General features: G+C 36.9%; 3 protein-coding genes across 3 annotated transcripts; all 3 read left to right on the top strand.

Moving 5' to 3' along the window:
• The first annotated feature begins 23,752 nt into the window (after positions 1-23,752).
• LOC129628198 (olfactory receptor 52A1-like) lies at positions 23,753-24,718 on the top strand. The gene has a single exon (XM_055547626.1). The coding sequence runs from the start codon at positions 23,753-23,755 to the stop codon at positions 24,716-24,718; it is 966 nt and encodes a 321-aa protein (XP_055403601.1).
• Positions 24,719-36,339: 11,621 nt separating this feature from the next.
• Positions 36,340-37,318, top strand: LOC129628197 (olfactory receptor 52A1-like). The gene has a single exon (XM_055547625.1). It carries the CDS (start codon positions 36,380-36,382, stop codon positions 37,316-37,318), a length of 939 nt encoding a protein of 312 aa, XP_055403600.1. The 5' UTR covers positions 36,340-36,379.
• An 11,526-nt stretch (positions 37,319-48,844) lies between these two features.
• Positions 48,845-49,801, top strand: LOC129628196 (olfactory receptor 52A5-like). The gene has a single exon (XM_055547624.1). It carries the CDS (start codon positions 48,845-48,847, stop codon positions 49,799-49,801), a length of 957 nt encoding a protein of 318 aa, XP_055403599.1.
• The last annotated feature ends 11,061 nt before the right edge of the window (positions 49,802-60,862 follow it).

The following is a 60,862-nucleotide window of genomic DNA, read 5'->3' as shown; positions in this document are numbered from 1 at the left end:
TGAAAGTCTATTTTGTGTAGCTCTCCTGTGTGTTCTTGCCACTTCTTAATATCTTCTGATTCTGTTAGGTCCATACCATTTCTGTCCTTTATTGTGCCCATCTTTGCATGAAATGTTCCCTGGGTGTCTCTAAATTTCTTGAAGAGATATCTATCATTCCCATTCTATTTTTTTCCCATCTCTTTGCATTAATCACTGAAGAAGGCTTTCTTATCTCTCCTTGCTATTCTTTGGAACTCTGAATTCAGATGGGTATATCTTTGCTTTTCCTCCTTGCCTTTAGCTTTTCTTCTTTTCGCAGCTACATGTAAGGCCTCCTCAGACAACCATTTTGCCTTTTTGCACTTTTTCCCCCCTTGGGAATGGTCTTGGTTACTGCCTCCTGTACAATGTCACAAGGCTCTGTCCATAGTTCTTCAGGTGCTCTTTCTATCAAATCTAATCCCTTGAATATAATTGTCACTTCCACTGAATAATCATAAGGGCTTTGATTTAGGACATACCTGAATGGTCTAGTGGTTTTCCCACTTTCTTACATTTAAGTCTGGATTTTGCAATAAGGAGTTCATGATCTGAGCCACAGTTCGCTGCCAGTCTTGTTTTTCCTGACTCTATAGAGGTTCTTCATCTTTGGCTGCAAAGTATATAATCAATCTGATTTTGGTATTGACTATCTGGTGATGTCCATGTCAAGTTGTCCCTTGTGTTGTTGGAAGATAGTGTTTTCCATGAACAGTTCATTCTCTTGGTAAAAACTTGTTATCCTTTGCCCTACTTCATTTTGTACTCCAAGGTCAAATTTGCCTGTTATTCCAGGTATCACTTGGCTCCTACTTTTCCATGCCAGTCCTCTATGATGAAAAGGATAGTGCTTTTTTTGGTGTTAGTTCTAGAAGGTCTTGTAGGTCATCATAGAACTGTTCAACTTCAACTTCCTTGGCATTTCTAGTTGGGGCATAGACTTGGATTACTGTGATATTGAATGGAAATGAACAGAGATCATTCTGCCATTTTTGAGATTGTACCCAAGTACTACATTTAGTGGCCACAGGACTGGAAAATGTCAGTTTTCATTCTAATCCCAAAGAAAGGTAAAGCCAAAGAAGGCTCAAACTACCATACAATTGCACTCATCTCACACACTAGTAAAGTAATGCTCAAAATTCTCCAAGCCAGGCTTCAGCAGTACGTGAACCATGAACTTCCAGATGTTCAAGCTGGTTTTAGAAAAGGCAGCGGAACAAGAGATCAAATTGCTTTATTGACTATGCCAAAGTCTTTGACTGTGTGGATCACAATAAACTGTGGAAAATTCTGAAAGAGATAGGAATACTAGACCACCTGACCTGCTTCTTGAGAAACATGTATGCAGGTCAGGAAGCAACAGTTAGAACTGGACATGGAACAACAGACTGGTTCCAAATAGGAAAAGGAGTGCATGTAGGCTGTATATTGTCACCCTGCTTATTTAAATTATATTCATCATGAGAAATGCTGGGCTGGAGGAAGCACAAGCTGGAATCAAGATTTCCGGGAGAAATATCAATAACCTCAGATATGCAGATGACACCACCCTTATGGCAGAAAGTGAAGAAGAACTGAACAGCCTCTGACGAAAGTGAAAGAGGAGAGTGAAAAAGTTGGCTTAAAGTTCAACATTCAGAAAACGAAGATCATGGCATCTGGTCCCATCACTTCATGGGAAATAGATGGGAAAACAGTGGAAACAGTATCAGACTTTATTTGGGGGGGCTCCAAAATCACTGCAGATGTGATTGCAGCCATGAAATTAAAAGACACTTACTCCTTGGAAGGAAAGTTATGACTGAACTAGATAGCATATTCAAAAGTAGAGACATTACTTTGCCAAGAAAGGTCCATGTAGTCAAGGCTATGGTTTTTCCAGTGGTCACTTATGGATGTGAGAGTTGGACTATAAAGAAAGATAAGGGCAGAAGAATTGATGCTTTTGAACTGTGGTGTTGGAGAAGACTTATGAGAGTCCCTTGGACTGCAAGGAGATCCAACCAGTCCATCCTAAAGGAAATCAGTCCTGGGTGTTCATTGGTAGGACTGATGTTGAAGCTGAAACTCCAACATTTTGGCCACCTGGTGTGAAAAACTGACTCTTTTGAAAAGACCCTGATGCTGGGAAAGGTTGAGGGCAGGAGAAGGGGATGACAAAGGATGAGATGGTTGGATGGCATCACCGACTCAATGGACATGGGTTTGGGTGGACTCCAGGAGTTGGTGATGGACAGGGAGGCCTGGCATGCTGCGGTTCATGGGGTCACAAAGAGTCGGACACGACTGCGTGACTTAACGGAACTGAACTGAACTATATTTGAGACTCTTCTGTTGACTGTGAGAGTTACTCCATTTCTTTTATGGAATTATTGCCCACCCTAGTATATATAATGGTCATCTGAATTAAATTCACCCATCAGGTCCAATTTAGTTCACTGATTCTTAAAATGTCGATGTTCATTCTGCCATTTCCTGTTTCACCACTTCCAGTTCACCTTGATTCATGGATCTAAGATTCCAGGTTCCTATGTAGTATTGTTCTTTACACCATCAGACTTACTTCCATCACTAGTCACATCCACAACTGGGTGCTGTTTTTGGTCTGGCTCTGTCTCTTCATTCTTTCTGGAGTTATTTCTCCCCTCTTCTCTAGTAGCATATTGAGCACCTACCAACCTGGGGAGTTCATCTTTCAGTGTCTTATCTTTTTGACTTTTCATAATATTCATGGGGTTCTCAAGGCAAGAGTATGAAGTGGTTTGCCATTGCTAGGAAACTTGGAAGACTACAAATCAAACTGCTAAGACTTGTTACAACTATAAGACTGAGGTGTGGAAGAACTGATCATTTTTATGTTAGTATCTCTGTAATTCTTAAAGTTTTTATATAAAGCACAAGAAAAAAAATTGCATAGACCTAAGATGAGTATCATGATGTCCAAATTGAAAATGAGGTGACTTTTTCTGGGATTGTAAGAGCAACTTAAGCAATAAGAGATTAGAATAACAGACATAATATTGTTTTCAACCCTAAACTGTACTACTTTGAGAATTAAGAAATGATTCTTTGATGCCATATAATATACTTCCTCAGCAATTAATAATTGCCTTTGGTATCATCCAAAACAAGTAATTATAAATCTCTTGAATATACATTCTCCCCAAATATACATATTTATAAACCATTTCCTCAAAGTGTCACAACTGCTGGGTTTTATCAGACTTTAAATCTTCAACGGTGTGAGGGATGAAAAGTTGAGGTATCATTGTTGATTAAAATTTTATTCCCTTATTAATAAGGCTGGACACATTTGCTATTTACTGACTGGGAAATATAATAGGGGGTAATTAAAAGTGGAAGTTTTAAAGCAGTAGTCTTCAATCATTTTGGCTCTAATACTCCCTAAAATTTTTGAAAACAGCTTTGTATTATTTATATTTTATGTTTTCATTTATATTTTTCATTGTACATCTAAATGGATATAAAATATATTATTTTTGTAATATTTTATTGCATATGTGATTTAAATATATTTCTGCTAAATCTCTGGATCTGCAGTGGAAAAATGCTAAATGCATACCCATTTTATAGCATTTAGTTCTCATTGTAGAAACCAGATTGACATTGTTAGAAAAAGTATGAATTTATTCTTTAAGTCAAACATGTTAATATGCCCTCAAGATTTATGACCACTTGTAAATTTTTTTTTAATTGAAGATAATTGCTTTACAGAATTTTGCTGTTTTCTATCAACATATGTCCTCTCCCTCTTGAAGTTCCCTCCATCTCCCTCCACATCCCACTCCCAGGTTGGTACAGAGCCCCTGTTTGAATTCCCTGAGACATACAGCAAATTCCCATTAGCTATCCTAAAGGTAATCAGTACTGAATATTCACTGGAAGGACTGATGCTGAAGCTGAAGCTCCAATTTTGGCCACCTGATGTGAAGAACTGACTCAGGAAAAGACCCTGTTGCTGGGAAAGATTGAGGGCAGGAGGAGAGGGGGCCAAAGAGGATGAGATGGCTGGATGGCATCACTGACTTGTTGCACATGAGTTTGAGCAAGCTCCAGGAGTTGGTGATGGACAGGGAGGCCTGTCGTGCTGCAGCCCATGGAATCACAAAGAGTCAGACACGACTAGGTGACTTACCTGAACTGTATTGAATCTATTTTACATCAGTTCAGTCCCTCAGTCATATCCAACTCTTTGCAACCCCATGAATTGCAGCATGCCAGGCCTCCTTGTCCATCACCAACTCCCGGAGTTCACCCAGACTCATGTCCATCGAATCAGTGATGCCATCCGGCCATCTCACCCTCTGTCGTCCCCTTTTCCTCCTGTCCCCAATCCCTCCCAGCATCAGAGTCTTTTCCAATGAGTCAACTATTCGCATGAGGTGGCCAAAGTACTGGAGTTTCAGCTTTAGCATCAGTCCTTCCAAAGAAATCCCAGGGCTGATCTCCTTCAGAATGGACTGGTTGGATCTCCTTGTGGTCCAAGGGACTCTCAAGAGTCTTCTCCAACACCACAGTTCAAAAGCATCAATTCTTCGGTGCTCAGCCTTCTTCACAGCCCAACTCTCACATCCATACATGACCACAGGAAAAACAACAGCTTTAACTAGACGAACCTTTGTTGGCAAAGTAATGTCTCTGCTTTTGAATATGCTATCTAGGTTGGTCATAACTTTCCTTCCAAGGAGTAAGCGTCTTTTACTGCATGGCTGCAGTCACCATCTGCAGTGATTTTGGAGCCCCAAAAAATAAAGTCTAATACTGTTTCCACTGTTTCTCCATCTATTTCCCATGAAGTGATGGGACCAGATGCCATGATCTTTGTTTTCTGAATGTTGAGCTTTAAGCCAACTTTTTCACTCTCCTCTTTCACTTTCATCAAGAGGCTCTTTAGTCCTTCAGTTTCTGCCTTTAGGGTAGTGTCATCTGCATATCTGAGGTTATTGATATTTCTCTGGCAATCTTGATTCCAACTTGTGCTTCATCCAGCCCAGTTTTCTCCTAATGTGTTCTGCATATAAGTTAAATAAGCAGGGTGACAATATACAGCCTTGATGTACTCCTTTTCCTATTTGGAACCAGTCTGTTGTTCCATGTCCAGTTCTAACTGTTGCTTCCTGACCTGCTTACAGATTTCTCAGGAGGCAGATCAGGTGGTCTGGTATTCCCATTTCTTTCAGAATTTTCCACAGTTTATTGTGATCCACACAGTCAAAGGCTTTGGCATAGTCAATATACCAAAATAGATGATGTTTTTCTGGAACTTTCTTGCTTTTTCAATGATCCAGTGGATGTTGGTGATTAGATCTCTGGTTCCTCTCTGGTGTCTTTCTAAAACCAGCTTGAACATCTAGAAGTTCATGGTTCACATACTGCTGAAGCCTAGCTTGGAGAATTTTGAACATTACTTTACTAGCATGTGAGATGAGTGCAATTGTATGGTAGTTTGAGCCTTCTTTGGCATTACCTTTCTTTGGGATTGGAATGAAAACTGACCTTTTCCAGTCCCATGGCCACTGTTGAGTTTTCCAAATTTGCTGACATATTAAGTGCAGCACTTTCACAGCATCATCTTTCAGGATTTGCAATAGCTCAACTGGAATTCCATCACCTCCACTAGCTTTGTTCATAGCGATGCTTGCTAAAGTCCACTTGACTTTGCATTCCAGGATGTCTGGCTTTAGGTGAGTGATCACACCACCATGATTATCTGGGTCGTAAGGCCTCCCCAGGCAGTCATTTTGCTTTTTCCGGATTTCTTTTTCTTGGGGATGCCCTTGATTCCTGTCTCTTATACAATGCCACGAATCTCCATCCATAGTTCATCAGACACCCTATCAGATCTAGCCCCTTAAATCTATTTCTCACTTCTACTATATAATCACAAGGGATTTGATTTAGGTCATACCTGAATGGTGTAGTGGTTTTCCCTACTTTCTTCAATTTAGTTCCAAATTTGGTAATAAGGAGTTCATGATCTGAGCCACAGTCAGCTTCTGGTCTTGTTTTTGCTGACTGCATAGTTTCTCCATCTTTGGCTGCAAAGAATATAATCAATCTGATTTTGGAGTTGATCATGGTGATGTCCACGTGTAGAGTTTTCTCTTGTGTTGTTGGAAGAGAGTGTTTGCTATGACCAGTATGTTCTCCTGGCAAAACTCTATTAGCCTTTGCCCTGCTTCATTCTGGACTCCAAGGCCAGATTTTCCTATTACTCTTGGTATTTCCTGACTTCCTACTTTTGCATTCCAGTCCCCTATAATGAAAAGGACATCTTTTTGGGGTGTTAGTTCTAGAAGGTCTTGTAGGTCTTCATAGTCCCGTTCCACTTAAGCTTCTTCAGAATTATTGGGGCATAGACTTGGATTATCATGATATTGAATGGTTTGCCTTGGAAACGAACATAGATCATTCTGTTGTTTCTGAGGCTGCATCCAAGTACTGCATTTTGGACTCTCTTGTTGACTATGATGGCTACTCTATTTCTCCTAAGGGATTCTTTCCCACATGAGTAGATATAATAGTCATCTGATTTAAATTCACCCATTCCAGTCCATTTTAGTTCACTGATTCCTAAAATATTGACGTTCACTCTTGCCATCTCCTGTTTGACCACTTCCAATTTACCTTGATTCATGGACCTAACATTCCAGATTCCTATGAAATATTGTTCTTTACAGCATCGGGCTTTACTTCCATCACAAGTCACATCCACAACTGGGTGCTGTTTTTGCTTTGGCTCCATCTCTCATTCTTTCTGGAGTTATTTCTCCACTGATCTCCAGTACCATATTTGGCACCTACTGACCTGTGGAGTTCTTCTTTCAGTGTCTCCTCTTTTTGCCTTTTCATATTGTTTATGGGGTTCTCAATGCAGGAATACTGAAGTGGTTTGCCATTCCCTTCTCCAGTGGGCCACATTTTGTCAGAACTCTCCACCATAACCCATCCATCTTGGCTGATGAGCCTACATAGCATGGCTCATATTTTCATTGAGTTAGACAAGGCTGTGAGCCATGTGATTAAATTGGTTAGTTTTCTGTGATTGTGGTTTACATTATAGCTATGTATGCATTAGTATACAATATTTATATTTCTATGTCCACTTTTAATTCTTAGATATAAATAAGGAATGCAAGAAGAAGAAAAAAGAGAGAAATGAGGGTGATGAGTTAAGGAAAGAAAGAAATAAGGCAAGAAGGATATTAGTTTATGAGCAGAGCTTTCCTGAAAGCCCAACACTCTCCACCGTCTTTTTCCTAATCTTGCCATCAGAGAAGACACCCATGTCCATGAATTGTGTCTTTGTTAAGCATCCTAGAGATTTTCACAACCTGGGACAACGTGCCAAGTTTCTTCTTAATCTTGTTAAGAAGAAGAAGGATATTGTGTAGAGAGGAAGCAAAAGTGGTTGTAATATATGGATGACAATATCACCCTACCACATTGGATCTTTGTAGGGACTGAACATAAAAATACATTAAGTGTCTGGCACATAATAAAAATTTATAACATGTCTAAAAATATGTTAAAATTTTGCCTTTATATATATATATATATATATATATATATATATATATATATATTGTTTTGGGGCTTCCCAGGTGGTGCTAGTGGCAAAGAACTCACTTGCCAATTCAGGAAACATAAGAGACACAGGTTTGATCCCAAGGTAAGGTAGATCCCCTGGGGAAGGAAATGGCAACCCACTCCAATATTCTTGCCTGGAGAATCCCATGGACAGAGGAGCCTGGTAGGTTACAGTCCATAGGGTCACAAAGCACAGATACTCACGCATGTGATGTTTTATGGTTTCAAATTTGTTATTTGTCAACAATCGCAGAGGTGAACAAGTATGACTCATCTGCATGTGAAACACTATAATCAATTTCTGCCTGGTTATATTGAGAGAAACTTCTTTGATCAGGCTCTATGAGAGGGAGTCAGTCCATGCTGAAGAATGAGAGTAGTCAATACACACAGGAACAGAGCTCAAAGCAAATCACATTCTACCTGATTATCTGAGTACTTCCCCTGAATAATAAATATTTTATCTGAATAAATAAAATCTTATATACTGAGAGAATTTATTGTGTTCAGAGTCAAAGTCCGAATTAATAGTCCACCTCAATCCCATATCAACTCTGTGAATTTAAGGAAGTAGCAGAACTTTCAGAACCTTTGTAAAATCATTCCTAAAACAGTGTCTCCTGATAGTTATGAGGGTAATATACAAATGCACTTCTTGCCTTTCTTTAAAAGATTACCATTGATGTTTACATTACATTCTACTATTAATAGCATTAGGATCCATGCTGTACTATGCTCAGTCATGTCCAGTTCTTTGTGACCCCATGGATGGTAACCAGCCAGGTTCCTCTGTCCATGAAATTTCCCCAGGCAAGAATACTGGAGGTGCCTCCATTTCCTTCTCCAGGGGATCTTCCTAACCCAGGCATTAAACCCTTGTCTTTTGTGCCTCCTGTATTGCAGATGGGTTCTTTACCACTAAGCCACCTGGGAAGCCCAAATAGCATATGTTAAATGACTTTCATTCAAATTTAATCACTTGTAAAGAGGACGACAATTATGAATAAATGTGAAAAAATTAGATATGTGCCATGCCATGTGTAATGCCATAAGGTCCTTAAGAATCTGTATGTTCTCTGTAGAGTTCCACCTGATCCTTTGAATGAAGGGGAGGAGAGACTAATTTCTTCCCAATTTCTAGGCCCCATCCTTCCAACCCTATGGCTGTTCCTTTCATAATGGCTGACAGTCTGTCATGTCTCTATTGCCTGACCCCCTTGTTCCTTCTTCTTCCTGCTTTATAAACCTCTTCTAGATTCAAACAAAAAGGCCCAATTATCTCAATTTTTAGCATAGACTAGCCTTGCTAATTGGAAAGTCCATTCCTAGTCTAACATGTAATAGTCTGTGATCAAACACCAAATAAACAGTAGAGTTTTCCAGGCCTTGCTGTTTTCTGCTAAATATGATTTAACCCATTTTATTTTTCAATTCCCAGAGCAATCACACTGAAGCCAACAACTCTAGTAACAGTAAAGGACTGTAACACCAGACTCAGACATACTGACAGGGATGAAGCAATATATATTAATTTTTCACAAATGACACATTAAAAAAAAAATCACCACAGTATACAACCATAACAAAACTCTCCTCAAATTATTAGTGACACATTCTGTGACCAAATTGTCTCCTCATAAGTCATATATAGAAGCCCTGAAGCTTAAACTCTAGTACTTTGGCCACCTCATGCGAAGAGTTGACTCATTGGAAAAGACTGATGCTAGGAGGGATTGGGGGCAGGAGGAAAAGGGGATGACAGAGGATGAGATGGCTCGATGGCATCAGTGACTCAATGGATGTGAGTCTGAGTGAACTCCAGCAGTTGGTGATGGACAGGGAGGCCTGGCCTGCTGCAATTCATGGGGTTGTGAAGAGTCGGACACGACTGAGCGACTGAACTGAACTGAACTTCCAAATACCATGGTCATTGTAGATGGGACCTTTGATAATTAATTATGTTTACTTGATGTCATAAAGGTGAGGTCTGCATGACAGAATTAGTGACCTCGTGAGAAGAGAAACCAGAAGGTTAAAGTAAAAATTAAAAAAAAATTAATCAAATTTTAATTTGATTTACAATTTTAATCAAAATTCAAATTTACATTTTTATCAAAAATTCATAGTAGAATACATGATCAGAAACAAAAAAAAACATAGAATTGGATGAGGAAAAAGATGGAAACCACACAGGCTAATGAAGATAAGATGCTATCACAGAAAATAGTACTATTTTTACCAAAGAGACATTTTATACAAATCTCATGGCTTAAACAAATTACAAATCTAGAAAAGAGACACAAAATTGAAAAAAAAAAGAAAGAAAAGAAACAGAGAAGCATTAAAGTAAACCATGAATCTGTAATGGCAGAGAGAAAAACAAGGAAAAAAAAAAATGTAGATCTAGAGCTACCAGAAAACAAAAATGATAAAATGGCAGTACTAAGTCCTCATTTGTCAATTTTCACCATAAATAAAAGTGGATTGAATTCAATCAAGAGATGCAGCCTGGTTGGATGAACTAAAAACAGGACAGAATTATATATTACTGACAGGAAACTTAGCTCTAAAGACAGAAGTTGGCTAAAGTGAAGGGATGGAAGATGATACTCCAAAGAAATGGCAGTCTAAAGAAAGCAGCTTTTATTACACTCACATCAGACAAAATAGACTTCAAACCAAAAAAGGTAACAAGAGCAAAAGATAAACATTATATACAGGGTAATTATATACAGGGGAAAATTCATCATAATAACATGAGTTAATAATACCTAATGTGGGAGCACCAAAATATATAAAGGAATTATTAAAAGACCTAAAGAGAAAAAACAATATCACCACATAATAGTAGAGGTCTTTATCACTTATAGCAATGGATATGTCACATTGACAGAGAATCACAAAGACAGGAAGTAATGGCCCTAAATAAAACTTTAAGCCAGATGGATTTATTAGGTTTGAACAAATTATGCTCTCCAAAAGTAGCAGAACACACTCTCCTCAAGTGCATGAGCAATTTTCTCAAGAATAGAACATAATCTGAGATGCAAAATAGGGCTCCATAATTTTATGAAAATTTAAACCAACCATATCAAGCATCCTTTCTCACCATAATCATATGAAACCAGAAATAAAAATAAGCTATAAAAAAACTGGAAAAAATACTTGGAGACTAAACAACATGCTATTTAACAGCTAATCTATTAATGAAGAAGTCAAAAGAAAAATTTAAAAAATATCTGAAGATAAATGAGGCTGAAAATATAAATGATAAAAGTCTATGGTATGCAGCAGAAATAGTACTAAAACGGAAGTTTATAGCAACACAGGTCCACTTCAGGAAACAAGAAAGTATAAAAGATCAACAAAAAGACCATATAAAAGGTCAACAAAACTGAGAATAGATACTTTAAAAAGATAAACAAAATTAACTAACCATTACCTAGACTCACTAAGAAAGAAAGCTTAGGTAAATGAAATCAGAAAGAAAAGAGGTGAAGTTATAGTTGACATCACAGAAATACTATAAACAGCTATATGCCAACAAATTGACAACCTAGAAGAAATGAATCCATTTTTAGAATCATTCAGTTTTAAGACTGAATCATGAAGAAATAGAAAACCTGAATAAACTGATCACTAGTAAAGAGTTAGAAATATTAATTAAAAATCCACCCCTCCTCCCCAACAGAAGTTCAGGACCAGAGAACTTCACAGTTGAATTCTATCAAAACATTCAAAGTCAATTTAACAGCTATCTTTCTCAAGCTCTTTTGAAATATTGAGGAAGAGAAAATGATTTCTAAATCATTTTATTACTGCCAATATTTCCCTGAAACCAAACTATTAATAGAAAAGGGCACTAAAATAAAGAAAAATTAAAGGCCAAAAACTCTGATAAATTTGAATGGAAAATCCTCAAAACAAAATATTATCAAACTAAATGATATGTGGCATTAAAACGTGTATAATATCATATAAGAAACGAATCGTCAGTCCAGGTTTGATGCAGGATACAGGAAGCTTGGGGCTGGTGCACTGGGATGACCCAGAGGGATGGTATGGGGAGGGAGGTGGGAGCGGGGTTCAGGATGGGGAACACGTGTACACCCATGGTGGATGCATGTTGATGTATGGCAAAATGAATACAGTAGTGTAAAGTAAAATAAATAAATAAAAGAAAAAGAAAATATCATATATCATGATCAAAAGGAGCCTCCTGCCTACCTTCCCACTACTTCTAGGTTATCACAGAGCATGGATCTGAGCTCCCTGGGTTATATAGCAGCATGCCTCTAGCTATCTAATTTACTCATGGTAGTGTATATGTCAGTGGTGGTGGTGGTTTAGTTGCTAAATCATGTCTGGTTCTTGCAACCATATGGACTGTAGCCCATCAAGTCTCTTCTGTCCATGTAATTCTCCAAGCAAGAATACTGGAGTGGGAAGCCATTCCCTTCTCCAGGGGACCCTCCTGACCCAGGGATTGAATCTGGGTCTCCTGCCCTGCAGGCAGATTCTTTACTATCTGAGTCACCAGGAAAGCCTGTTTATGTCTATATCATTGTCTCAATTCGCCCCACTTTCCCCTTCCACCCCCTGTCCACAAGTCCATTTTCTACGTCAGTGTCTCTATTCCTACCCCTCAAATAGGTTCATCAGTACCATTTCTCCAGATTCAGAAACTAACACAACACTGTAAAGCAATTATTTTTTAATTGAAAATGAAATAATTAAAAATAAATAAAAGAGAGGAACACAAAAAAAATTAAAAACAAGAGAATAGAAAAGAGAGATACTAGGAAATACTGGTAAACAGAGGCATTGTCTAACACAGGTGTAGACACAATCAGCTGTCTTTTAATCAGAGTACATCCTGAGAAGACGGAATCTTCTGAACATTATGTGACATTTCAAGCTATATTTATTGTCACCTCTGTTGTATCACCCATTCAGTCAGTATTCTTCATCCTATGAAACTGATATGTGACAATTTAATAGTCACTACAAAGGTTAGTCTAGTCAAGGCTATGGTTTTTTCTGTGGTCATGTATGGATGTGAGAGTTGGACTGTGAAGAAGGCTGAGCACCGAAGAATTGATGCTTTTGAACTGTGGTGTTGGAGAAGACTCTTGAGAGTCCCTTGGACTGCAAGGAGATCCAACCAGTCCATTCTGAAGGAGATCAGCCCTGGGCTTTCTTTGGAAGAAATGATGCTAAAGCTGAAACTCCAGTACTTTGGCCACCTCATGTGAAGAGTTGATTCATTGGAAAAGACTCTGATGCTGGGAGGGATTGGGGGCAGGAGGAGAAGGGGATGACAGAGGATGAGATGGCTGGATGGCATCACCAACTCGATGGACATGAGTTTGAGTGAACTCTGGGAGTTGGTGATGGACAGGGAGGCCTGGCGTGCTGCGATTCATGGGGTCGCAAAGAGTCGGACACGACTGAGTGACTGAACTGAACTGAACTTGCCTGGAAAATTCCATGGACAGAGGAGCCTAGTAGACTACAGTCCATGGGGTCGCAAAGAGGCAGACATGACTGAGTAACTTCACATCTCTTATTTACTGATTAACCTATGTGTGTTTGCATGTTCAGTCAATTCAATTGTGTCCAACTCTTTGTGACTCTATGGACTATAGCCCGCTAGATTCCTTTCTCCATGAGGTTCTCCAGGCAAGAATACTGGAGTGAGTTGTCATTCCCTCCTTCAGGGGATTATCCCAACCTAGGGACTGTACCCCTGTCTCCTGTGTCTCCTGAATCTCTGGTGGATTCTTTACTCACTGAATCACCTGGGAACCTTCCTTCAACAGGGAAAGAGGAAATACTATGTCAAAAGTTTATTAAACTTTATTTCAACACGAGATGCTATACCTGGCACAGAAAGAACATGATGCTAAAATTATGCCTTTCATCCATATATGAAATAATTAAAATACTTATTAGGGTAGAAATATTATAGAAACAAAAGAGGCAAAATATGGAACAGTAGAGACTAGGGAAGACTGAGCAATGGAAGAGAGTTTTTCCTGTACAAAAAGGGCAGAAACTTTGCTGTTCCAGCCAATTCTTAGCTTTCAGGAATAAAAGTCCTGTGTTAACGTGTTTTCAAATAAAACTACATATGTAAAATTTTATGCTATTAAGAATAATAATGATATGATTATTTGAATAAATCTCTAGCATATGCTAAAATTCTTATTCTTCTTGCAGAAATACTAGGAATGGGAATGCTGGGGCATTTGCTATGTGTAAGGTTAATGCACTGGTCATAGCAACACTCTCTTCCAACAACACAAGAGAAGACTCTGCACATGGACATCACCAGATAGTCAACAGTAAAATCAGATTGATTATATTCTTTGCAGCCAAAGATGGAGAAGCTCTATACAGTCAGCAAAAACAAGACTGAGAGCTGATTGTGGCTCAGATCATGAACTCCTTATTGCCAAATTCAGACTAAAATTGAAGAAAGGAGAGAAAGCCACTACACCATTCAGGTATGACCTAAATCAAATCCCTTATGATTATACAGTAGAAGTGAGAAATAGATTTAAGGGACTAGATCTGATAGATAAGATTGCCTAATGAACTATGGACTGAGGTTTGTAACATTGTACAGGAGACTGGGATCAAGACCATTCCCATGGAAAAGAAATGCAAAAAAGCAAAATGGCTGTCTGGGGAGGCCTTACAAGGCTGTGAAAAGAAGAGCAGCAAAAAGCAAAAGAGAAAAGGAAAAATACAAGCATCCGAATGCAGAGGTCCAAAGATAACAAGAAGTGATAAGAAAGCCTTCCTCGGCGATCAATGCAAAGAAACAGAGGAAAACAACAGAATGGGAAAGACTAGAGATCTCTTCAAGAAAATTAGAGATACCTACAGAACATTTCATGCAAAGATGGGCTCGATAAAACAAAAATGGTATGGACCTAACAGAAGCAGAAGATATTAAGAAGAGTTGGCAAGAATATGCAGAAGAACTGTACAAAAAAAATCTTCACAACCAAGATAATCACGACGGTGTGATTATCTCACCTAGAGTCAGACATCCTGGAATGTGAAGTCAAGTGGGCCTTAAGCATCGCTATGAAGGAAGCTAGTGGAGGTGATGGAATTCCAGGGGAGCTATTTCATATCCTGAAAGATGATGCTGTGAAAATGCTGCACTCAATATGCCAGCATATTTGGAAAATTCAGCAGTGGCCACAGGACTGGAAAAGGTCAGTTTTCATTCCAATCCCAAAGAAAGACAATGCCAAAGAATGCTTAAAGTACCACACAATTGCACTCATCTCACATGCTAGTAAAGTAATGCTCAAAATTCTCCAAGCCAGGCTTCAGCAGCACGTGAACCATGAACTTCCAATTGTTCAAGCTGGTTTTAGAAAAGGCAGAGGAACCAGAGGCCAATTGCCACATCTGCTGGATCATCAAAAAAGCAAGAGAGTGCCAGAAAAACATCTATTTCTGCTTTATTGACTATGTGAAAGCCTTTGACTCTGTGGATCAGAAGAAACTGTGGAAAATTCTGAAAGAGATGGGAATACCAGACCACCTGACCTACGTTTTGAGAAACTTATATGCAGGTCAGGAAGCAACAGTTAGAACTGGACATGGAACAACAGACTGGTTCCAAATGGGAAAAGGAGTACGTCAAGGCTGTATATAGGCACCCTGCTCATTTAACTTTTATGCATAGTATATCATGAGAAACGCTGGGCTGGAAGAAGCACAAGCCGGAATCAAGATTGCCAGGAGAAATATCAATAACCTCAGATATGCAGATGACACCACCCTTATGGCAGAAAGTGAAGAGGAACTCAAAAGCCTCTTGATGAAAATCAAAGAGAAGAGTGAAAAAGTGGCTTAAAGCTCAACATTCAGAAAACGAAGCCCATGGCATCTGGTTCCATCACTTCATGGGAAATAGATGGGGAAACAGTGTCAGACTTCATTTTTTTGTGCTCCAAAATCACTGCAGATGGTGATTGCAGCCATGAAATTAAATGACGATTACTCCTTGGAAGGAAAGTTATGACCAACCTAGATAGCATATTCAAAAGCAGAGACATTACTTTGCCAACAAAGGTCCATGTAGTCAAGGCTATGGTTTTTCCAATGGTCATGTATGGATGTGAGATTTGGACTCTGAAGAAAGCTGAGTGCTGAAGAATTGATGCTTTTGAACTGTGGTGTTGGAGAAGACTGTTGAGAGTCCCTTGGACTGCAAGGAGATCCAACCAGTCCATTCTGAAGAAGATCGGTCCTGGGTGTTCTTTGGAAGGAATGATGCTAAAGCTGAAACTCCAGTACTTTGGCCACCTCATGCGAAGAGTTGACTCATTGGAAAAGACCCTGATGCTGGGAAAGATTTAGGGCAGGAGGAGAAGGGGACAACAGAGGATTAGATGGCTGGGTGGCATCACCAACTCGATGGACATGAGTTAGAGTTAACTCCTGGAGTATGTGATGGACAGGGAGGCCTGGTGTGCTGCAAGTCATGGGGTCGCAGAATCGGTCACGACTGAGCAACTGAACTGAACTGAAAAGATGCTGTGATTCTTACATGTGCTTATGTGTTTTATATATATATATATATATATATATATATATATATATATATATATATTTGTGTGTGTTTATGTGAAGAAAGGTAAAAATCTCTGTAACATATTTTTAGAAATATTCCCCAGTATTTCTTAATTTATTAATATTTCTGAGTCTATATGCATTTTAATCAGTTTTCTATCTGATAATGAGTATAACTTTACACTCTACTGTCTTCTGTGCTGCTGCTAGCATCTCATTAAGGGCAAAACTTTTAAGAGTTTCTAAAAAGAATTATTTTTAATGAGTTTTTTATTATTGTGAATGTTTGTGCATTTCCTAAATAAAAAAAAATTTGACTGGCTATGTATTTTGCGAATATTTCCTCCCAGTAGGAGGTTTTAACTTAATCTAATAGCATGTTAACAGATATTTTTGATTTTCATGAAGCCTAATTTATCGCTTTATGCTCTTGGATTATGCTTTTTGGTCCTTTCTAGGAAATCTCTGCCTAATATGCTAACAAAAGTGTTCTTATGTTTAGTTTTGTAATCCATTTCAAGTTATTTTATATCATTTGTTAAAAACAAAACTAATTTTTTAAAATGGCATCCTGTTGTTTAAATATTATTTGTATGAAAGACCTATTCTCCATTGAATTATCTCAACATTGTTTTTGAGAATCAATTGATATTTTTATGTAGCAATTAATATTGACCTCATATTCTGTATGTTTTTTGGCAGTTTAGCAGATTTTGGAGGTAGAAGTCATTCAATAACTCATATTATTAAAATAAGAGATGGACAGAAAACAGTTCTTAGGTCTTACTCTGCTAATGACCTAGTTTGCAGGACTGATGTTTGCTTCATAATGAATACATATCTGTAATCATGGTAAAGAAGTTAAAATTGATTACATTCTATGTTAAACAATATTTAATAACTTTTCTAAAAAAATGAATAAGAAAAAGAGAAGGGAAAAAGAAAGAAAGAAAAACCCAACAAGTGTAGGATTGATTTAAGTATGGAGGTATTTCTAAATGGTAAAATAAAGAAAAAGTAAATTTATCCTTCTGGGAGCAAAATTAACTGGGGACAGTTTTTCGAATATATTCACATGAACTGAAATCTGAATAAGATATGCTAGCCTTCTATACTGGGAACAGAGTGAAAAAAATGAAAAAAAAAATTGTGTTGGAGTATTGTCTAGTAGATGACATGTTGAAGGTAACTGATTTATTTTAAGTAGATAAAATTGCCATCATATTTGTATAATTTGAGTAAAAGAACTCAAGTAAGAACTTGGGAAAACATCAAAATTTATACTCAATTAGTAGAAGAGAACAGGTGATAAATGAAATGGTATATCAGAAAATAAAAGATAGGCTGAAGAGAACTACAGATGTCAGCTGGACCTCTGAATCAATTCCATTCAACATGAATCAGTATAATGTTTTCATTCTCCTCCACAGAAGAATTTCTGGAAAGAAAATTTAGGATCTTTTCCTTTTCATCATATCTCTTAATCACCCTGAAATCCATTGGAAGTAACTTCCTCCAGCCCATAGAAAAGACTTGTCCTAAATTTGCCAACTTGTCTAAGCTACATCAAGTATATCTAAAATTTAGTTACATATAAGAAAGTCTAAAAACTGGGTAAAATATCAAAGAGAAAGGTATCATGTGCCTAAAACTTTCTTAGAATTTATTTGCACTCATGATAAAAGATATCCTAATTTGTGTCTCTTTATTTCCCCAAATATGAAGATATATTTTCTTAATTAAAAGCACATGGAATGATACTTTCATATATCTGACACACGTAATACCTTCTTTATGAAGGAAGAGAGGAGGAAAAGAGGGAAAATTGTAAAGTGAGGGATGGAAAAAATTTATTCATGTGTACAATTTAGTCACAACTCTCTCTAGTAGGATTTAGAAATGTCAGCCATTATTGGTCACTCTAAGAAATAAACAAACAAAAAAATACTGAATATACAAAAATAGTTTCAATAAAATACAAATCAAAGGAGTGAGACTGCAGGAAATGAGAAGTGCATAATAAGATAGCATATGGATACAGATTTTTCCTCTCAAAATCCCTCATTGAAAGAAATTGTCACAGGTTATTTATTCAAGTAGAAATCATTGACAAAGAAATGTCTATATTTAAGTAGAGCTTAGATTTTTTTTATTTTTGGCAAATTAGGAGATCCAGAAAAACAACTGAGATATAAAAAGAACACTGGTATATATAAATATCTCATTCATTTTATGCAAGAGAAAAATAGAGGAGCAGGGATGTGTCTGTAAGTTGTAATAATTTCAGGGATATTAGGTGTGGATGAACCCGAGAGGACATAACTATAATTTGCTGGGTCCCTTGTGGTTTAACTGATGGCTAATAAACCCCTCATTTTATGTTTATAAATCCTCCTTCTCCACACATTCATTATAGAACATAAACTGATGGGTAGCAGCTTTCTTATTCAATTCAAAATAAATAAACTGATATTATGCCTCCAAGTAATACAGATCTTGTCCTGGCTTTTATTAGAAAATGAGCACAAACATATGATCTAAAACAGACTTACAAAATATGGAGAATGTCTGCTATAGAGACAAGAGAAAAGCATGAAAGGCTGTCCCAGAGATGGGTTTCCCCATTGCAGATGACTCCATACAAAATGGATTTGTGTTCCGATGTTGAATGAGTGTTGTTACAGAGGGTCCGAATAGAATGAAGAGGAACTGAGAACACGTAACACAAACAAGAGGCAGTGTGTTATAAGAGTTGAGTAATGTTAATATGAAGAACTGACAATACTTTTCTGATAATCTAGTGAGAGCAGAACCAGCACCCAACAATTAGCAAGTAAGTTTCACTGTTCCCAAGTTTACCTCCATAATGTTTCATTGCCATATTTTTTCAATAATAATCAGTCTATTCCATCAACCCTGTGGTCAATTATGTATTTTCCACCTGACATTCCACTGTCTGTACTTATCAGATAAAACTCAAATATTGCTCCTACCTCTTAAAAAGCTCAGAAACTGTGGTTGTTTTTAAAGGATTTGTATTTTAATTCTTATTATGTTTTAGAAAGAAAAATGATTATTACTAGAGTCAGTGAGGTATGGATTGATCATAAAATTAGTCATTGAGGAGCAAACCTATGGATATCCAGCTGCTTCTTTTAGTGACTAGTCTATCATAGATAATTGTCAACTGATACAGGCTACAGAATAAAATGCCCTATTGATTCTTTCATTTGTGGTTTAGCAACAGGAACCACAGCTTCCTGTGTTACTGCCCTATTTGTTGACATTCATTGTAGGGTTAGCTGATCATCAGTTTATTCATATGAAACAACTTTATCGGAGAGTCTATGAAAAAAAAAAAAAAAAAACCTAAACCTATTTTCACAGAATTACAAATATCTATCTAGTGTATGGTTTGAGGATTTCTTGCTTCAAAATATGCCATGTATGCAATGCAAAATATGCAATAGGAAATGCTTTTGATCAGATAATAGCTTTCATATAATGGATAAGCTCCAAAGTTTTCACAAAAAGTCAATGAATTGAGTAATGATTACCTTTTTTTAAGTTGCTCTAAATTTCTCTTAAATATTTCTGAAATTCCAAGGTCAGCTCTCTGTCTTCTCTGTTTAGTTCTATATTTGAATTCTTTTAGGGAACACATCCTTCCACCACTTCATTTTCTAATAATTTCTTATGCCTTATCTCAGAAAAAATTACTAAAGTGTTTCAGACTTGCTGTTTTTCATGAAAAATTAATGAGCCTAAACTAGTCAAATCTTATGCTAATGATAGCTCCGAAAAATTTAAACCCAAGAATCAGTCATTCGTGTCCGACTCTTGGCGAACCCATGGATAGCAGCAGGCCAGGCTTCCCTGTCCATCACCAACTCCCGGACTTTACTCAAACGCACGTCCAGTGAGTCAGTGATGCCATCCAACCATCTCATCCTCTGTCGTCCCCTTCTTCTCCCACCTTCAATCTTTCCCAGCATCAGGGTCTTTTCAAATGAGTCAGACCTTCACATCAGGTAGCTAAAGTGTTGGGGTTTCAGCTTCAACATCAGTCCTTCCAGTGAATATTCAGGACTGATTTCCTTTAAAATGGACTGGTGGGATCTCCTTGCTGTCCAGGGGACTCTCAAGAGTCTTCTCTAACAACACAGTTCAAAAGCATCAATTTTTCAGTGCTCAGCTTTTTTTATAGACCAACTCTCACATCCATACATGACTACTGGAAAAACCATAGCTTTGACTAGATGGACCTTTGTTGGCAAAGTAATGTCTCTGCATTTTAATATGCTGTCTAGGTTGGTCATAGCTTTTCTTCCAAGGACCAAGTGTCTTTTAATTTCATGGCTTCAGTCACCATCTGCAGTAATTTTGGAACCCTCAAAAATAAAATCTGTCACTGTTTCCCCATCTATTTGCTGGATGCCATGACCTTAGTTTTCAGAATGTTGAGTTTTAAACCAAATTTTTCACTCTCCTTTTTCACTTTCAACATGAGGCTCCTTAGTTCTTCTTCACTTTCTGCCATAAGGGTGGAATCATCTGCATATCTGAGGTTATTGATATTTATCCCAGCAATCTTGATTCCAGCTTGTGCTTCATCCATTCTAGCATTTCTCAGGAGGTACCCTGCATATAAGTTAAAATAAGCAGGGTGACCATATACAGCTTTGACGTACTCCTTTGCCAATTTGGAACCAGTCTGTTGTCCCATGTCCAGTTCTAACTGTTACTTCTTGACCTGCATACAGATTTCTCAAGAGGCAAATCAGGTGGTCTGGTATTCCCATCTCTTTCAGAATTTTCCACAGTTTGGTGATCCACACAGTCAAAGGCTTTGGCATAGTCAATAAAGCAGAAATAGATGTTTTTCTGGAACTCTTGCTTTTTCGGTGATCCAGCAAGTGTTGGCAATTTAATCTCTGGCTCCTCTCTCTTTTCAAAAACCAGTTTTAACATCTGGAAGTTCATGGTTCATGTACTGCTGAAGCCTGCCTTGGAGAATGTTGAGCATTATTTTACTAGCGTCTGAGATGAGTGCAATGTGTGGTAGTTTGAGTATTCTTTGGCATTGCCTTTCTTTGGGATTGGAATGAAAACTGACCTTTTCTAGTCCTGTGGCCACTGCTGAGTTTTCCAAATTTGCTGGCATATTGAATACAGCACTTTCACAGCATAATCTTTCAGGATTTGAAATAGTTCATCTGGTATTCCATCACCTCCACTAGCTTTGTTCATGGTGATGCTTCCTAAGGCCCACTTGACTTCACATTCCAGGATGTCTAGCTCCAGGTGGGTGGTCAAACCATCGTGATTATCTGGGTCATGAAGATCTTTTTTTTATAGTTATATTGTATATTCTTGTCACCTCTTCTTAATATCTTCTGCTTCTGTTAGGTCCATACCATTTCTGTCCTTTATTGTGCCCATCTTTCCATGAATTGTTCCCTTGGTATCTCTAATTTTCTTGAAGACATCTCTAGTCTTTCCCATTCTATTGTTTTCCTCTATTTCTTTGCATTGTTCACTTAGGAAGGCTTTTTTTTTTTTTAATCTCTCCTTGCTATTCTTTGGAACTCTGCATTCAAATGGGTATATCTTTCCTTTTCTCTTTTGCTTTTCACTTCTCTTCTTTTCACAGCTACCAAGACGGATGGGTCATGGTGGAGAGTTCTGACAAGCTGTGGTCCACTGGAGAAGGGAAGAGTAAACCACTACAGTATTCTTGCCTTGAGAACCCTGTGAACAGCATGAAAAGGCAAAAAATAGGACACTGAAAGATTAACTCTCTGCTACCGGAGATCAGTGGAGAAATAACCTCAGAAAGAATGAAGAGATGGAGCCAAAGCAAAAACAACACCCAATTGTGGATGTGACTGCTGATGGAAGTAGTCTGATGCTCTTAGAGCAATATTGTGTAGGAACCTGGAATGTTATGTTCATGAATCAAGGCAAATTAGAAATGGTCAAAGAGGAGATGGCAAGAATGAACATTGACATTTTAGGAATCAGCAAACTAAAAAGGACTGGAATGGGTGAATTTAACTCAGATGACCATTATATCTACTACTGTGGAAAAGAATCCCTTAGGAGAAATGGAGTAGCTATCATAGTCAACAAAATACCCGAAATGCAGTACTTGGATGCACCTCAAAAATGACAGAATGATCTCTGTTCATTTCCAAGGCAAACCATTCAATATCACAGAATCCAAGTTTTGCCTAGACCAGTAATGCTGGAAAAGCTGAAGTTGACCAGTTCTATGATGACTTATAAGACCTTCTAGAACTAGCACCCCAAAAAGATGTCCTTTTCATTATAGGGGACTGGAAAGCAAAAGTAGGAAGTCAAGAAACACCTGGAGTAACAGGCAAATTTGGCTTTGGGATACAGAATGAAACATGCCAAAGGCTAATAGAGTTTTTCCAAGAGAACCCACTGGTCATGGCAAACACCTGCTTCCAACAACACAAGAGAAGACTCTACACATAGATATAACCAGATGGTCAATACTGAAATCAGATTGATTATATTCTTTGCAGCCAAAAATGGAGAAGTTTTATATAATCGGCAAAAACAAGACCAGGAGCTGGCTGTGGCTCAGATCATGAACTCCTTATTGCCAAATTCAGACTTAAATTGAAGAAAGTAGGGAAAACCACTAGACCATTCAGGTATGATCTGAATCAGATCCCTTACGATTATACAGTGGAAGTGACAAATCAATTCAAGGAATTAGATCTGGTAGACAGAGTCCCTGAAGAACTATGGAGAGCGGTTCGTGACATTGTACAGGAGGCAGTGATCAACACCATCCCCAAGGAAAAGAAATTCAAAAAGGGAAAATGGTTGTCTGAGCAAGCCTTACAAGTAGCTGTGAAAAGAAAAGAAACAAAAGGCAAAAACCCAAGAGTGAAGCCTCTATTCCAGTCAATTACCCATGTTCCTATATCCATCAGTCATTAAGAATGAGTCCTCATACCTACATATTTTGCTACTGTTCTGCCAACATTGCTTTCTTGAGTTCTCTTGACTCTAAACATTTTGTAATGTGTATTACAGAATATATTTTATTTTAAGCAGAAGAATGAAGCATTTCAGCTATTAGAAATATAGGCAAAACAATTCAGTTTTACTAGAAACAGAAAACAGTATCCAGAAACTTTGGTCCAGACTTACCAAATGTACACAGATTTGAATGATCTTTTCTAAAACTCTTCCTTCAAGTTCTTCTGAAAAGACATCTAGTTTTACACATAGATAGATAATATATATCATCAATACACAGACAAATATATTTTGCTTTCTTTTACCTTTTATATGATATGTATGATATGATATGATATTTTATATGATATTATATGAGGTGGATGATATGATCTGAGAGATCTACCAAAAGCATACACACTCAATATGATGACTTTGGATGAAAATAAGAAGTAGAAGAGGAAGTAGCATGGACTGAGATATGTATTTTGTTTGCATCATGAGACCCAAGGACACTATGTCCATTTACAACACCACAGTCTTCATGCCTTCTGAGTTCACACTAATAGGGATCCCAGGCCTAGAGTCTGTGCAGTGCTGGATTGGGATTCCATTTTGTGCCATGTATCTCATGGCTATGACTGGAAACTCCTTGCTTCTCATTATCTTGATTCTCATTATCATCAAATCGGAACACAGTCTCCATCAGCCCATGTACATTTTTCTAGGCGTGCTAGGAGTCACAGATATTGTTCTCAGCACAAGAATTGTGCCCAAGATGCTTGGAATCTTCTGGTTTCATGTAACAGAGATATATTTTGATTGTTGCCTGCTTCAAATGTGGCTCATTCACATATTTCAGGGCATAGAGTCAGGCATCTTGCTGGCCATGGCTCTGGACCGCTATGTAGCCATCTGTTATCCTCTCAGACATGCTGCCATCTTCTCTCACCAGTTAGTCACTCAAATAGCAGCTATGGTAACACTCAGGGCTGCCATTCTTGTAGCACCATGCCCAGTACTGATAAAGTTTCGATTACAATTTTACCATACAACAGTCATCTCTCATTCCTACTGTGAACATATGGCTGTTGTGAAACTGGCTGCAGAAAATATCAGGGTCAACAAAATCTATGGTTTGTTTGTGGCCTTCACTGTTGCTGGGCTTGACATTGTATTAATCACGTTGTCCTACATACAGATATTCATCACAGTTTTTTGTCTGCCTCAGAAGGAGGCTAGGTTGAAAGCATTCAACACTTGTGTCGCTCACATCTGTGTCTTCCTCCAGTTCTACTCCCTTGGTTTCTTCTCCTTCTTTGCACATAGATTTGGTTCTCACATCCCTCCTTATATTCACATCCTCTTTTCTAGCACTTATCTGCTAGTCCCTCCATTTCTCAATCCACTTGTCTATGGTGCAAAGACCAAGCAGATCTGTGTCCATATGGTAAAAATATTTTGTTCCAAAAATTTACTGTGAGAAAAACTTTTATGTTTACCTTTTTATGAATAGGAACACTATTTCCCATCATGATAAAACAGCAGAGTCCTTGTTATTGGAAATGTTTTTTCCAATAACAAGTTTTGCTCAAGTTTTCTATTTAATTTTTTTTTTCAATTTGCAAGCATGTTAGCTATTGCCTATTAGCCCATGACAGCCGTCAATAGGATTGTGGATCCTAGATGGGTAATGAGAATGATAAGCATAAAGGAGGAAAATACTGAATATTTCTCCTTTACATTTCTCAATTTTTTTAGTACCTACTTGAATGTACTTTTGTAAATATCTAGCTCTGGAAAGATTCACAAATTGTGCATCTCTCAATGAATTTAGATATGCCCAAGGCTTAATGTTCTGCAGTATCCAAGAACTCAATAAATCTAGTTCTTGATTTTGTTTCTTGGTCATCTGGGTCTTCTTTAAAAAAAATGGAGGAAGTATATGTTAACAGTTGTTATCAAAAACAAAACAAACAGAAATTTTATCTCTATGTTTGTAATGAGAAAATAAAGTCTAAAAATTTCAGTATATTAGCAGGATCATCCATAAAGTTATAGGCACAAAACTCATAAGCAGTAAGCTCATTAGCAGTAAAATTATTCATTTTAATTAATTCATCAAATGTTATCAAATTCTTAAGCCATTATAAATACTATGCTACAGAATAGTAGCATAGAGGTAAATTTGACACAGTGATCAATTTTCATGAGTTCGTAAACTTTGTATCCTTTTTAATTCCTAGTGAACAAGAGGGAAACAGAGACATGGTAATGAGAGAGAAGTAGTAATAGCATGCACAAATTAATCTCCAGATTTTGTAGGAAATTAAATATCTAGAGGACAAGAGTGTCAGTCTCACTTTTTTGAGAAATGTTCAATCTTCATGGTAATTTTTTGAATCTGACTCCCTTGGGTCCAGGTGTGGAAAATCACAACCGTCTGCTCTCCCAAGAGCAGGGAATAAGGAAGCTCCAGGACAAATCATGAATGGCATCACTCTCTCAAGCGCTGAGATTTGAGCAGGAAATGGGAAAATGGTGGGTGGTAGAGATGGCAATCAGTAGCAGCAATAGAGACAAATACAATTTATAAACCATGTCAACTATTCATAACTTAGGAATACTTAGTGACTTTTTTTCTTCAACTTTAGGTTTTAATAGAACTCTGGGACAACAGGAAAAAAAAAATCTAAGTTTATATTCTCTTCTCTGTGAAATAGATACTAAAATCAACCTTAAATTTATGGCCTAAAGTTTTTATCCTATCATAGCAAAGGAGGTTTTAGCAATTTGGGGGACTTTTCCAGAACAGTTTTTAGTTAACAATAAGGGAAAGTGCACATTTGGGTATATAATTTGATAATATCAATTAAAATTTAAAACGGGTAGAACCTTCAGTGCCAGGCAACATGAAAGACTATAAATCAAATATTGAAAATTGTTAGAACTAAATGGGTGAGATTTGGGGAAAAAATATTGTTTTTAAGTTAATATTTCTGTAATCTGTGAAGTTTTTAAAATAAGGTACAAGAATAAAATGTTGCCTACTGAAGGTGAGTATCATGATGGCTAAATACAAAATGAGGTGAGTTTTTCTGGGATAGTAAGAGGAAATTTAAGCAAAAAATGATTAGAAAAAATGGCATGTGATATTGTTTTCAACCCTAAATTGTACAACTTTGAGAATTAAGAAATGATTCTTAGATGTCTTACAATATACTTCTTTAGCATTGATAATTTCCTTTATACCATCTAAAACAAGTAATTATAAACCTTTTGAATATACGATTCCCAATAATAAAATTACCTACCAAAATATACATTCTTATAAACTATTTACTCATGACTTCACAACTGCTGGACTTTATCAGACTTTAAATCTTTTGCAGTCTGAGGGATGAAAAGATGAAATCTCATTGTTGATTACATTTTTATTCTCCTATTAATAAGTTTGGGCATGTTTTGCTGTTTACAGAATGGGCAGTATAATGGGGGGCAATAAAGAGTGGGGGTTGTACCACACACCAATGTACACCTTATCTTTGACAAAGGAGGCAAGAATATACAATAGAGAAAAGACAATTTCTTTAACAAGTGGTTCTGGGAAAACTGGTCAACCACTTGTAAAAGAATAAAACAAGAACACTTTCTAACACCATACACAAAAATAAACTCAAAACGGATTAAGGATCTAAATGTAAGACCAGAAACTATAAAACTCCTAGAGGATAACATAGGAAAAACACTCTCTGACATACATCACAGCAGGATCCTCTATGACCCACCTCCTGAGTAATGGAAATAAAAGCAAAAATAAACAAATGGGACCTAATTAAACTTAAAAGCTTTTGCACAATGAAGGAAATTATAAGCAAATTGAAAAGACAGCCTTCAGAATGGGAGAAAATAATAGCAAATGAAGCAACAGAGAAAGAATTAATCTCAAAAATATACAAGCAGCTCATGCAGCTCAATACCAGAAAAATAAACAATGCAATCAAAAATTGGGCCAAAGAACTAAACAGATATTTATCTAAAAAAGATATATGGATGGCTAACAAACACATGAAAAGATGCTCAACATCACTCATTATCAGAGAAATGCAAATCCAAGCCACCATGAGTTACCATCTCACACCAGTCAGAATGGCTGCCATCAAAAAATCTACAAACAATAAATGCTGGAGAGGGTGTGAAAAAAAGAGAACCCTCTTACACTGTTGGTGGGAATGCAAACTAGTACAGCCACTATGGAGAACAGTGTGGAGATTCCTTAAAAAAACTGGAAATAGAACTACCATCAGTTCAGTTCAGTTGCTCAGTCGTGTCCGACTCTTTGTGACCCCATGAATTGCAGCATGCCAGGCCTCCCTGTTCATCACCAACTCCCAGAGTTCACTCAGACTCACGTCCATCGAGTCATTGATGCCATCCAGCCATGTCATCCTCTGTCGTCCCCTTCTCCTCCTGCCCACAATCCCTCCCAGCATCAGAGTCTTTTCCAAGGAGTTGACTCTTCGCATGAGGTGGCCAAAGTACTGGAGTTTCAGCTTTAGCATCAGTCCTTCCAAAGAACACCCAGGACTGATCTTTAGAATGGCCATGCTACCTGGCAATCCCACTGCTGGGCATACACACCAAGGAAACCAGAATTGAAAGAGACCCATGTACCCCAGTGTTCATCACAGCACTGTTTACAGTAGCTAGGACGTGGAAGCAACCTAGATGTCTATCAGCAGATGAATGGATAAGAAAGCTGTGGTACATATACACAATGGAATATTACTCAGCTATTAAAAAGAACACATTTGAATCATTTCTAATGAGGTGGATGAAACTGGAGCCTATGATACAGAGTGAAGTAAGTCAGAGAGAAAAACACCAATACAGTATATTAATGCATATATATGGAATTTAGAAAGACAGTAACAATGACCCTATATGCGAGACAGCAAAAGAGACACAGATATAAAGAACAGACTTTTGTACTCTGTGGGAGAAGGAGAGGGTGGGATGGTTTGAGAGAATAGCACTGAAACATGTATGTGACCATATGTGAAATAGATCACCAGTCCAGGTTTGATGCATGAGATAGGGCACTCAGGACTGGGGCCCTGGGACGACCCTGAGGGATGGGATGGGGAAGGATGTGGGAGGGGTTTCAAGATGGGGGACACATGTACACTCATGGCTGATTTATGTCAATGTATGGCAAAAACCACTACAATATTGTAAAGAATTAGCCTCCAATTAAAATAAATTAATTATTATTTTTTAAAATGCCAAGATTATGGCATCCAGTCCCATCAGTTCATGGCAAATAGAAGGGGAAAAGGTGGAAGCAGTGACAGATTTTCTTTTCTTTAGCTCTAAGATCACTGTGAATGGCGACTGCCGCCATGAAATTAGAAGACCATTGCTTCTTGGCAGGAAAGCTATGACAAACCTAGACAGTGTATTAAAAACCAAAGACATCACTTTACCAACAAGGGTCCATATAGTCAAGGCTATGGTTTTCCAGTAGTCATGTATGGATGTGAGAGCCTGACAACAAAGGCAGAGTGTCAAAGAATTGGTGCTTTTAAACTGTAGTGCTGGAGAAGACTCTTGAGAGTCCTCTGGAAAGCAAGAAGATCAAACGAGTCAATTTTAAAGGAAATCAACACTGAATACTCTTTGGAAGGACTGAAACTGAAGCTGAAATTCCAATACTTGGGCCACCTTATGTGAACAGTTGACTGATTGGAAAAGACCCTGATGGTGGGAAAGATTGAAGGCAGAAGGAGAAGAGGGCAACAGAGGATGAGATGGTGGGATGGCTTCACCAATTCAATGGATATGAACTTGGGCAAACTCTGGGAGATGGTGAGGGACAGGGAAGCCTGGCGTGCTGCAGTCCATAGGCTTGCAAAGAGTCAGACACAACTTGGTCACTGAACAACAAAACAACTTTTATTTGAACAAGTACACATTGATACCTCTTCCTTATTAAAAATAATATTCTGTGGCCTATTCATGTTGATGTATGGTAAAAATCATCACAATATTGTAAAGTAATTATTTTCCAATTAAAATGAATAAATTAACTAAAAAAAAAAGTGGGGATTCTAGAGCAGTAGCCTTCAACCATTTTCACTCTAATACTCCTTAAATTTTTAAAACCAATTATGTATCAATTATTATATTTTAATGTTGACATCTAACATTTTTTGCCTTAACTCTAAATAGATTTAAAATATATTATTTTACAATATTTTATTGCAATGTGATTTCAATATATTTCTGCTAAGTCTTTGGATCTGCAATATATCTTTTCTGTGTAAAAATGATAAATGTGTACCAATTTTACAAAAATCAGTTCTCATTGTTTAAATCAGATTGACATTGTTAGAAAAAGTCCAAATTTATTCTTTAAGTCAAACATGTTACTATGCCCTCCACATTTCTGTTTACTTTTAATTTGTAGAAAGAAGCAAAGAAGAGAATAAGAATGAGGAGAAGAGGGAAAAGAGGGTGGGGTGTGAGGGAAAGAAAGAAAGAAGGCTAAAAGGAGGTTAGTTCAAGAGCAGAGCTCTGCTGAAAGTCTGATACTCTCTACCGGAACTTTCCTAATCCTGCCATCAGAGAAGAGAGACATATTCTTGAAATAGTCTCCTGGCACAGAGAGAACATGTTGTCAAAATTATGCTTTTCATCTAAATCTGAAATAATTAAAATACTTATTGAGGCAGAAATATTACAGAAACAAAAGAGACTAAATATGAAACAGTAGAGACTAGTGAAGACTGAGCAATGGAAGAGACTTTTCCCTGCACAAAAAAGGCAGAAGCTATGCAGTTCCAGCCAATTCTTTTTTTTTTAACCATTTATCATTTATTTATTATTATTATTATTTTTACTTTACAATATTGTATTGGTTTTGCCATACATCAACGTGAATCCACCACGGGTGTACACGTGTTCCCCATCCTGAACCCCCCTCCCACCTCCCTCCCCTCAAGAATAAAAGTCTTATGTTAATGTATTTTCAAACAAAACTACATATTTAAAATTTTACACCATTAAGAACAATACTGATCTGATTATTTGAGTAAATCTCTCACATACATTAACATTTGTATTCTTCTTGTATAAATACTAAGCTTGGAAATGCTAGGGCATTTGTTATGTGCAAGATTAACTTTTAAAACAAATTTCAAACTGCTCTCACTAATGGCCATACAATTTTATGCTCTCATCAGCTGTGTATGAGAGTTCTGGATGTTCCTCATTATCACCAATGATTGGCAATATCAATCTTTAAATCTTCATCTATTGTAGTTGATGAGCAATTACATCTGATCATAATTTTAATTTGCATCCTCTAAAAGATAAAGATGCTGTGGTTCTTTTCATGTGCTTAAATGTCATATGTGTATTTTTGTGTGCCTATGTTAAGTAATTTAAAAATCTCTGTGATGTACTTTTAGAAATATTCCTAAATATTTTTTTAATATTTCTGGGCTTCCCTGGTGGCCCAGTGATAAATAATCCACCTGCCAATGCAGGAGGACTGGTTTGATCCCTGGGTGGGGAAGATCCCCTGGAGAAGGAAATGGCAATCCACCCCAGTACTCTTGTTTGGAAAATACCATGGACAGAGGAGCCTGGTGAGCCATAGTCCATAGAGTCACAAAGATTTGGGCATGACTGAGCACAGCACAGCTATCTAGTAAGGATGCATTTCTGGGTTTATGTGTATTTTATTAATTAGTTTTCTATCTCTAGCTTCTTCAATTGTGATAATAATTGTAACTTTACACTATGCTCTCTTCTGTATTACAATACCATCTCATGAGGGGCAAAAATTTGAAGTTATTAAATAAAACCATTTTACCCTAATCTTTTTAATTGTTGTGAATGTTTGAACATATCCTGGATTTAAAGAAAAAAATGACTATCTATGTATTTTGCTTCCCTGGTAGCTCATATGGTAAAGAATCTGCCTGTAATGCAGGAGATGCAGGTTCAATCCCTGGGTTGGGAAGATCCCCTGGAGAAGGAAATGGCAACCTACTCTGGTATTCTTGCCTGGAGAATTCCATGGACAGGGGAGCCTGATGGGCTACAGTCCATGGGGTCACAAAGAGTCGGACACGACTGAGTGACTAATACCTTCACACTCACATATTTTGCAAATATTGCCTCCCAGTCTCTGGTTTTATTTTGCTCCTTCTATAGCATGCTAGGGCTTCCCTGGCAGCTCAGAGGGTAAAGCCTCTGCCAGCAGTGCAGGAGACCTGGGCTTGATCCCTGGCTTGGGAAGATCCCCTGGAGAAGGGCATGTCAACCCACTCCTGTATTCTTGCCTGGAAAATCCCATGGACGGAGAAGCATGGTAGGCTACAATCCATAATGTTGCAAAGAGTTGGACATGACTGAGCAACTTCACTTTCACTTTTCATAGCATGTTAACCAATATTTTTAATTTTCATGAAGTCTAATATTAATCAGCTTATACTCTTGTTTTATGTTTTTTGGTCTTTTCTAAGAAATCGTTGCCTAACGTGATCACAAAAATGCTGTTTACTCCTAGCAATTGCATAATTTTAGATCTTACATTTAGGTTTATAATCAATTTCAAGTTATTATTATTTGTTAAGAAAAAAATTAATTTTTTAAAATTACTACCCTGTTGTTTAAACATTATTTGTATAAAGTACTATTTGCCATTGAATTATCTCATCATTTTTGAGACTCAATTGATTTTTTAATATAGGGATTAATAACGACTTCATAATTTATGGATTTTGGCACTTTAGCAGATTTTGGAGATTCAAGTCACTCAATGACTAGCTTTTTTAAAATAAGAAATGGACAGAAAATAGGTCTTAACTCTTACTCTGCTGAGGGCCTAGTTTGCAAGATTGATGGATGCTTCATAATGAATACATACCCACAATTTTGGTAAAAAAGTTAAAATTTATGGCACTCTGTATTAAAGAATATTGAATTACTTTTAAAAAGTAAACAAGAAAAAAAGAGAAGAAAGAAAGTGAAAGCCAACAAACATAAGGATTGGCAGGCATGAATGTATTTCCAAATGTTAAAGAAAAAAACTTGTTATCCTTCTGGGAGTAAAATTAACTGGGGACAGTTTTTCAAAGAATATTCAGCATGAACTGAAATCTGGATAAGATATGCTAGCCTTCTCTAATGGGAACGGAGTGAAGAAAATGAAAAAAATTGTGTGCAATATTGTTCTAGTAGATGACATATTGGAGATAACAGAATTCTTTTGAGTAGATAAAATAACTGTTGTATTTGTATAGCTTGAACATCAGGATCCAGGAAAGAACTTTTGGAGTCACGAAAATTTAAACACAATTATTAGAAGAGAATAGATGGGACACAAAATGGTAAATTAGGAAATAAAAAATAGGTTGAAGAGAAGTATAGTTGTCAGTAAAACCTCTGAATCAGTTCCATTCAACATGAGTCAGTATAATGTTTTCATTCTCCTTCACAGAAGAATTCCTGGAAAGATAATTTAGATCTTTCACTTTTCATCACTATCTCTCATTCACCCTGAAATCCACTGTCAGTACTTTCCTCCAGCCCACAGAAAAGATTCGTCCTAAATTTGCCAACATATCCAAATTACATCAAGTATATCTAAAGGTTAGTTACATATAATAAAGTCTAGAAATTGGGTAAAATACATCAAAGAGAAAGGTATCATATGCATAAGACTTTCTAAGAATTTATTATTTGCACACATGATAAAAGTTTTACTAATTCATCTCTCTGCATTTCCAAAAATTTGAATAAATACTTTTCTTCATTAACAGAACATGAAATGATTCCTTCATATATCTGACACACACAACAACTTCTTTTGAAGGAAGAGATGAGCAACAGAAGGGAAGTTATAAATGGAGGGGTGGAAAAAATAAAGTCATGTGTGCAATCAGTTACTCATAACTCCAACTGGTAGGATTTAGAAATGTCCACTACAATTGGTCACTCTGAGAAATTCACCAAAAAATAATTTACTGAATGTACAAAAATAATCTCAATAAAATACAAATCAAAGGAGTGAGACTGCAGGAAATAAGTGCATAATAAAAGAACATTATGGATACAGATTTTTCTTCCCAAATTGTCTGATTGAAAGGGAGTATTCCAGGTTATTTACTTAAGTAGAATTCATTAGCAAAGAAACATGTCTATAACAGTAGTAAACTTTACGTTTGCTTTTTCCTTTGAGAAATGAGGAAGGCAGAAAAAGAACTCTGCTTATTAAATGAACACTGGAGTATATAAATATCTCTTATTTAGAATTTTATGCAAAAGATAAAAAAGAGCAAGGAGATATCTGTAAGTTTTAGTAATAATTTCAGGGATATTAAGTGTGGATGAACCCAAGAGGACATAACTAAAATTTGGTGGGTCCCTTGTGGTTTAACTGGTGGCTAATAAACCCCTCATTTTCTGTTTATAAATCCTCTTCCTCCACACATTTATTAGAGAATGTTAAACTGATGTTTAGCAGCTTTCTTCTTCAATTCAAGCTGAATAAATTGATGCCATGCCTCCAAGTAATACAGATATTGCCTTTGGTTTTATTAGAGAATGAATGCAAAAACATGATCTCAGACAAACCTACAAAAGATGGAATATGTCTATTACCGAGACAAGAGAAAAAACATGAAAGGCTGTCCCAGAGATATCTACTCATCGCAGATGGCCCCAGCACCAAATGAATTCGCGTTCCTGACATTGTGTGCTGTTACAGGGAGTCCAAATAGAATGAAGAGGGACTGAGAACACATAACACACAGGAATAAGCAGAGTCCGTGTGTTATAAATGTTGAGAGATGTCAATATGAAGAACTGACAATACTTTTCAGATATCTGGTAAAAGCAGAATGGGCACTCAACAATTAGCAAGTAAGTCTCACTGTTCCCAAGTTTACCTCTGTAAAGTTTCATTGTCAGCTTTTTCAACAGTAGTCACTTCATCCATTCAACTCTGCACTCAATCATGTACTTCCCACCTGCCAATCCACTATCTGTAATTATCAGATCATGCTCAAATATTGCTCCTACTTCTTCAGAAAGTTAAATACTGTGGATTTCCATTCTCATTCTGAATATGTTTTAGAAAGAACAACTTGACTATTGTTAGAGTTAAGTATGCATGGATTGATATAGGATTAGTCATTAAGGAACAAACCTATGGATATCCAGTTGTTTATTTTAATGACTAGTCTATCATAAATCTATGTCAACTGATACAAGCGATAGCATTAAAATGACCTCTTGAGTCTTCCATTTGTGGTTTGGCAGCAGGAACCACAGCTGCTTCCTGCATTACTGCCCCATTTGTTGACATTCCGTGTAGGGTTAACTGATCATGAGTTTACTTACATGAAGCAACTTTATTGGCGAGCCTATGAAGGAATGAAAAAAACCTAACCCTATTTCCACAAACTTACAAGCATTTCTCTAATGTTCAGTTTGATAAGTTCTTGATTTAAAATATGCAGTGCTTAACAGGAAATGATTTTGATCAGGTTCAGTTCAGCTCAGTCGCTCAGTCGTGTCTGACTCTTTGATCAGGTTAGCAAATTTGATATAATGGGTAAGATCCAAAGTTTTTTAAAAAAAATCATTTGTCAGTGAATTGAGTAATGATTACATTTTTTCACTTGTTCTAAATTTCTCTTCTTAAACATTTCTGAAATCCTGAGGTGAGCTTTCTGTCTCCTGTGTGTAGTTCTATATTTGACATCTTTTAAGGAGCATGGGAGAAGGCAATGGCACCCCACTCCAGTACTGTTGCCCAGAAAATCCCATGGATGGAGGAGCCTGGTAGGCTGCAGTCCATGGGGTCGCTAAGAGTCAGACACGACTGAGCAACTTCACTTTCACTTTCCACTTTCATACATTGGAGAAGGAAATGGCAACCCACTCCAGTGTTCTTGCCTGGAGAATCCCATGGACGGAAAAGCCTGGTAGGCTGCAGTCCATGGGGTCGCACAGAGTCGGACACGACTGAAGTGACTTAGCAGCAGCAGCAGCAAGGAGCATATCCTTCCATCCCTCCATTTTCTATTGAATTTTTATGCCTGAGCTCAGAAAAAATGGCTCAAGTGTTTCAGACTATCTATTTTAAATGAAAAATCAATGAGCTTATATCAGTCAAATCTCATGCTAATGACAGCTCTGAAAGGTTTAAACTCAAAAGAGAAGACTCTATTAAATTTACATTTCCCCATGTTCTTATATCCTTAGACCATTAAGAATGAGTCCTCTTACCTCTCTATTCAGTTGCTACTGTATTTCTTATCTCCTAAAGGTCCACTCTACTTATTTTGTATGTGTTTTCAGTAATGCATTTTATTCATTTTAAATACAAAATCTTAGTTATTTCAGCTGTTGGAAATATAGGCAAATCTAATGCAGTTTTACTAGAAATGTAAAAAGGTGGCAAGAAACTTTGGATTTGAGTGATCTGTTCTAAAACTCTCCCTTCACATTCCTCTTAAAGATATCTAGTCTTCAATAGAGATATATAATATAGATCACTACATAAACAAATATATTTTTATTTCAGGTGACAAAGCTTATCTAGGTCTATTCTCTTTTTTGGATAGCATTCTGCACTAATAATGATCAAGTCTGAGATTTTGCCAGTCCAACTGACTGTTTTAGACTGAGAAAAGACTGAGGATAATAGAGTACTAAAGCAGAAATTGGAATGTGGAATATGGAGAGAATTATCAACCTCTACCTAAAATGTAGCTGCCAGCAAAATAAACAAGCATACTGTTTTTGTCCACAGGTCTGAAGTGAAATAACAGATGAGTCAGTAGTTGATCCCCTTACTTGGAAATTTGACTGGTTCTATCTAATGCAGTGGCAAATCACATTTTTAGGGCTTGTCTGTCTTTAGATGTCTGTCTTTAAAAAATGATGTATCATTATGGATCTTTCTTTTACCTCCTATATTTGAATGAGGCAGATGACATGATCTTAGTGTTCTAGCAAAAATCATGCATTCAATATTGTGACTTTGGATGAAAATAGGAATTAAAAGAGGAAGCAGCACTGACTGAGATATTCTTTTGTTTGCATCAGGAGACCCTAGGACACTATGTACATTTCCAACATCACAGTCTTCATGCCCTCTGTGTTGACACTGATAGGGATCCCAGGCCTAGAGTCTGTGCAATGTTGGATTGGGATTCCATTCTGTATTATGTATCTCATTGCTATGATCGGAAATTCTTTGCTTCTGATCATCATCAAATCAGAGCCCAGCCTCCATGAGCCCATGTACATTTTCCTAGGCATGCTAGGGGTAACTGATATTGCACTTCTTACCAGTGTTGTGCCCAAGATGCTTGGAATCTTCTGGTTTCACATACCAGAGATATATTTTGACTCCTGCTTGCTTCAAATGTGGCTCATTCACACATTTCAGGGCGTAGAGTCAGGCATCTTGCTGGCCATGGCCCTGGACCGCTATGTAGCCGTCTGTTATCCACTCAGACATGCTGCCATCTTCACTCCCCACCTCATTTCTCAAATAGCAAGTGCGGTAACACTCAGAGCTGCCCTTCTTGTAGCCCCTTGCCTAGTACTGATAAAATTCCGATTGCAATTTTACCACAAAACAGTCGTCTCCCACTCCTACTGTGAGCATATGGCCATTGTGAAACTGGCTGCAGGAAATATCCGGGTCAACAAAATCTATGGTTTATTTGTAGCTTTCAACATTGCAGTGTTTGATCTCTCTTTCATTACATTGTCCTATATACAGATATTTATCACAGTTTTTCGTTTACCCCAGAAGGAGGCTAGGTTGAAAGCATTCAACACTTGTATCGCTCACATCTGTGTCTTCCTCCAGTTCTACTTCCTTGCCTTCTTCTCCTTCTTCGCACATAGGTTTGGTTCTCACATCCCCACTTTTATCCATATTCTCATTTCTAGCATTTACTTGCTGGTCCCTCCATTTCTCAATCCACTTATCTATGGTGCAAAGATGAAGCAGATCCGTATCCAAATGGTAAAAATGTTCCATTCATAAAATTTACCATAAATAATACTTTGCTGTTTTACTTTTGTGAATGGTAATGGTATTTCATAATATAATAAAACAACATGTTATTTGAGATTCTTGAGTTTTCTGTTTGTTATATTTGTTGTTGTTTTTAATCTGCCAGCATGTTAGATGGTTTTAGGATCCTATTAGCACATGTCAATTCTCTGTTAATAGGATTATGGACTCTACCTCCATAATGAGAGTAAGAATCATAAAAGAGGGGAATTGTGAGCATACATCTTTCCCTTTACTTGCAGAAATGGTGATATAATGAACAATTCAGAAAGGGGCTTCTAGGTGCAAGTAATTATTCTCTTCTTCACCTCAGTTGTTACATATTTATGCCTACTTTGTGAAAAATTATTTAAGCTGTACAACATATTTCTATGCATATATTAGACCTCAACACAAAGTTTTAAAATATTAAGTCAATGAACTCTCAGAAATGAAACAAAACAAAGGAGAAAATGTATCAAGTCAAAGACATTGCTATAGGTTAAAGAAGTTTAAAAGGACATGAATATTAAATGCACTGTGTATCTGAATTGGATTTGGGGCAAGAAAATAAAGGTATAGAAGTCTTTGAACTATTTTCAAACTTGGAATATGGAATACTACTTAGGCTGTAATGTTTTTAGTGCTAAATGTTCTGGTATTGGCTATACTACTATAGTTATGCAATGGATTACCCTTTTCCTAGGGAAATATATAACAAAATAGTTAGCTGTAAAGGAATATTATGTCTCTAATTTACTCAAAAACACTTCAGAAAAATAATCTATCCAATTATCTACCTATCAATCCATCTATCTAGTCATTTGTTGAGTGATAAAGCAAAATGGGGCAAACTGAAAAATCATTTGTGACCCTGGGTACATTGTATAAAGGAGTTTACTGTACTATTCTTGAAAAATATTGCACATCAGGATAAATTGTATTTTTATCAAGTACTTTTGAAAAGTATTCTCAATTGAGAAATGGTTACCATTATTTACTCATTCAACCAAGCCAGGAACATCATTGGCTTTTGCTATTGTCCTCAGTTCTATAAAATGTACAGGTCTCAGTGATTATTTCTAAAATAAATTCTCAGATAAATTACCTTCTCTCTATTGTTTGTGTGAGTGTGTTCAGTTGTGTCCGACTCTTTGCAACCCCCTAGACTGTGGTCTACTATTTTCCTCTGTCCATGGAATTCTCCAGGCAAGCATAAAGGATTGGGTGGCCATTTCCTTCTCCAAGGGATCATCTTATTCCTGTTTTCAACCTTACATAAGAACCTATGAAGAAGAAAATAATATTTTTCATCTTTTATTTGCTGGCATTTTTCATACAAATGCTGTGGATTTTTCAACAGAAAGTACTTGATGAATCTGTATCTTATTCCTGATCTTATGTATACCAATATGTGTAGTTTTTTTACATGCTGAGTGCTCTCCTGCTTTTAGAACTTACGCATTTCCTCTAAGGAATTTAGACCATTTTCCTTTCTGTCTCTATCCCTCCTAATAGCTCTCATAGCATGTATCACAACATTTTCTCTGTATGTAACTTCTTTTTTCATATAGATCTCATCTGTAATTTATATGTATACTCCTGACCTACACACATATATGAAACATTTTAAATATGAACAAATACATATTGCTGAGGATTTAGAAAATGAAGGCACAAAAATTCTACAACAACTTTCATAATGAGAATTTATTTTCACAATAGGATAATCTGCATGGTTTCCTAAAGAAGACAAAGCCTTCTCAGGTGGCACAATGGTAAAGAATTCCCCTGCCAGTGCAGAAGACACAAGAAATGCAGGTTCAATCCCTAGGTCAGGGAGATTCCCTGGAGGAGGAAATATCGACCCACTCCAGTATTATTTCCTGGACAATTCCATAGACAGAGGAGCCAGGCAGTCTAAGTCCAAGGGGTTGCAAAGAGTTGGGCCTGACTGAATGACTAAGCAGGCATGCACTAAAAAACATGTGGAAGAAGAGGTGTTTAATAATTTAATAATTTAATTAATTAATTAATAATTAATCATAAATAACATAATTTATTAATTTGATCAGATTATATTTTCATAATTGTATTCCTACTCTTAAATTATCTTTAATTTCTACACTTTATTTTTAGAACAGTTTAAGTTTTACCAAAAATAAAAACAGGTAAAATGTCAGAATTCCCATATAACCGTTCTCCCCTGAATAAATATTTAACAATTACATTTGAGCTTAGCTGCCTTTTTGATCATCAATTCATGTCACCACATTTATTTGGTATATACTAAATTTAAAAACATGCATCTAGTAATTTTTCTAGTATGTTCTTTCTATAACATACTGACACAAAGGTTTTTTTAATTCATTGAGATGCAATTCACATACCATGTAACTCACCCTTTAAAGAGTACAAGTCTCTGGTTTTTGATATGTTCAAAAAATTGCACAACCGACACTACTATCAAATTCCAGAACATTTTCACCATCCTAATAAAGATATTCCACTCCCCTTAGCAGGTACTTCTCATTCTCCTGCCCCATTACAGAGCAATCATCATTGACTTTCTGTGTCTGTGCTTTCACTACCTTGGACATCTCATATAAGTGGAATGAAACAATATTTGGCTTTGTATGTCTGGCTTTCTTCTTAGAAAGAAAGAATAATGAATAAGGTAAGATAAGAAATAAAGATAAGAAAGACATCTACCTATCAATTAATGTACAGTTCTATCAAGATAATTAAAGATAATAAAGAATAATGAACTAAGAGGACACTTAGAATAATGTTCTCAAGGTTTCTTTGGGTTGTACATAAATAAGCATGTCATTTACCTTTATGCTTAAATGATATTCTATTGTATGATGTACCTGAATATGCTCTTGCACCACGTAAGCAGATATCTGGCCAAATAAGCTTTTTCATGATCCTTTTCTCTCTGAATGGTAAGGATCACCATCTTCATTTAGACAATTCTACAAACACTATAGGCATGTTCAGACCCTTCTCATTTTTATTTTTATTTTTCATATTTCATTTAATCATATTTCTACTAATTTGATGAGTTTTATTACCCATCTTTTAGTAAAGCTATTTGACTTCAATTTCTAACTGGTTATGATTTTAAACTGTTTTTTTTTTTTTTTTAACATTGGGAAATAAGTGTCTTTTCTGAAAATTTGCTGTTTCCTAATTTATTTCACAAAAGCATACATTTCTATTAAAAATGCTTTGGAAAATTTCTTATTGATATTCAGGTTTCAAAGGAAGTATAATACACGTGTCAACAACAACAACAACAAAAAATCACATCATTTAGAAAACATATCCCCCAGTGTTCTAACAGATTTTAATTAAGTAGCATATAAGAATATATATGCCTCTAACATACTACAGCACTTTGATGGCTTTAGGTTCAAACAGTTTTTGCATATTTTCTAAAAGTATATTGGGAGTCATTCAATAGGTCTATATTGGCCATTGCAATATGTATAAAGAGTAGTGCGTCTGTGGTCCTCACCTCCATCTACTTCATGTACTATCTGAAAAGCAGATTTTCTTGAATTTCTGGAAAAATTCAAAAAAAATTTCAAAAAGAAAATTTTGACTTTCCTGAAAATATTTCATTTAATCATGAGTTCACCTGTTACTTCAGTGGGCTATTGGCACTCTGATAAGTACTGGTTTTGTGTTTTATTTTTTCTAGTGCAGATTCTCAGCTACAGCTGATTCCAATCTGCTCATGTGAATCACTGAGTGCCCAGTGGTGGCAAAGGCACAGACATAGTCTGATCCAGGCTGAGCTGGTTTACCTTTATCTGCTCACAATCCTATACCATTGTTTTTTCTGAAAGTGAAAGTTGTTCAGTCGTGACTGACTCTGCGACCCCATGAACTGTAGCCCACCAGGTTCCTCTGTCCACGGAATTCTCCAGGCCAGAATACTGGAGTGGGTTGCCATTCCCTTCTCCAGGGAATCTTCCAGACCCAGGGATCAAAACTGGGTCTCCTGCTTTGCAGGCAGATTCTTTACAGTCTGAGCCACCGGGGAAGCCCATTGCTTTTCCTAGGGTGATGATAATTTTATGGCAGTTTAATAGAGGATGAAGTCAGAGAGTCTTTTAATTCAAAAGGAACATGACTAATACATAATGTCTAACCCAATGATTGGAGAAGGAGATGGCACCCCACTCCAGTACTCTTGCCTGGAAAATCCCATGGGCGGAGGAGCCTGGTAGGCTGCAGTCCATGGGGTCGTTAAGAATCGGACACAACTGAGCAACTTCACTTTCTCTTTTCACTTTCATGCATTACAGAAGGAAATGGCAACCCACTCCAGTATTCTTGCCTGGAGAATCCCAGGGACAGTAGAGCCTGGTGGGCTGCCGTCTATGGGGTTGTACAGAGTCAGACATGACTGAAGTAACTTAGCAGCAGCAGCAGCAGCAACCCAATAATACAAGAACAAAATCAGTGTGACTTCAAGTATGGTCAATCTGGTAATCCAGGGTTATTAGCCACTCTCTTTTGTTCTTTTCAGTGAATCAAAGTTTATTCCTTTCTCTTCTTGATACTGAAACTTAAAAACACGATTGTAAGGCACAAACCTTTCTTTCAACCAAGTAAGTAACTCTCATGTGGAAATTGATATCAATTTTAGACACTAAATTTTTAAAAAAATATATACCATCCTTTCATAACAATTCTGAACATAACTGGGCTAATTTGGTGAGAACTGGTTTGGATATCGGATAGATTTGTGTACCAAATTTTACATAGAAGAAGCTCAGAAAATGACTGGTAGCTGAGGCTCTGAGGTAAAAATCCCAGGTCAGCCCCAATCATGGGACTAAACAAGAAGTCAGTGCTTCTCTGACTAAAATTAGATTACATATATATATATATATATATATATATATATATATATACACATTTACTCCTCTGTCAGCATGTCTTGGATGGTTATTTTGAACATTTCAAGATGTTTGTTTTACCTTTATTGTTTCATTATTTTTGTAAATAAATACCACTGACTTGTTTTGTACTGTCTTGAGGCACTGTCCTCTTAGAAATTTTTAGAAGGAGGTTCATTTTGGTTCCCAATCCTAAAGTGAAACCAAAGTTTGAGAATTTTTTTAGATGCAGAACCAGCTATTAGAGATAAATCTTATATGCTCTGAATGTGCCTTTCTTTTCATTCCTGTCTCCAGTGGACCTGAAAGCTCACCAGGGATTGGTGAAAACCAATCCCCAGGTGCATCCTATAGTATAAAGCATTCACTCTTCACTATCCAAAATGTCAGAACGTTTTCTACTTTATGGTTTCTATTTGTATTACCACAGATAATCCCTGGTAAGTCTTTGGGTTTGAGATTCTGCACTGAGTGTGGGAAATTGGAGGATTGGTTTCAAAAAGATGTATATGTCATACAATCCAATTCCAGGATGGTAAAAAAAAAAAATAATAATAATACAATCCTACAGTAGCTGAGTGTTTAGTCACCAGAGAGATGTCTCTCATGCTTTTCACAACATTTCTGAATCACTTAGCCACACTTGGTAACAAATTTTAAAATGAAGTTGAAAAAGAAGGATATTTAGAGATTGGTATCTGTGCTGATAGATTAATGGAAAACTTATTTGTTAAAAGGTCAGGAAATTATACATATTTACTTCCCTCATAGCTCAATTGGTAAAGAATCTGCCTGCAATGCAGGAGATCCTGGTTCAATTCCTGGGTTGGGAAGATCCACTGGAGAAGGGATAGGTTATCCACTCCAGTATTCTTGGGTTTCCCTTGTGGCTCAGCTGGTAAAGAACCCACCTGGATCAGGAAGGTCCCCTAGAGAAGGGAAAGGCTACCCACTCCAGTATTCTAGCCTGGAGAATCCCATGAACTGTATAGTCCATGTGGTCACAAAGAGTCAGACACGACTGAGCAACTTTCACTTTCACATTCACACTGGAAAAAATGGAGGAAAAACCTGCCCTTCAAGTAATTCAGTAGAAACACTTATTTAGATAAAGTGTTAATTAAATATGACAAGTTATTTGTGAGAACATAAATGCCCATTGATTAATAACTGGCATTTATTGACAGATCAATATATTTTATGTTTCCTTCCAACTATTTAGATGGATTTTGTCATTAATAATCAAAGTCACATGGTAATTAGTTTCTATCTATGAATATTGCTTTAGAAATAAAGAAATTGATACAATTCAAAGTTTTATAACTGGGTGCAGAGAAGGCAAACGTTAAGTTGTAGCATCCAGATTTTAAACTCTCTTGGCTGACCACAGATCTTGGGCAATTAACTGCCATGACCAATGGCTATTATAATCATTGAATTGAAAATTTAGGACTTTAAGAAGAAATTAAGAAGGAAGCCATTTAAGGCTCATTATAAAGAATATCTATTTGACATTTGGAGCTGTCCTGAAATATGGCATGCTATCTCAGAAACAAGCAGTCCTCTATATTCACGAGGACTTGAGACAGATGGGTGGGTGAATGTCAGAGAGTTCATAGAGGAAAGATTCCTGAGATTGTAGAAAGTGTGGAATTAGAGCCCTGAATTCCTTAAATCTTTTACATCTTGAAATTTAGCTGATTCAAAATTGGGGTTGTAACACTAATAATTCATGTTTTATGCTGTAAACATGCTGCTACTGCTAAGTCGCTTCAGTCGTGTCCTACTCTGTGCTACCCCATAGACAGCAGCCCACCAGGCTCCCCCATCCCTGGGATTCTCCAGGCAAGAACACTGGAGTGGGTTGCCATTTCCTTGTCCAAGGCATGAAAGTGAAAAGTGAAAGTGAAGTCGCTCAGTCAATCCAGGTAATTTTACCCTGGCTTATGAATTTCAAGAGCTTAAGATACCTTTCCTCAGTCTTCTAAATCTGTTTACATTTGTATACAGAGTTCCTTTCAGCTTTTCTTTTGTCATCCATAGCTGAATTTCTCAAGGAAAAAACTCCTTTAGCCTCATCTCTCCTTAATTTCTGCTGCATAAAGTCAATGAGTCTCACAGATTTTTATTCCTTGTTATTCTTTTGGTATACCATAATAGTTCATAATGTAATGTATGGACTCTCATTAGTATCATTCTGACTGGGTCTCTTTACACTTAGCTGCCATATCTTACAAGCCATTCATCAAACTGCCAACAGAGGGAATTCTTCACCTTGCAAAAAAAGTGTCCTTCCACCAAAAATATAAAACCATTTGGTTTAAAACACTTTACATTTGATATTATTTCCTTTTATTAGCCATCATTTCTGCTTATGAAATGATTTATATGTGAAAAATATTTATATGGAGACAATGTCACCATATCTCACATGAAAGTGAAAGTAAAGTCGCTCAGTCGTGTCCGACTCTTAGTGACCCCATGGACTGTAGCCCACCAAGCTCCTCCATCCATGGGATTCTCCAGGCAAGAATATTGGATTGGGTTGTCCTTTTCTTCTCCAGGGGATCTTTCCAACCGAGATCGAACCCAGGTCTCCCGCATTGCAGGCAGACGCTTTAACAACCAGGAAGCCCTTGTGATTTTTGTACAAATTATTTTCTCTTACCATGCCTGTCTAAGTCTCTTTTATCTAGTAATTTCTACTGAAAAATTATTCCCCTTCATAGGCAATTTATTCTTCCCATTTTGATTAAAAGAACATAATCATTCATTCTTATTAATTTAAAAGTGCTTTTTCTGTATAACTGTATAATAATGTTTAGCAACCAGGATGATGTGCTTTTCCCTACACATCTATGGGCTATTTGGTGACATCTAAATACCTTTTGAGTGCCAAGATGAGCGAGAGCTACTGAAATCTAATGTGTACAAAATAAGGATGTTGTAAACCTCTACAAATGCAGAGAATTACCCCAAAACAAAAATTTATCTGACCTATACCTTGGTGGCCCCCCTGGTAGCTCAGTGGTAAGGACTCTGCCTGCAATGTAGGAGTCCTAGGTTCAACCCCTGGGTCAGGAAGATTCGGTCCACTGGAGAAGGAAATGGCAACCCACTCCAGTATTTTTCCCTGGGAAATCCTGTGGACAGAGGAGCATAGTGGGCCATAGTCTACCAGGTCACAAGGAGTCACACACTACTTAGCAACTAAACATCAACATATCTTGGTAATTGTACCATGCTTAGGAAACACTGCCCCAGAAAATTGTCATTAGGACTCATGAAGTTAGAGTCAATGAAAAAATTAATCTAAGAAGCAAGTTTAAAATTTTATTTGGGCCAAATTGAAGATTATAATCCAGGAACAACATCTCAGAAAAATCTGTGGACTGTTCCCTCTATTTGAAATGAAAGCACAGTTATATAAATTTTAGGGCGAAGAAAGTTGTACTTTGAATGATGTATTATTGATGTTTTATATAATCCAGATCTCCAAGAACAACGTGGTGGGTCATTGCAACCCCTTATAAGATTAAGAAGGAATGTTACCTTTTAAGGAGTTGTGGTGTCAGGAGAATATTTTTCTTTCTAATGAAGCAGGTATTTCTGTCCTTGGGGTAGTTTGGTCTGATGCTTAAGACAGATAAACAATGCACTCTAGGGGGAGAGAAGAGGTCAAAGGCGGAGAAAATAATTTCATGTTTAAATTATTTGTCTTCTCCATAAAATAAGAATTTTCTTTCTCAGTAGGAATGTAAAACTATCATCTGGAAAGGTACATTTTTCATAAGAGATATTGTCTTTTAGATTGAAGGCACATTTTTCTATTTCTGTATCTGCTCATTTGTTTACTGCTCTCTTCTCTTTTGCTCACTTTCCTTTCTGCAATTATTCACAATATTAACTTACCTAGAGCTATGGCTTCCATGTTTTATGGATTCTCTGGGTCAAGTATTCCTTATACAGCCATGTTAAATTGCTCAAATATTCTGGATATAAAGAGTAGCCTGTATTTTTGAGTCAAACCATAGAGATTGTTAGCAAGTATATGGATACCATGATGTTCCAAATGGGGTCCTATGCCAGACAAGTAGCATCTAACAAACATGTACTATAATGTATATAGTAAAACTATTTAGTAAATTAAGAAGCTAACCTAAGAGTTGTTCTCTTTCAGATCCTGAGAGGAACAATCTCATTGAAATTTTTTGTGTATTTTAATACAATCCATCCTGATTTAGCTGTCTGAATGTATCTCCTAATATTTACTGAATTATAGCTGTAAAATTTCAGAAGACACAAATTACTTTTTTGTTTTACCTAGATCAGTATCCCATATAATTTAGAACAAAGTACATTTACTTATGGGTTTCCCTGGTGTCTCACTGGCAAAGAATATGCCTCTCAGTGCAGGAGATGAGGGTTCGATTCCTGGGTTGGAAGATCCCCTGAAGGAGGAAATGGCAACCCACTCCATGGCAACTTCCCTGGGAAATCCCATGGACAGAGGAGGGCTACAGTTCATGGGGTAGCAAAAGAGTCAGTCATGACTTAGCGACTGAACAACAACAAATATTTATTTATAAATTAACAAGTCTTAGTTTTTCATTTGAGAAGGAAATGACAACCCAGTCCAGTATTCTTGCCTGGAGAATTGCAGGGATGGGGGAGCCTGGTGGGCTGCCGTCTGTAGGGTCGCAGAGTTGGACACGACTGAAGCGACTTAGCAGCAGCAGCTTTTCATTAAAAAAATAGGATAATGGTGCCAATATAATAGTCAGAGGAAAATTAAAAATTTACAAACTTAAAAAGATAATATAATACTTATTTAACAATGTTTGACACTACTTTTTGAGTTTCAAGCACTCAGCACAATGTAAGTACTTCATAGTTATATGATAAATACATTGATATTTGTTCTATAGTTGGTGTAAATAATGCTTTGATTATAGTGGATACTTAATATGTATTTAATAAAATCATTAGGAAATAAACTTCTCAAATGTTAATTTCTGATTTGAAAAACATCTGCTTTGGTATATTGTGTATTCGCTCCAAGAAGAATTCCTAAACATGAGTGTCCAAAAGGAACGCCTTGTTCATAGAGGAATAAGTTTTAAGAAAAGTAAGCAACAAATGCTCTTGCAATTGACCTCAGGTGGGATAGATATATCTTTTTGTCTGTGAGAGAATCTAAGCTTATCAGGGGAGATAACTTGAAGGATGATGGAGAGAATTTGAGCAGAGATTTTTTCTTATTCCAAATCTGTTGTTTTAGGACTTTCTCATAGTCTTTGTTTTATATTTGCTTTAATGGTTCCAAAAAGGAGTTTTACAATTAGTCAAAAAATACTTACTAATTAGTAAATTAATATTTTGCTTTTCCTGGGGTTAAACACACACATATCCGTATACATGTATTCACAGAAGAAATAGTAGGGAATTGTCAGCCTGGAAAAACCCCAAAGAGTTTGGAAAATGATAAGACAAAGTCACTTATAGGAGGTCCTGAAAGGAAATAGTGGTATGAGTGAAGTATCTACTGAAGGGCAGAGACAAATAAGGAGCTGACTCTGGTTCTATGAAATACAATTGTGTAAAAGAAAAATGTTAACTATAGAAATTGTATTTTGAGTGGCTATTAGATGCATAAGGCTCTAAGTAAAGGAAACATTACATTTAACACAAGTTCTTATATTATTGCAAATAATTAAGAAAAAATAGCTTTTCAGACCTAATGGTTATTGGTAAAGAGGGAGAAGAACAGAAGACTTAGGTTGACACTTGAAATTGAATACAAGTGATGTGTACATAGCAGGGCATAGAACAAATCTTAAAGGAACTCCTAAGGATATGGGGATAACATCCATGACTTTTAAAAGTAATGGATTTATTTTCTGAGAGCTTAAGTGGAGGATGGTAAAGATGTGTGGCTCATTTTTGGGAAAACACTGAAAGTTTGAATAATTAGTTTAAAGCACTTGGAGAGAATGTATTTCAGAGGGATCTGGCCAAGAAGAAATCAATTTAAGAGAAAAAAAAAAAAAAAAAAAAACAACAGTGAGCTGCAAAACTGAAAAATATTCTAATCAAACTTGCTTTCTGATTATGACCAAACAAAGATTTACCACTACTATAGATCCTTCATGCCAGATCTAGGTACAGTCTAATCTTCAAATTCATTACTTTGAATTAGATGAAAATTTCCCTCAATTCCAATTGGTAGGTGACCAAAAAAGAAAGAAAGCACTGATGATTAGCACTCACAAAAGCACAAGCTAAGGGGAATTTCTTTCAGTAGTCATGGACCAGAAAGAAGCCATACAGTATGTCCACTTAATTTTTCTCACTGAAAAAAAAAAAAACAAAAGACATGCAGAAACATAGAATCTGATGATTGGTTACTTAGAGACATTGAGAAAAGAGATGGAAAATTAGAGATGAGTCATTGGGCAGAGAAAGTAAGATGGTATCCTCCTAGTCTAACTAAAGTATATTTTGCTGAAATAACTCATTCTAATTTTTAATTTTGCAGTTTTAACAGGAGTTAAAAGATGACATAGAAGTAGCACTTCTCAATTCTACTACTCAGATCACCATGCTCAGACCCAATGGCTCAGTCTTCATGCCCTCGGTACTGACACTCATCGGGATTCCTGGCCTGGAGTCAGTGCAGTGTTGGATCGGGATTCCATTCTGTTTCATGTACCTTATGGCAGTGATTGGGAATACATTCATTTTAGTGATAATCAAATATGAAAACAGCCTTCATAGTCCAATGTACATTTTTCTGGCCATGTTGGGGGCCACAGACATTGCACTCAGCACGTGTATTCTTCCCAAAATGTTAGGCATCTTTTGGTTTCATTTGACAGAGATTTCCTTTGATGCGTGTCTTCTACAAATGTGGCTTATTCACGCATTCAAGGCAACTGAATCAGGTGTTTTACTGGCAATGGCCCTAGATCGCTATGTGGCCATCTGTAACCCCTTGAGACATGCCAGCATCTTCTCCCAAAAACTCTTGACTCACATTGGAATTGGTGTGATACTCAGGGCTGTCGTTCTTGTAGCACCATGCATAGTGCTTATCAAATATCGTCTTAAATTCTACCAAACCACAGTCATCTCCCACTCTTACTGTGAGCACATGGCCATTGTGAAACTGGCTACTGAAGATATACGGATCAACAAGATATTAGGTCTGTTTGTTGCCTTCACTATCTTAGGATTTGACATCAGCTTTATCACTTTGTCCTATGTTCAGATCTTTGTCACTGTCTTTCAACTGCCCCAGAAGGAAGCAAGATTGAAAGCCTTTAAAACATGCATTGTTCATATTTGTGTCTTCCTGCAGTTCTACCTCCTTGGCTTCTTCTCTTTCTTCACGCACAGGTTTGGTTCTCACATACCACCATATGTTCATATCCTTTTATCCAGCCTTTACCTTTTAGTTCCACCTTTTCTCAACCCAATCGTCTATGGAGTGAAGACCAAACAAATTTGTGACCATGTCCTGAAAATGATCTTCTCCAAAAGACATCCTGATCATTAGTGGCTCCTTCTGTAGAGATTTTAGGTTAGTTTAAAGTAGCAACTTTAATATGGTGAAAAGTTACATCATGAACGATCTGAAAACAATCTTTAAAGCTCAAATGCTGATAATTTAACAAACCCTCAAATGCTTAAAAACTTTGGTTTGCTCTTCACATAAAGAACAAGCTCCCTTATGCTGAGATTTCAAATTGTTTCTGTTACTCTTGTTTGGTCCTGTTTATTTAAACCTAGAATGTCCCTTCTAGCAGCACATATTGACAGCAAAATTGAAGAAAAGAGCACTTCATTTCCAGTAATTTTGAAGCACCATGAACTATATCAATATTTTCAGGCTGCTAAACCAATTCAAAACTATAATATTAGCTATGTTTCACTTTCTAATATTTGTTTATGAATCTATATTTTGATTTTTTGAAAACACTTATCTATTTTTTCAATTTCTCTGAATAACTGATGAATATATAAACTATGTAAAATTAGTAACATCAATATCAGAAATATAATATCTGTATGATGCTGTCCAAAGTCTATAAACACTGAGGAGTTTTCACGGGAAAGCATGCATTAAAAAATATTAATAAAGATGTTAAGCATGTTAAAAAATATACCTTTTTTATCCAAAAAATCCAATCAGTATCTAAATAGAAAACATCTTTCAGAGAGAAATATTTTAACGATTTTACCCAATTTGAGTTTTGCTTGAAATTGGAGCTTTAGTTCTAGCATTGAACACATATGCAAATACATTTTCACTGCATTTAGAAATTTCATACTGCAAGTATCTTGAGTAGAGGAACTGTGTCTAATTGGTGCTTTTATCCACAGTAAGGTAATGCTTGGGAGAAGGCGATGGCATCCCACTCCAGTACTCTTGCCTGGAAAACCCCATGGATGGAGGAGCCTGGTAAGCTGCAATCCATGGGGTCGCGAAGAGTCGGACACGAGTGAGCGACTTCACTTTCACTTTTGACTTTCATGAATTGGAGAAGGAAATGGCAACCCACTCCAGTGTTCTTGCCTGGAGAACCCCAGGGATGGGGGAGCCTGGTGGGCTGCCGTCTATGGGGTCACACAGAGTCGGACACGACTGAAGCGATTTAGCAGCAGTAGCAGCAAGGTAATGCTTGAGGCGTCTTCAAACTTCAGAAAAATGACCTTGAATAATGAACAATTAAGACATTTTCTTGCTGTTGATCAATGGTATTCAAAGCCAACAAATATAGAGACTTTAGGGTAATAAGAAAACTTTGGGGAAAAAAACGTAGTAAACAGAGATATCTGAATATGTAGTTGTAAACTAACTCATAGTCAAAGAAAGAAATAACCCAACATTTCACTACCAGAAAAAGAAAGAAAAAGGAATCATGTTATTTAAGAGGCAGAAGCAGATAATTATTTTCGAATAAACAATTATGTTGAATAAAGCAGAGTGAACTTGTGTCATAACGTACTTTTACAACTGACCTCAGATAGGTTAGATACTGAGCAGTATGTGGAATCTTTGGAATATTTGCTCTGGACCAAGGATTGAACCCATGCCCCCTGTATTAAAAAGGTAGAGTCTTAACCACTGGATGGTCAGGGAAGTTCTGCACTGAGTTTTTAATAAAATTTTTATAAACCTGAGGTATATGAAGGAAGGAAAAATACACCAAGGAGAGTAATAAAGCAATATGTTAGTGAATCTCCGATGTACAAAAATTTCTTTAATGAGATAACAAAAACTTAATTTTAAATCTGTTACAGCATTAAATGTTTCAAAAAGCTGTGGCAACCATAGTGCATAATGAATAACTGGTGAAGACAGCCACCTCTCAAAAGAAGTAAAATAGCAAATATATGAATTCTTTCCAAGAGGTTATAGCATGTAATGTGCACAAAATGCAGATAAAAAGTTGTGATACCCCGGAATAAGAAACCAAGGCAAATGGAATGTGATGACAATAACCAATTAATTATGCAGGAATTGGGAGAACCATATTCCAAAATATAAAGTGCAAAAAATTGCCAAAGTGCATAAAGTATACTAGAAAAAGCACATACATTTGAAAAGCTCAATAAGAAAAATCAAGCTAGCTGTATCAACCAACAAAACCAAACACATTCCATATGGATCAGAATGCCTGGCTTTATTTATCTTCTGGAGTATGAGAAAAGACAAACAACATAAACCATAAAAGTACATCATCATACATAAAAAGTAATTTTCAAATGAGTTATGTAGAGTATAATATGACTGTGGGTTGACAGTCAAGTTTTTTAAGCCTATAATTAGCTAAAGAGACCAATAACAAGGTGTAATAATTGAGCAACTATTTTTTGTCTCTTAAATAGAAGATTAGAAATAGGTCACTTAGTAAGAGTTGACAGTTCCGGAGAAAATACAAGCAAAGTAATTACCTTACCTTTCATAAGAATAAATAGTTAGAATTTAAACATTGATTCAGGTGATTAGAAGCAAGTAATATAACCACTACTGCAGATATATTTTCTTTGATTTTTGAAATATAATTCTCATACAGAAAAGTGAAAATAACAAATTTTGTAAAGTTCATGAAAATAACTTCTAGATGAAGAAACAATTTCTCATTCCTTACAAGTCTTGTGTTGTGTTCCTTCACCATTACAGTCTCTCATTCTTCCTAAAGATAATCTCTATATTAAAAGCTAAAGTAATTATACATTTTTTGTATATATATTTACAACCTAAGCATGCATTCTTAAACCTTATAGTCTAGTTTTGCTGATTTTTCAATTTTATATAACTGGAAGTACACAGTATTGATTTTTTTCTGTTTTTCTTCTTGTGAATTTTTGACTAGAATATTTTTTGTACATCTATCATGTTCATGTTCTTTGCTGCATAAGGTACTATTGTATGAATATACTACAGCTTTTTTACCCATCCTCTGTTTATGGGCATTGAGAAGATTTGATTTTGAAGAACACAACTTTAAACATTCTTGTATATGTATCTTGGTGCACTTAGAGTGATGATTTCTGCATCTAAAAGTCTTGTTGCTAATTCATAGGGTACTGCCAATGTTAGTAAGTGGTGTAATGCATTTCTAAAATGTTGGTTCAATTATATTCACTGGCAGGATATAAGAACCTTTATTACTGGACATCATTACTAATATTTGATATGCTTATCATCATTTTAGCCATATGGTACATTTATAATAGTAGTTCATTGTGATTTTAGTTACCATTTTCAAATAAATAATCAGATTAAATCAAATTTTTACATATTTATGATATGATACATTTGGATTTTTTCTATTATTTTCATTAATATTATGAGGTCTTTATATATTTTGATGTAATCTTTTTCTAGATTATACACATTAAAAATGTTTTCTGCCCTTTGTAGAATACTTGAAATATTTTTAAAGAATAGATATCCTAATTAATCAAAATTATCAAATATTTAAATAAGTGCTAGTTGCTTCTGTTGCAGAAATTCAAGGAGGGGAGGGGCTCCCAGGGCCCAAGATTGAGCTCTTGTTTAATACTCAGAAATGAATTATCTGAACAGAGGCACATGTGTTGACAAAGAAGAAATGGTATTAGAGAGGGAAAGGGGCACTGGGGCAGAAGAGCTGGGGCAGAAAGTGTAAGGGGACCCAAGAGAACTGCTCTATTATGTGGCTCAAAGTTTCAGGTTTCATGGTAATCGGCCTAGTTTCTGGGTTGGCCCTGGCCAACCATCTTTCTTGGCCCGTGTTTGCTCTAACTCAAGGATCATCATGGTGGCTCACACACCTCATAGCCAAGATGGATTCTAGCATTATGGGTAATTGGCAGTACATATCATCTCCTTTCCCCTCCTTTTGGCCCCTCTCTAGATTTCCTAGATTTTTTTTTTTTTTTTTTCAGCTAGCACCATTTCCTTTATCAGCAACTCTCTTTGTGAGATAATTCATGCAACTGATTATCATTGTGCCTGGCCAAAGTAGGTGGTTTTAGTCAATAGTTTCAAACATTTCCACATTGATCTAGGAAATCTTTTCCTCTCATGTGTTTATCAACATAGTCATCTTATATAATGACATTCTTTCTTATTTAGACTAAAATTCATTTAAAATTGCTTTTCAGTTGTAGGTGAAATAGAAAGTATTACATATTTTTAAGCTTCATTATTAAAAATGGCATGTAATTAACTGTACATATTTAAAATGCACTATCCAATGAATCTTGGCATATGCACAAGCTCATAAAACCATTACCATTATCAACCCGTGACTCTCCCAAATTTCCTCATGTGCATTTATAATGCTGTACTTGGGTAGATACCCATCTTCAGGCAACCACATATCTATTTGAAATCACTAAATGTCAATTTGAGTTTCTAAAATTTTATGTAAATGTGAGACAAGAGGGAAAGGAGTAGGCACAACTTTTGAAAGAATTACATAGTCTGAGGACATGAAATAAACTGATAGAATCAAATGGGTCCAAGATGGTGAATGGCTTGACTTCCACTAAAACTTGAGCCTCACTATATGCTCATTGTAACACATCAGTAAGCTAAATGACACACCCACAGGCACCATGACAATTTCAAGGCCATCAAAGACTAAAACGTGGGTAGTGGCTCAGTTCCTGGAAATCTCCACCCCTTCCCCAAAATGGTTGGAATAATCCTCCCACTCATTAGCCTATGAAATTATCCATCCCATAAAAATTAGCCACAACATATTTTGAGGCTGCTCTCACCTTCTGAGATGGTGCGCACTCTGTCTGTCAAGTGTATTTCTCTCTAAATAATTCCACTTCTTACCTGTCAGTTTGTCTCTCACTGAATTCATTGATGAGACATCAAGAATCTGAGCTTCATTAAGTCCCAAGATCAAGTGTGATCTCAGTTTAAAGACCATGAATTCAAGTCTCAATCTGGGTTTTGGCTGAGTTCAAGTCCCAATCAGAGATACATGGTTTCAAATGTGGTAATACCATATGTAATTTCATTTTTGGTCTTTTTTTTTTTTTTCTCCCTCTCACTTACCTCAATTATTTTCCAAGGCATTTATCAATAGTTCTTTTTTTTTGATGTTAAATAGTAGTTTGTTTTATGGATATACCACAATTCATTTATCCTTTCACTTATGGATATTTGGGTTCTTTACAGCATGTATATATTTTTATTCAGTCATGTTCATTTGCAGGGGATAAGGAATGAACATGAGGGATATTTTGACTCTGTCATATATTGGATGAGCTCTAATAAAGCCAGAGAAGAGTAAAGGAATTAAAAACATAACAGATAACCATAGTAAGATGAAATATGAATAGTGAAAGAGATAATAGACAGTTGAAATATGGCAATATCACCAGATTAGATGCACCTCATTGTGTTAAAACTATTGTTGAAATCAGAACGAGAGAGAGTGTGCTGTTAAAAATGCAGGAAAGCACATTGGAAATAATCATAAGGTATAGAATACCTAGGAACTGTGAAAAGAGGGTAGGAAATGCAGTGGAGGTGGTATAAAAATGTAATTCAAATGTATTGATACATCTCTCAGTAGACAACTGCTGAGTTACATAGGTTTTCAGTTATTATGCTTAATTTCTTTAGTGCATCCTTTATTAATCATAACACTTTTGAGGGGAAAAAAGATATATGAATGTTTTCCTGGTCCAGTACTTGGCAAACAAGTTGAAATGGAGCAGGACCTTGTGGGGGCTGCCCTGGGAACAAAAGCACTCTCAAGTCTCCTATTCCTTATTTACAGGGGAAGACTTCAGTCTCTTAGACCTTTCTGAATTCCAAAGGGCTGATTCAAATAGCTACTAACAAAGGAAGTGAAAGAATGCAAAAATAAAGCAGTCAAGAAAAAGTGTGGAGATAATGTAGAGCCCTCTTGCTAGTAACTCTTCAAGGGATACATATAACAATCTGATACATAGCTTGAGTTCTACTGTGGGAACTAAGGCCTCTACTCAAGTGGAGGATGGTAACTTTTGATTGACATGGACATAGACCCCAGACTGGCCAGAAGCAGAAGGCTGCTAACTGAAATTCCTAGAACAATATCCTGTTACCACACCACCAAACAATCAGAAGAAAGTCACACACTCTGTAGCCTTCCCCACAAATTTGCCTTTAAATACTCTTCCTCAAGGCCAGAGGGAGTTTGGACTTTTTGAACATGTTCAGTTCGGTTCAGTTCAGTCATTCAGTCATGTCCAACTCTTTGAGACCCCATGAACTGCAGCACACCAGGCCTCCCTGTCCATCATGAACTCCCAGAGTCTATCCAAACTCATGTCCATTGAGTCGGTGATGCCATCTAACCACCTCATCCTCTGTTGTCCCCTTCTCCTCATGCCTTCAAATTTCCCAACATCAGGGTCTTTTCAAATGAGTCAGTTCTTCGCATCAGGTGGCCAAAATATTAGAGTTTCAGTTTCAACATCAGTTCCTCCAATGAACACCCAGGACTGATTTCCTTTAGGAGGGACTGGTAGGATCTCCTTGAAGTCCAAGGGACTCTCAAGAGTCTTCTTCAACACCACAGTTCAAAAGCATCAATTCTTTTGCATTCAGCTTTCTTTAGAGTCCAACTCTCACATCCATACATGACTACTGGAAAAACCATAGCCTTGACTAGAGGAAACTTTGTTGACAAAATAATGTCTCTGCTTTTTAATATGCTGTCTAGGTTGGTCATAACTTTCCTTCCAAGGAGTAAGCATCTTTTAATTTCATGGCTGCAGTCAACATCTTCAGTGATTTTGGAGCCCCCCCAAAATAAAGTCAGCCATTGTTTCCACTGTTTCCCCTTCTATTTGCCAGAAAGTGATGGGACCAGATGCCATGATCTTCGTTTTCTGAATGTTGAACTTTAAGCCAACTTTTTCACTCTCCTCTTTCACTTTCATCAAGAGGCTCTTTAGTTCTTCTTCACTTTCTGCCATAAAGTTGGTGTCATCTGCATATCTGAGGTTATTGATATTTCTCCTGGCAATCTTGATTCCAGCTTGTGCTTCTTCCAGCCCAGTGTTTCTCATGATGTACTCTGCCTATAAGTTAAATTAGCAGGGTGACAATATACAGCCTTGATGTACTCTTTCTCCTATTTGGAACCAGTCTGTTGTTCCATGTCCAGTTCTAACTGTTGCTTCTTGACCTGCATACAGACTTCTCAAGAGGCAGGTCAGGTGGTCTGGTATTCCCATCTCTTTCAGAAGTTTCCACAGTTTATTGTGATCCACACAGTCAAAAGCTTTGGCATAGTAAATAAAGTAGAAATAGATGTTTTTCTGGAACTCTCTTGCTTTTTCGATGATCCAGCGGATGTTGGCAATTTGATCTCTGGTTCCTCTGTCTTTTCTAAAACCAGCTTGAACATCTGGAAGTGCATGCTTCATGTACTGTTGAAGCCTGGCTTGGAGAGTTTTGAGCATTACTTTATTAGTGTGTGAGATGAGTGCAATTGTGTGGTAGTTTGAGCCTTCTTTGTCATTGCTTTTCTTTGGGATTGGAATGAAAACTGACCTTTTCCAGTTTTGTGGCCACTGTTGAGTTTTCAAAAAAAAAAAGAAAGAAAGAAATGCAAAAAAGCAAAATGGCTGTCTGGGGAGGCCTTACAAATAGCTGTGAAAAGAAGAGCAGCAAAAAGCAAAGGAGAAAAGGAAAGATATACCCATTTGAATGCAGAGTTCCAAAGAATAGCAAGGAGAGATAAAAAAGCCTTTCTCAGTGATCAATGCAAAGAATAGAGGAAAACAATAGAATGGGAAAGACCAGAGTGCCTTTCAAGAAAATTAGAGATACCAAGGGAACATTTCATACAGAGATGGGCACAATAAAGGACAGAAATGATATGGACCTAACAGAGGCAGAAGATATTAAGAAGAGGTGACAAGAATACACAGAAGAACTATACAGAAAAGATCTTCATGAGCCAGTTAATCATGATGGTGTGACCACTCTTCTAGAGCCAGACATCCTGGAATGTGAAGTCAAGTGGGCCTTAGGAAGTATCACTATGAACAAAGCTAGTAGAGGTGGTGGAATTCCAGTTTGAGCATGAGTTGCTCACATTCCTTGCTTTATCCTTGAAATAAAACAGTTCCTGCTCTAAATCCCAACTTTTCAGTTTCCTTGTTCTCCTGTGCTTTGCTCATAGGAGTTTGACAAAGGAAGTTGTTTTCAAATAGGATATAAGTACTATTGTATTCAGTGTTAAATTACTCCATAATATTAGACTTTCTGGAATTAACACCAAAAAAAGATTTTTTCTTTTTTTTCATCATAGGGGACTGGAGTGCAAAAGTAGGAAGTCAGGAGATACCTGGAGGAAGAGTCAAGTTTGGCTTTGGAGTACAAAATAAAGCAGGGCAGAATCTAACAAAGTTTTGCCTGGAGAATGCTCTGGTTATAGCAAACACTGTTATAGCAACTTCTTACAACAACACAAGAGACAACTCTACACATGGACATTACCAGATGGTCAATATCAAAATCAGATTAATCATATTCTTTGTAGCTAAAGATGGAGAAGTGTATTGCCACTATACAGTCAACAAAAACCAGAGTGGGAGCTGACATTCAAAAATTGAAGATCATGGCGTCCAGTCCCCTCACTTCATGGCAAATAAAAAGGGAAACAATGAAAACAGTGACAGACTTTATTTTCTTGGGCTCCAGATCACTGCAGATGGTGACTGCAGCCATGAAATTAAAAGACACTTGCTCCTTGGAAGAACAGCTATGGCAAACCTAGACAGCTATTAAAAAGCAGAGACATTACTTACTGACAAAGTCTGTACAGTCAAAGCTATTTTTTGCAGTAGTCATGTATGGATGTGAAAGTTGACCATAAGAAAGCCTGAGTGCCACATAAGAATCCATGCTTTGGAACTCTGGTGTTGGAGAAGACTCTTGAGTGTCTCTTGGACTACAAGGAGATCAAACCAGTCAATCCTAAAGGAAATCAGTCTTGAATATTCATCAGAAGGACTGATGCTGAAGCTGAAGCGCCAATACTCTGGCTACCTGATGAAAAGAACTGACTCATTAAAAAAAAAAAAAAAAAAAAACCTGATCCTGGGAAAGATTGAGGGCAGGAGGAGAAAGGGATAACAGAGGACGAGACGGTTAGATGGCATCACCAAATCAATGGACATGAGCTTGAGCAAACCCTGGGGGATGGTGAAGGATAGGGAAGCCTGGTGTGCTGCAGTTCATGGGGTTACAAAGAGACACAACTGAACAACTGAGCAACAAGATATAGTTAAGCATATAGAAGTTCCTGTGATCAAGACATTGTAGGAAAAGTCTAGATCTCCATTTCTGATAAGATCTATCTCTTTAACCTCCTATCTCTTGAGACAGGAAGTACACAATCTGTGCATTGTTGACTTCTTTTTCCCTTTATCTTTGAAAGTCTTACTTCTTTCAGAGCTTGCATGTTTGCTAAGAGGCTTCAGTCTTGTCTGACTCTTTGTGACCCTATGGACTCTAGCCTGAAGGTCTCCTCTGTCCATAGGATTCTCCAGGCAAGAATGCTGGAGTAGGTTGCCATGCCCTTCTCCAGGGGATCTTCCTGACCCAGGGTTCAAACCCATATTTCTTATGTCTCTCTTCTGGTTTGTCAGGTGGGTTCTTTACCACTAGTGCCACCTAGGAAGCTCCTTATAGAACTTGCTAAGCAACAAAGCCCCATCTGCCCTACCATTTGCAAACACATTCCTGCCTAGATCACTGATATGCATCTGGAAGTCTTTGGAATGACACTGAATGTTCAAGAGTAAATAAGTAGAGTGAATAAGAAGAGGCAGTTGTTTGCTTTATTTCCAATTGCATTTCCTTAAAAAGCATGAGATAAAGTAGGCCAATTTGCTCAGTCATTGAGTGGAGTCCTACTCTATGAAACTTTCCAAGTTGGTGTTTCTTTTCTGTGTCACCTATGTGAGAATAAGTGAAAGTGAAGTTGCTCAGTGGTGTCCAACTCTTCATGACCCCATGGATGGTAGCCTACCAGGCTCCTCTGTCCGTGGGATTTTCCAGGCAATAGTACTGGAGTGGATTGCCATTTCCTTCTCCAGGGGATCTTCCCAACACAGGGCTCAAACCCGGGTCTCCCACATTGTAAACAGACGCTTTACCATCTGAGCCACATGTGTGAGTGCTCATGTGAGAATAAGAGGAATACCAACTTCTAGTGCTCCGGGAAGCACAATTGCTCTCGTTGATGAAGACAACATTGTCATCTCTTGCTGGACTAGATACATCCAGTCTCCTGGAAATTGAGTGAGAAGAGTATCCCAATAAATGTTAATTTCCTTCTAGCCTCTCCTTCTTTGTCTCATGGAGTAAAATAATAATAATAATAACTCTCTGAAATTGAAAAAGTTTAATGAATTTGGTCAGCAGGGAAAATGATGTTCCAAGCAAGTTTTTCATAACTAAGACCAGCAAAGAACAACCTTCTCTTGCAAAGAATAACTTCTTTTCATAGCTAGGACCAGCAAAGAACAACTGACCACTTCTCACTCCTGCTTATGGAAACTAAGTGGATAGTTAGGAATGTGTCTAGGTTAAGTGGAGATGTCATTATATCTTGAAGTACAAACACAAGTACAAAACAATGAATGGAAATTGCAGAAAAAATAAAAGCCCAAGTCATAAAAATAAGTGTTAATACATTTTGGTATAGTCTGACTTTGAAGTTCTAGGAACTACAATTCAAAAACAGTAATAATAAATTTGAGAGTCTGCTTTGGAAGATCAAGGGGTTAAGGGCAGTGAGCATCAGGCTATTGGAGATGCTGAGTAGACCTGCAGATGTTTTAGTTGTATGAGAGAGGATCTTAAATGATTTGAAAACTATGTATCTTCAGCTGTTGTATTTGAAGATACACAGTTCAAAAAGGACGACAGTGGTTACAGGGTAGACATTAGCTCAATATAAGCTCAACTTCTTGTAAGAGTTGTACAGTAATTACACACATAGTTGTGGAAAGTATCAACATATACATAGTCAGCTGTCAGGAAGCTATACTGGATTCTGCATGAAAGGGTGATTTGATAGAACAATCTACAATA

Source organism: Bubalus kerabau, chromosome 15 (assembly GCF_029407905.1).
Source record: "Bubalus kerabau isolate K-KA32 ecotype Philippines breed swamp buffalo chromosome 15, PCC_UOA_SB_1v2, whole genome shotgun sequence".
NCBI classification, from domain to species: Eukaryota; Metazoa; Chordata; class Mammalia; order Artiodactyla; family Bovidae; genus Bubalus; species Bubalus kerabau.
This window is presented reverse-complemented; position numbering and strand designations above follow the sequence as displayed.

Bases quoted from the DNA above. Each gene is read 5' to 3' on its own strand.
- LOC129628196 (XM_055547624.1), top strand. From the start codon at position 48,845: ATGCTCAGACCCAATGGCTCAGTCTTCATGCCCTCGGTACTGACACTC.
- LOC129628198 (XM_055547626.1), top strand. From the start codon at position 23,753: ATGTCCATTTACAACACCACAGTCTTCATGCCTTCTGAGTTCACACTA.
- LOC129628197 (XM_055547625.1), top strand. From the start codon at position 36,380: ATGTACATTTCCAACATCACAGTCTTCATGCCCTCTGTGTTGACACTG.